Raw genomic sequence first — 72089 nt, 5'->3', positions numbered from 1 at the left:
TGACAACATTTGTGTCTTGTTAACCGCTCCCACTGGGATTGCTGCGTACAATTTGCATGCATCAACTATACACAGCACATTTAGCATTGGAAAGGATGTGCGCTTGCCATACACCCCTTTGGGTGAAGAGAAGCTCAATTCTTTGCGGGCTAAATATGTTGATTTGCAGATATTGATAATTGATGAGATATCAATGGTGGACCATAACCTCTTCGCTTATATTCACGGCAGACTGAGGCAAATTAAACAGACCGGTGACTATTCCCCATTTGGGAAAGTCAGCGTGATTGCTGTTGGAGATTTTTTCCAGCTTCCTCCAGTCCGAGGTAAACCTCTGTACATTGACAATGGACCCATCAACTTGTGGTCTAGTTTTAGTGTTGTTGAGCTGACTGAGATAGTCAGACAGAAGGATGGTGTTTTTGCACAGCTGTTGAACAGAGTTAGAACTCGTTCAAAGGGTACCCCCATGCTGCAGAGTGACGTAGACATTTTGAAAAATTGTGAAACCGGTGAAGTCAGCCCAGCTTTACACATTTTCCCAACAAATATGCAAGTAAATGGGCACAATACTCTGCAGTTAAGGGAGACCTGTCTCGACTATGTCGAGATTAATGCTAAAGATTACGTGAATAGCAAGAAAACAGGGAACCTTGAGCTGAAAGGTCGACATCATGCCAACACTTCTCACACATGTTTGGCTGAGAAGTTGTTGCTTGGCAAGGATGCACGGGTGATGTTAATCAAAAATATCGATTTAATGGATGGTCTAGTGAATGGTGTTTGTGGCACTGTAACAGACATAATTAGGTCAGAGACTAGTGATTTTCCTCTTAAAATCTATGTGAAGTTTGATGACGAGCATGTGGGTGCACAGAGGAGGAAGGAGTCACCAAATGTTCCCATAGATTTAATTGGTTCTACAGCCATTGAACCAGAAGAGGAAAGGGCTACAAAAAATGGTGGCATGAGACGACAGTTTCCCCTTAAACTGGCATGGGCTGTTACAGTACACAAAGTTCAGGGAATTACTGTTGATGAAGCTGTGGTTTGTCTTGAGAGGGTATTTTCAGCTGGGCAAGCCTATGTTGCATTAAGTCGTGTTAGAAATTTGTCAGGATTGATAATTCAAGATTTCAAAGAGAAAGCAATATATTGCAAGGACGACATTAAGGATGCAATTCAGAATATGCCCAAATTCCCGATAGAAAATGTATTCACAGAACACAGATTAAGTACACAAACATTCACTGTGTTCTTGATGAATGTACAAAATTTAACTCTTCACCTTGCAGATTTGGCAACATGTACACAGCATTTGCAGCTTAACTGTATTGCTGTTACAGAAACATGGCTACCAGCTTCTCCACCAGCCCAAACACTAAACATTGATGGCTATACTTTTCATAGTTGTCCTCGCAGTTCGTCCTATTCTAGCAACAATCTGGCCTTAATTGCTTTGCAAGGACAACAACATGGTGGAGTGGGCATGTACACTTCAAACAGTGTGGCATATGAAAGACTCCAAATGCCTGATGTAAATTTAGAATGTTTAATTTTTAAATTCATTAGTTATGAGATATTGGTAGCCGTGATTTACAGACCACCTTCATATCTCATGTCTTTGTTTAAAGAACATCTCGGCAAATTAATTGATTGGCTCGATCCACAGTGTGAAACTATCACAATCATGGGAGATTTCAATGATGACATTTTAAAATCATCATCAATCTGCAAATTTGTAACTGACAGAGGCTTTGTTCAGAACGTCTCAGAACCAACCACAGAGAGAGGTACTTTAATAGATCACGTGTATTTAAAGTCCTCACAGTATGTTGTTGGGTCTGTTGTTTGTCCCACTTACTTTAGTGATCATGAGGGGATTTTGTGTACTTTGACGGTTGTAGATGATGATGAGGAGGAAGATGAGGAACTGTAGTTATTTGTTTGTTACAGTTGTAAGATCATGTGTTATGTTCTTGATTTAATAAGAGGTACGGTAATTGTTAATGTGTATTTTAAAGTCCTCATGGTTTGTTAGTGGTAGATTTGTTGTCGTTGTTGCTGTTCATTTGTGCATTTGACTGGGTAACTGCATCAGTAGTGAAGTACCCTGACTTAGGTAGCCGCCGGGCAGGTTTGGAGAACTTGCCACTGTTTTATTTTGGAGGTAATCATGAGGAGGGGGCAGAAATTGGCTCGAATTAAGTCTTTGCACTTTGCAGAGCAATTTTGATCATGATAGTTTTGTTTGAGATTACTTGTTGTGCTGCTAGGATTCTTTGGATTCACATCACTGTATATTGTTAGTGTTTGGACTTTCAATGTAGTGGGTTTTGTAGGTGTTGGGGCTGTGTTTGTGTTCTGTTTCGCTGTTTGTCCCTGTTCCTGTCCTGTTTCTCATAGGTGTTGTACATCTGATGAGTCCTTGTTGTGGTGTTCCAGGTCCAGGAAAGGTGAGTCAAACAGTGTAAGTATTTGTAACTTGTTTTATGAATAGGTTTCTTTTCCTGCATTAAAACAGTATTAGAATATTTTCTATGACATGATAGCATTTTATGCAATGATGTCATAATATGCTGTTGTTAATGCAGGTTTTGCTTTTCCTTCTGTGTTGTGTCAAAAAGCAAAAGGCACTGGTGTTGGACTCCTGGTTTTACCAGGACGGGGTTCAATTCCCTGTGGTGCCCTGCTTACTGATTTGACATTTACATGAAGGGTAATTTTTAACCATTTGTCAGGTTTGGAAACTCTGGCACTATTGTTGAAGGTAGCAGTGAAAATATTTATAAGAGCTGCAAGTGAATCTCATGCTTTTAGCTTTATTACTTCACCCCACCTCTTTCTGTTGGCCTACTTCCTGTTGGCAGGTTGTGGCTTGCAGATGTGTCCAGGACGGGTGCCAGGCGAAATTAAAGTGTACTTCCTGTGTGCAGGAAGTACACACAGGAAGTGTCTATATCAAGTGTTTAGGGTAGGCCCTTGGTATCCCATTTCAAGTTTCGAGCCAATGGGTCAATGTATGGGCGATTTACAGGGCACTTCCTATTTAAGACGACCTTCTTCCTGTGTGCAGGTAATGTCTTGCAGACCTGTTCAGGGCGGGCCCTTGGTCTCACATATCAAGTTTCAGGTCGATTGGTTAATGTTTGGCAAATGACAGGGCACTTCCTGTTTCGGGCAACCTACTTCCTGCGTGCAGGTCATGGCTTGCAGACGTAATCAAGACGGGCCCTTGGTCTCACATATCAAGTTTTGGACCGATTGGTCAATGTTTTGTGAAGTTAAAGGGCACTTCCTGTTTGAGACAATCTACTTCCTGTGTGCAGGTGATGTCTTGCAGATGTGTTCAGGGCGGGCCCTTGGTCTCACATATCAAGTTTCAGGTCAATTGGTATATGTTTGGCAAATGACAGTGCACTTCCTGTTTCGGGCGACCTACTTCCTGTGTGCAGGTGATGTCTTGCAGATGTGTTCAGGGCGGGCCCTTGGTCTCACATATCAAGTTTCAGGTCGATTGGTCAATGTTTGGTGAAGTTAAAGGGCACTTCCTGTTTGAGGCGCCCTACTTCCTGTGTGCAGGTGATGTCTTGCAGATGTGTTCAAGGCGGGCCATTGGTCTCACATATCAAGTTTCAAGTCGATTGGTAAATGTTTGGCAAATGACAGGGCACTTCCTGTTTCGGGCGACCTACTTCCTGTGTGCAGGTGATGTCTTGCAGACGTGTTCAGGGTGGGCCCTTGGTCTCACATATCAAGTTTTGGGCCGATTGGTCAATGTTTGGTGAAGTTAAAGGGCACTTCCTGTTTCAGACAATCTACTTCCTGTGTGCAGGTGATGTCTTGCAGATGTGTTCAGGGCGGGCCCTTGGTCTCACATATCAAGTTTCAGGTCGATTGGTATATGTTTGGCAAATGACAGGGCACTTCCTGTTTCGGGCGACCTACTTCCTGTGTGCAGGTGATGTCTTGCAGATGTGTTCAGGGCGGGCCCTTGGTCTCACATATCAAGTTTCAGGTCGATTGGTCAATGTTCGGTGAAGTTAAAGGGCACTTCCTGTTTGAGACAATCTACTTCCTGTGTGCAGGTGATGTCTTGCAGACGTGTTCAGGGCGGGCCCTTGGTCTCACATATCAAGTTTCGGGCTGATTGGTCAATGTTTGGTGAAGTAAAAGGGCACTTCCTGTTTCAGGCACCCTACTTCCTGTGTGCAGGTGATGTCTTGCAGATGTGTTCAGGGCAGGCCCATGGTCTCACATATCAAGTTTGGAGCCAATCGGTCAATTTTTGGGCGAGTTACAGGGCACTTCCTGTTTAGCGGCGAAACGCGTTAATCAAAATGGCCGTCATGGCGTTGGGGTCAAGTTCGCATTCGTAGACGTGTTCAGGGGCGGGATCTCGTGTCACGTATGAAGTTTCGTGCGGATAGGACAAAGTATGGCGAAGTTATAGCACACGTGTTGTTTCGTGGCGAGACGCCGAAATTCGCCAAAATTCCGATGGCTGCCGTGGCCACGCCCCTTTGAATCTGCGAAAGTTTTCTATAACTTTTGATCTTGGATGGGTTTGGAACAATTTGACGCATTTTGCGCGTTGCTACGATGAACGCCCTCAGACAAGTTCGTTCAGTTACGAAACTAGTAAAACGCCAAGATGGACGCCAAATCCAAGATGGCCGACTTCCTGTTGAGTCGAGGTCATGGTGTCAAAAGGATTTTTTGTTCGGCTTGCGCCGAACAATCACCCCACCAAGTTTCGGGAAATTCGGTGAAACTAAATTTTGCCTGCTCCATAGGCACGTGACCTGTGGGGGCGCTACTGAGCCACTTTGCATTGTTTTTTCGCAATTCCACTATTTTATCGAATTTTTCGGCAGTTCTGATGTGCGTGCCAATTTTCGTCCGTTTCCACGCAGGTTCAGGGGGTCAAATTTGAGATCCCGTGGCATGAAAGAAAATAATAATAATAATAATAATAATAATTCCTAGAATAACAATATGTCCTCGCCCACTGCGTGGGCTCGGACCCCGCGCGCTGTGTGCGTGCCCGGTCCTCGGTCCTTGCACACTACTGTGTTTGTGCACGGTCCTAGGTCCTTGCACACTGCTTTGTTAGTGCTCGGTCCATGTTGCTCGAATTACAATAGGTCCTCGCACACTGTGTGAGTGCTCGGTCCCTAATAATAATAATTCCTAGAATAACAATATGTCCTCGCCCACTGCGTGGGCTCGGACCCTACGCGCACTGTGTGAGTGCTTGGTCCTCGGTCCTTGCACACTACTGTGTTTGTGCACGGTCCTAGGTCCTTGCACACTGCTTTGTTAGTGCTCGGTCCATGTTGCTAGAATTACAATAGGTCCTCGCACACTGTGTGAGTGCTCGGTCCCTAATAATAATAATAATAATAATAATAATCCTTCCAGTTTCAATAGGGTTCTTGCAACCTTGTTGCTCGAACCCTAATAATAATAATAATAATCCTTCCAGTTTCAATAGGGTTCTTGCAACCTTGTTGCTCGAACCCTAATAATCTTTTGCATTTCAATAGGGTTCTTGCAACCTTGTTGCTCGAACCCTAAAAACACATCCAAACAGTGAAATCATTGCAAAATCAAACACTGACGGCATATAACTATATCTTATAAGATGTTAACTTCATTTGTGAGGTTTATGTTATGGGACAGCAGAAAATTGAAAAAAATCAGAAAACAGTCGATACTTGCTGAATGTGCACAACAAAAGACACAAATAGAAAAACACATCCAAACAGTGAAATCATTGCAAAATCAAAGACTGAGGGTACAGAAGTATGTCTTATAAGATGTTAACCTTATTTGTGAGGTTTATGTTATGGGACAGTAGAAAATTGAAAAAAATCAGAAAACAGCCGTATACTTGCTGAATGTGCACAACAAAAGACACAAATAGAAAAACACATCCAAACAGTGAAATCATTGCAAAATCAAACACTGAAGGCATATAACTATATCTTATAAGATTTTAACTTTATTTGTGAGGTTTATGTTATGGGACAGTAGAAAATTGAAAAAAATCAGAAAACAGCCGTATACTTGCTGAATGCGCACAAAAATAGACACAAATAGAAAAACTCATCCAAACTGTGAAATCATTGCAAAATCAAACACTGAAGGCATATAACTATATCTTATAAGATGTTAACTTTATTTGTGAGGTTTATGTTATGGGACAGTAGAAAATTGAAAAAAATCAGAAAACAGCCGTATACTTGCTGAATGCGCACAAAAACAGACACAAATAGAAAAACACATCCAAACAGTGAAATCATTGCAAAATCAAACAGAAGTATATCTTATAAGATGTTAACTTTATTTGTGAGGTTTATGTTATGGGACAGTAGAAAATTGAAAAAAATCAGAAAACAGCCGTATACTTGCTGAATGTGCACAAAACAGACACAAATAGAAAAACACATCCAAACAGTGAAATCATTGCAAAATCAAACACTGACGGCATATAACTATATCTTACAAGATTTTAACTTTATTTGTGAGGTTTATGTTATGGGACAGTAGAAAATTGAAAAAAATCAGAAAACAGCCGTATACTTGCTGAATGTGCACAAAAACAGACACAAATAGAAAAACACATCCAAACAGTGAAATCATTGCAAAATCAAACACTGAGGTTACAGAAGTATATCTTATAAGATGTTAACTTTATTTGTGAGGTTTATGTTATGGGACAGTAGAAAATTGAAAAAAATCAGAAAACAGCTGTATACTTGCTGAATGCGCACAAAAACAGACACAAATAGAAAAACACATCCAAACAGTGAAATCATTGCAAAATCAAACACTGAAGGCATATAACTATATATCTTATAAGATGTTAACTTTATTTGTGAGGTTTATGTTATGGGACAGTAGAAAATTGAAAAAAATCAGAAAACAGCCGTATACTTGCTGAATGTGCACAAAAACAGACACAAATAGAAAAACACATCCAAACAGTGAAATCATTGCAAAATCAAACACTGAGGTTACAGAAGTATATCTTATAAGATGTTAACTTTATTTGTGAGGTTTATGTTATGGGACAGTAGAAAATTTAAAAAAATCAGAAAACAGCCGTATACTTGCTGAATGTGCACAAAACAGACACAAATAGAAAAACACATCCAAACAGTGAAATCATTGGAAAATCAAACACTGACGGCATATAACTATATCTTATAAGATGTTAACTTCATTTGTGAGGTTTATGTTATGGGACAGTAGAAAATTGAAAAAAATCAGAAAACAGTCGATACTTGCTGAATGTGCACAACAAAAGACACAAATAGAAAAACACATCCAAACAGTGAAATCATTGCAAAATCAAAGACTGAGGGTACAGAAGTATATCTTATAAGATGTTAACTTTATTTGTGAGGTTTATGTTATGGGACAGTAGAAAATTTAAAAAAATCAGAAAACAGCCGTATACTTGCTGAATGTGCACAAAACAGACACAAATAGAAAAACACATCCAAACAGTGAAATCATTGCAAAATCAAACACTGAAGGCATATAACTATATCTTATAAGATTTTAACTTTATTTGTGAGGTTTATGTTATGGGACAGTAGAAAATTGAAAAAAATCAGAAAACAGCCGTATACTTGCTGAATGTGCACAACAAAAGACACAAATAGAAAAACACATCCAAACAGTGAAATCATTGCAAAATCAAACACTGAAGGCATATAACTATATCTTATAAGATGTTAACTTTATTTGTGAGGTTTATGTTATGGGACAGTAGAAAATTGAAAAAAATCAGAAAACAGCCGTATACTTGCTGAATGTGCACAACAAAAGACACAAATAGAAAAACACATCCAAACAGTGAAATCATTGCAAAATCAAACACTGAGGGTACAGAAGTATATCTTATAAGATGTTAACTTTATTTGTGAGGTTTATGTTATGGGACAGTAGAAAATTGAAAAAAATCAGAAAACAGCCGTATACTTGCTGAATGTGCACAAAACAGAAACAAATAGAAAAACACATCCAAACAGTGAAATCATTGCAAAATCAAACACTGACGGCATATAACTATATCTTATAAGATGTTAACTTTATTTGTGAGGTTTATGTTATGGGACAGTAGAAAATTGAAAAAAATCAGAAAACAGCCGTATACTTGCTGAATGCGCACAAAAACAGACACAAATAGAAAAACACATCCAAACAGTGAAATCATTGCAAAATCAAACAGAAGTATATCTTATAAGATGTTAACTTTATTTGTGAGGTTTATGTTATGGGACAGTAGAAAATTGAAAAAAATCAGAAAACAGCCGTATACTTGCTGAATGTGCACAAAACAGACACAAATAGAAAAACACATCCAAACAGTGAAATCATTGGAAAATCAAACACTGACGGCATATAACTATATCTTATAAGATGTTGACTTCATTTGTGAGGTTTATGTTATGGGACAGTAGAAAATTGAAAAAAATCAGAAAACAGCCGGATACTTGCTGAATGTGCACAACAAAAGACACAAATAGAAAAACACATCCAAACAGTGAAATCATTGCAAAATCAAACACTGAGGGTACAGAAGTATATCTTATAAGATGTTAACTTTATTTGTGAGGTTTATGTTATGGGACAGTAGAAAATTGAAAAAAATCAGAAAACAGCTGTATACTTGCTGAATGCGCACAAAAACAGACACAAATAGAAAAACACATCCAAACAGTGAAATCATTGCAAAATCAAACACTGAAGGCATATAACTATATATCTTATAAGATGTTAACTTTATTTGTGAGGTTTATGTTATGGGACAGTAGAAAATTGAAAAAAATCAGAAAACAGCCGTATACTTGCTGAATGTGCACAAAAACAGACACAAATAGAAAAACACATCCAAACAGTGAAATCATTGCAAAATCAAACACTGAGGTTACAGAAGTATATCTTATAAGATGTTAACTTTATTTGTGAGGTTTATGTTATGGGACAGTAGAAAATTTAAAAAAATCAGAAAACAGCCGTATACTTGCTGAATGTGCACAAAACAGACACAAATAGAAAAACACATCCAAACAGTGAAATCATTGGAAAATCAAACACTGACGGCATATAACTATATCTTATAAGATGTTAACTTCATTTGTGAGGTTTATGTTATGGGACAGTAGAAAATTGAAAAAAATCAGAAAACAGTCGATACTTGCTGAATGTGCACAACAAAAGACACAAATAGAAAAACACATCCAAACAGTGAAATCATTGCAAAATCAAAGACTGAGGGTACAGAAGTATATCTTATAAGATGTTAACTTTATTTGTGAGGTTTATGTTATGGGACAGTAGAAAATTTAAAAAAATCAGAAAACAGCCGTATACTTGCTGAATGTGCACAAAACAGACACAAATAGAAAAACACATCCAAACAGTGAAATCATTGCAAAATCAAACACTGAAGGCATATAACTATATCTTATAAGATTTTAACTTTATTTGTGAGGTTTATGTTATGGGACAGTAGAAAATTGAAAAAAATCAGAAAACAGCCGTATACTTGCTGAATGTGCACAACAAAAGACACAAATAGAAAAACACATCCAAACAGTGAAATCATTGCAAAATCAAACACTGAAGGCATATAACTATATCTTATAAGATGTTAACTTTATTTGTGAGGTTTATGTTATGGGACAGTAGAAAATTGAAAAAAATCAGAAAACAGCCGTATACTTGCTGAATGTGCACAACAAAAGACACAAATAGAAAAACACATCCAAACAGTGAAATCATTGCAAAATCAAACACTGAGGGTACAGAAGTATATCTTATAAGATGTTAACTTTATTTGTGAGGTTTATGTTATGGGACAGTAGAAAATTGAAAAAAATCAGAAAACAGCCGTATACTTGCTGAATGTGCACAAAACAGAAACAAATAGAAAAACACATCCAAACAGTGAAATCATTGCAAAATCAAACACTGACGGCATATAACTATATCTTATAAGATGTTAACTTTATTTGTGAGGTTTATGTTATGGGACAGTAGAAAATTGAAAAAAATCAGAAAACAGCCGTATACTTGCTGAATGCGCACAAAAACAGACACAAATAGAAAAACACATCCAAACAGTGAAATCATTGCAAAATCAAACAGAAGTATATCTTATAAGATGTTAACTTTATTTGTGAGGTTTATGTTATGGGACAGTAGAAAATTGAAAAAAATCAGAAAACAGCCGTATACTTGCTGAATGTGCACAAAACAGACACAAATAGAAAAACACATCCAAACAGTGAAATCTTTGGAAAATCAAACACTGACGGCATATAACTATATCTTATAAGATGTTGACTTCATTTGTGAGGTTTATGTTATGGGACAGTAGAAAATTGAAAAAAATCAGAAAACAGCCGGATACTTGCTGAATGTGCACAACAAAAGACACAAATAGAAAAACACATCCAAACAGTGAAATCATTGCAAAATCAAACACTGAGGGTACAGAAGTATATCTTATAAGATGTTAACTTTATTTGTGAGGTTTATGTTATGGGACAGTAGAAAATTGAAAAAAATCAGAAAACAGCCGTATACTTGCTGAATGTGCACAAAACAGAAACAAATAGAAAAACACATCCAAACAGTGAAATCATTGCAAAATCAAACACTGACGGCATATAACTATACCTTATAAGATGTTAACTTTATTTGTGAGGTTTATGTTATGGGACAGTAGAAAATTAAAAAAAAATCAGAAAACAGCCGTATACTTGCTGAATGTGCACAAAAACAGACACACATAGAAAAACACATCCAAACAGTGAAATCATTGCAAAATCAAACACTGAGGTTACAGAAGTATATCTTATAAGATGTTAACCTCATTTGTGAGGTTTATGTTATGGGACAGTAGAAAATTGAAAAAAATCAGAAAACAGCCGTATACTTGCTGAATGTGCACAAAAACAGACACAAATAGAAAAACACATCCAAACAGTGAAATCATTGCAAAATCAAACACTGAGGTTACAGAAGTATATCTTATAAGATGTTTACTTTATTTGTGAGGTTTATGTTATGGGACAGTAGAAAATTGAAAAAAATCAGAAAACAGCCGTATACTTGCTGAATGTGCACAAAACAGACACAAATAGAAAAACACATCCAAACAGTGAAATCATTGCAAAATCAAACACTGAGGGTAAATAACTATATCTTATAAGATTTTAACTTTATTTGTGAGGTTTATGTTATGGGACAGTAGAAAATTGAAAAAAATCAGAAAACAGCTGTATACTTGCTGAATGCGCACAACAAAAGACACAAATAGAAAAACACATCCAAACAGTGAAATCATTGCAAAATCAAACACTGAGGTAACAGAAGTATATCTTATAAGATGTTAACTTTATTTATGAGGTTTATGTTACGGGACAATAGAAAATTGAAAAAAATCAGAAAACAGCCGTATACTTGCTGAATGCGCACAAAAACAGACACAAATAGAAAAACACATCCAAACAGTGAAATCATTGCAAAATCAAACACTGACGGCATATAACTATATCTTATAAGATTTTAACTTCATTTGTGAGGTTTATGTTATGGGACAGTAGAAAATTCAAAAAAATCAGAAAACAGCCGTATACTTGCTGTATGTGCACAAAAACAGACACAAATAGAAAAACACATCCAAACAGTGAAATCATTGCAAAATCAAAAACTGAAGGCATATAACTATATCTTATAAGATTTTAACTTTATTTGTGAGGTTTATGTTATGGGACAGTAGAAAATTCAAAAAAATCAGAAAACAGCCGTATACTTGCTGAATGTGCACAAAAACAGACACACATAGAAAAACACATCCAAACAGTGAAATCATTGCAAAATCAAACACTGAGGTTACAGAAGTATATCTTATAAGATGTTAACTTTATTTGTGAGGTTATATGTTATGGGACAGTAGAAAATTGAAAAAAATCAGAAAACAGCCGTATACTTGCTGAATGTGCACAAAACAGACACAAATAGAAAAACACATCCAAACAGTGAAATCATTGCAAAATCAAACACTGAGGGTAAATAACTATATCTTATAAGATTTTAACTTTATTTGTGAGGTTTATGTTATGGGACAGTAGAAAATTGAAAAAAATCAGAAAACAGCTGTATACTTGCTGAATGTGCACAACAAAAGACACAAATAGAAAAACACATCCAAACAGTGAAATCATTGCAAAATCAAACACTGAGGTTACAGAAGTATATCTTATAAGATGTTAACTTTATTTGTGAGGTTTATGTTATGGAACAATAGAAAATTGAAAAAAATCAGAAAACAGCCGTACACTTGCTGAATGTGCACAAAAACAGACACAAATAGAAAAACACATCCAAACAGTGAAATCATTGCAAAATCAAACACTGAAGGCATATAATTATATCTTATAAGATTTTAACTTTATTTGTGAGGTTTATGTTATGGGACAGTAGAAAATTGAAAAAAAAAACGAAAACAGCCGTATACTTGCTGAATGTGCACAAAAACAGACACAAATAGAAAAACACATCCAAACAGTGAAATCATTGCAAAATCAAACACTGAAGGCATATAACTATATCTTATAAGATGTTAACTTTATTTGTGAGGTTTATGTTATGCGACAGTAGAAAATTGAAAAAAATCAGAAAACAGCCGTATACTTGCTGAATGTGCACAACAAAAGACACAAATAGAAAAACACATCCAAACAGTGAAATCATTGCAAAATCAAACACTGAGGTTACAGAAGTATATCTTATAAGATTTTAACTTTATTTGTGAGGTTTATGTTATGGAACAGTAGAAAATTGAAAAAAATCAGAAAACAGCCGTATACTTGCTGAATGCGCACAAAAATAGACACAAATAGAAAAACTCATTCAAACTGTGAAATCATTGCAAAATCAAACACTGAAGGCATATAACTATATCTTATAAGATGTTAACTTTATTTGTGAGGTTTATGTTATGGGACAGTAGAAAATTGAAAGAAATCAGAAAACAGCCGTATACTTGCTGAACGCGCACAAAAACAGACACAAATAGAAAAACACAACCAAACAGTGAAATCATTGCAAAATCAAACACTGACGGCATATAACTATATCTTATAAGATGTTAACTTTATTTGTGAGGTTTATGTTATGGGACAGTAGAAAATTAAAAAAAAATCAGAAAACAGCCGTATACTTGCTGAATGTGCAAAACAAAAGACACAAATAGAAAAACACATCCAAACAGTGAAATCATTGCAAAATCAAACAGAAGTATATCTTATAAGATGTTAACTTTATTTGTGAGGTTTATGTTATGGGACAGTAGAAAATTGAAAAAAATCAGAAAACAGCCGTATACTTGCTGAATGTGCACAACAAAAGACACAAATAGAAAAACACATCCAAACAGTGAAATCATTGCAAAATCAAACACTGACGGCATATAACTATATCTTACAAGATTTTAACTTTATTTGTGAGGTTTATGTTATGGGACAGTAGAAAATTGAAAAAAATCAGAAAACAGCCGTATACTTGCTGAATGTGCACAAAAACAGACACAAATAGAAAAACACATCCAAACAGTGAAATCATTGCAAAATCAAACACTGAGGTTACAGAAGTATATCTTATAAGATGTTAACTTTATTTGTGAGGTTTATGTTATGGGACAGTAGAAAATTTAAAAAAATCAGAAAACAGCCGTATACTTGCTGAATGCGCACAAAAACAGACACAAATAGAAAAACACATCCAAACAGTGAAATCATTGCAAAATCAAACACTGAAGGCATATAACTATATATCTTATAAGATGTTAACTTTATTTGTGAGGTTTATGTTATGGGACAGTAGAAAATTGAAAAAAATCAGAAAACAGCCGTATACTTGCTGAATGTGCATAACAAAAGACACAAATAGAAAAACACATCCAAACAGTGAAATCATTGCAAAATCAAACACTGAAGGCATATAACTATATCTTATAAGATGTTAACTTTATTTGTGAGGTTTATGTTATGGGACAGTAGAAAATTTAAAAAAATCAGAAAACAGCCGTATACTTGCTGAATGTGCACAAAACAGACACAAATAGAAAAACACATCCAAACAGTGAAATCATTGCAAAATCAAACACTGAAGGCATATAACTATATCTTATAAGATGTTAACTTTATTTGTGAGGTTTATGTTATGGGACAGTAGAAAATTGAAAAAAATCAGAAAACAGCCGTATACTTGCTGAATGTGCACAAAACAGACACAAATAGAAAAACACATCCAAACAGTGAAATCATTGCAAAATCAAACACTGAAGGCATATAACTATATCTTATAAGATTTTAACTTTATTTGTGAGGTTTATGTTATGGGACAGTAGAAAATTGAAAAAAATCAGAAAACAGCCGTATACTTGCTGAATGTGCACAACAAAAGACACAAATAGAAAAACATATCCAAACAGTGAAATCAATGCAAAATCAAACACTGAAGGCATATAACTATATCTTATAAGATGTTAACTTTATTTGTGAAGTTTATGTTATGGGACAGTAGAAAATTGAAAAAAATCAGAAAACAGCCGTATACTTGCTGAATGTGCACAACAAAAGACACAAATAGAAAAACACATCCAAACAGTGAAATCATTGCAAAATCAAACACTGAAGGCATATAACTATATCTTATAAGATTTTAACTTTATTTGTGAGGTTTATGTTATGGAACAGTAGAAAATTGAAAAAAATCAGAAAACAGCCGTATACTTGCTGAATGCGCACAAAAATAGACACAAATAGAAAAACTCATTCAAACTGTGAAATCATTGCAAAATCAAACACTGAAGGCATATAACTATATCTTATAAGATGTTAACTTTATTTGTGAGGTTTATGTTATGGGACAGTAGAAAATTGAAAGAAATCAGAAAACAGCCGTATACTTGCTGAATGCGCACAAAAACAGACACAAATAGAAAAACACATCCAAACAGTGAAATCATTGCAAAATCAAACACTGACGGCATATAACTATATCTTATAAGATGTTAACTTTATTTGTGAGGTTTATGTTATGGGACAGTAGAAAATTAAAAAAAAATCAGAAAACAGCCGTATACTTGCTGAATGTGCAAAACAAAAGACACAAATAGAAAAACACATCCAAACAGTGAAATCATTGCAAAATCAAACAGAAGTATATCTTATAAGATGTTAACTTTATTTGTGAGGTTTATGTTATGGGACAGTAGAAAATTGAAAAAAATCAGAAAACAGCCGTATACTTGCTGAATGTGCACAACAAAAGACACAAATAGAAAAACACATCCAAACAGTGAAATCATTGCAAAATCAAACACTGACGGCATATAACTATATCTTACAAGATTTTAACTTTATTTGTGAGGTTTATGTTATGGGACAGTAGAAAATTGAAAAAAATCAGAAAACAGCCGTATACTTGCTGAATGTGCACAAAAACAGACACAAATAGAAAAACACATCCAAACAGTGAAATCATTGCAAAATCAAACACTGAGGTTACAGAAGTATATCTTATAAGATGTTAACTTTATTTGTGAGGTTTATGTTATGGGACAGTAGAAAATTTAAAAAAATCAGAAAACAGCCGTATACTTGCTGAATGTGCACAAAACAGACACAAATAGAAAAACACATCCAAACAGTGAAATCATTGGAAAATCAAACACTGACGGCATATAACTATATCTTATAAGATGTTAACTTTATTTGTGAGGTTTATGTTATGGGACAGTAGAAAATTGAAAAAAATCAGAAAACAGCCGTATACTTGCTGAATGCGCACAAAAACAGACACAAATAGAAAAACACATCCAAACAGTGAAATCATTGCAAAATCAAACAGAAGTATATCTTATAAGATGTTAACTTTATTTGTGAGGTTTATGTTATGGGACAGTAGAAAATTGAAAAAAATCAGAAAACAGCCGTATAACTTGCTGAATGTGCACAAAACAGACACAAATAGAAAAACACATCCAAACAGTGAAATCATTGGAAAATCAAACACTGACGGCATATAACTATATCTTATAAGATGTTAACTTTATTTGTGAGGTTTATGTTATGGGACAGTAGAAAATTGAAAAAAATCAGAAAACAGCCGTATACTTGCTGAATGTGCACAAAAACAGACACAAATAGAAAAACACATCCAAACAGTGAAATCATTGCAAAATCAAACACTGAGGTTACAGAAGTATATCTTATAAGATGTTAACTTTATTTGTGAGGTTTATTTTCAGTACTAGTTATTTTCAGTACTAGTTATTTTCAGTACTAGTTATTTTCAGCGGCGTCCCCGCGCATGTTGTTCCAAATTTCGTGGGGGATCGGGCAGCGTATGGCAAAGTTATAGGGCACTTCCTGTTTAAAATGGCAGACTTTCTGTTCGGTCAAGTGCGTGTCCGTAAACGTGTTCAGGGAACTTCCCTTGTCTTACATATCAAGTTTTGTGCAGATTGGATAATCTTGGAGTTTACTTCCTGTTTCGGGCATTCCACTTCCTGTTGGGAGGTCATCTCTTGCAGATATGCTCAGGACAGGTCCCTGGTGTCACATAAAATGTTTCGTGCAAATCGGACAACGTACGGCAAAGTTAGAGGGCACTTCCTGTTTAAAATGGCCAACTTCCTGTTCGTCTCCGTAAACGTGTTCAGGGAAGTTCCCTTGTCTTACATATCAAGTTTTGTTCAGATCGGACAATGTAAGACTTTACTTCCTGTTTCGGGCGTTCCACTTCCTGTAGGGAGATGACCTTTTACGGACATGCTCAGGACAGGTCCCTGGTGTCACATATAAGGTTTTGTGCAGATCGGACAACGTACGGCAAAGTTAGAGGGCACTTCCTGTTTAAAATGGCCGACTTCCTGTTCGGTCAACGGCGTCTCCGTAAACATGTTCAGGGAAGGTCCAGTAACTCACATATCTAGTTTCGTGTCAATCGGACAATGTAAGACTATACTTCCTGTTTCGGGCGTTCCACTTCCTGTAGGGAGGTGACCTTTTACGGACATGTTGAGGAAGGGTCTGGGGTCCCACATACTAAGTTTCAAGTGGATACAACAATCCCTGTTGGAGCAGCATCAAAAACTATAAATGTAATTCTGTCTGCTGTCACCAGGGGGCGCTGTATTTGAAAATGAATATTTTCATATAGACGTGTTCAGGGCCGGACTGTCATCAATCCATTCAAGTTTGGTTCAGATCAGACCAGGATTGGCAAAGTTGTAACAGTTTGTTTTTTTAGAATTTTCTACCACCACCAGGAGGCGCTGTTTTCAAAATGTACCGTTTCAGCAACATAGTCGTCTTCAGCAACTAACCATCATCAACTATAGCAAGTTTGGTTGGGATCAGACCTTCCATCGCGAAGTTATAAGAGTTTCATTGTCTGTTATGAAAAATTATTATTATCTCCAATTTTGGCGCCCCCTATCTCGTACGCCATACAATATTTTAAAAAGCTTTTGATAACTTTTGATGCTCAACTCGTCCACATTGATCTCACCAAGTTTGAAGGTGATCGCACAAAAGCTCTAGGAGGAGATAATTGAAATACAAGCTGTCATATTGTCTGCTGTCACCAGGGGGCACTGTTTTCGAAATTGAATATTTTCATATGGACGTCTTTAGGGCCGGACTATCATCAATCCTAGCAAGTTTGGTTCAGATCGGACCAGGATTCACGAAGTTGTAGCAGTTAGATTTTTTGTCCCAAAAATCCGACTTTGCGTCGTTGCCATGGCAACACCGTTAAACAATTTGTCGTCATATTGATCACGCATCATCTACCATGTGTTTTGACTGTTGTCACCAATTTTGAGTGCGGTACGATTATCTGTGTAAAAGTTATTCCCGAAATCGTAAAAAAAAAAATTTTTTGTGTATTTTCTTTCACCACAAGGAGGCGCTGTTTTCAAACTTCACCGTTTTTTCATAGACGTCTTCAGCCACGGCCCATCATCAATCATAGCAAGTTTGGTTCGGATCGGACCTTCCTTCGCAAAGTTATAAGAGTTTTGTTTTTCTGATGCGAAACATCAGAATCATCACGAACTTTGCCGCCCCCTATCTCGTGCGCCGTGCGACATTTGAAAAAACTTTTGATACCGTGAGCTCCTCAACTGGTCCACAGGGACCTCACCAAGTTTGAAGGTGATCGCACGAAAACTCTAGGAGGAGTTAGTTCAAATACCATTGCTGCGAATTCGCCAAAATCGCCAAAAAATCGCCAATCAACCCAAGATGGCGGATTTCCTGTAGGTTTCACGGGAAAGTCGTCATCGACTTTTTTGACCGTCCCCACCTAATGAACGTGTGTACCAAGTTTCGTTCACATACGTTAAACCCGACATGAGTTGACCTAATAGAAGTTTTTTGCGTGACTTTTTAGCCCCTCCCACTTCCAATTTTCCACGCATTTTCCCCGAACGACTTTCAGACGTAAATTTACACCAGGATTGATGCGGTCACAAAAATCTGTGAGTTTTGGGGTATGGGAAAGGCCTCAAAAATGCGATTTACTTTTAGGAATAATAATAATAAAAATAACTAGTACCGCGCGCGGTTCTGAACGGGTTCGAGCCGACCCACGCGGGTCGCCGTGTGCCACGGCTCCCCGCGTGCCTCGCGCTCTCACCCGTTCATTCACCGCGCGCGGTACTAGTTATTTTCAGTACTAGTTATTTTCAGTACTAGTTATTTTCAGCGGCGTCCCCGCGCATGTCGATCCAAATTTCGGGGGGGATCGGGCAACGTATGGCAAAGTTATAGGGCACTTCCTGTTTAAAATGGCCGACTTCCTGTTCGGTCAAATGCGCGTCCGTAAACTTGTTCAGGGAAGTTCCCTTGTCTTACATATCAAGTTTTGTTTAGATCAGACAATCTTAGAGGTTACTTCCTGTTTCTGGCATTCCACTTCCTGTTGGGAGGTCATCTTTTGCAGACATGCTCAGGACAGGTCCCTTGTGTCACATATAAGGTTTTGTGCAAATCGGACAACATACGGCAAAGTTAGAGGGCACTTCCTGTTTAAAATGGCCAACTTCCTGTTCGTCTGTGGAAACATGTTCAGGGAAGGTCCCGTAACTCACATATCTAGTTTCGTGTCAATCGGACAATGTAAGACTTTACTTCCTGTTTCGGGCGTTCCACTTCCTGTAGGGAGGTGACCTTTTACGGACATGTTGAGGAAGGGTCTGGGGTCCCACATACTAAGTTTCAAGTGGATACAACAATCCCTGTTGGAGCAGCATCAAAAACTATAAATGTAATTCTGTCTGCTGTCACCAGGGGGCGCTGTATTTGAAAATGAATATTTTCATATAGACGTGTTCAGGGCCGGACTGTCATCAATCCTTGCAAGTTTGGTTCAGATCGGACCAGGATTGGCAAAGTTGTAACAGTTTGTTTTTTTAGAATTTTCTACCACCACCAGGAGGCGCTGTTTTCAAAATGTACCGTTTCAGCAACATAGTCGTCTTCAGCAACTAACCATCATCAACTATAGCAAGTTTGGTTGGGATCAGACCTTCCATCGCAAAGTTATAAGAGTTTCATTGTCTGTTATGAAAAATTATTATTATCTCCAATTTTGGCGCCCCCTATCTCATACGCCATACAATATTTTAAAAAGCTTTTGATAACTTTTGATGCTCAACTCGTCCACATTGATCTCACCAAGTTTGAAGGTGATCGCACAAAAGCTCTAGGAGGAGATAATTGAAATACAAGCTGTCATATTGTCTGCTGTCACCAGGGGGCGCTGTTTTCTAAATTTAATATTTTCATATAGACGTCTTTAGGGCCGGACTATCATCAATCCTAGCAAGTTTGGTTCAGATCGGACCAGGATTCACGAAGTTGTAGCAGTTTGATTTTTTGTCCCAAAAATCCGACTTTGCGTCGTTGCCATGGCAACACCGTTAAACGATTTGTCGTCATATTGATCACGCATCATCTACCATGTGTTTTGACTGTTGTCACCAATTTTGAGTGCGGTACGATTATCTGTGTAAAAGTTATTCCCGAAATGGTAAAAAAACTTTTTTTTTGTGTATTTTCTTTCACCACAAGGAGGCGCTGTTTTCAAACTTCACCGTTTTTTCATAGACGTCTTCAGCCATGGCCCATCATCAATCATAGCAAGTTTGGTTCGGATCGGACCTTCCATCGCAAAGTTATAAGAGTTTTTTTTTTCTGATGCGAAACATCAGAATCATCACGAACTTTGCCGCCCCCTATCTCGTGCGCCGTGCGACATTTGAAAAAACTTTTGATACCGTGAGCTCCTCAACTGGTCCACAGGGACCTCACCAAGTTTGAAGGTGATCGCACGAAAACTCTAGGAGGAGTTAGTTCAAATACCATTGCTGCGAATTCGCCAAAATCGCCAAAAAATGGCCAATCAACCCAAGATGGCGGATTTCCTGTAGGTTTCACAGGAAAGTCGTCATCGACTTTTTTGACCGTCCCCACCTAATGAACGTGTGTACCAAGTTTCGTTCACGTACGTTAAACCCGACATGAGTTGACCTAATAGAAGTTTTTTGCGTGACTTTTTAGCCCCTCCCACTTCCAATTTTCCACGCATTTTCCCCGAACGACTTTCAGACGTAAATTTACACCAGGATTGATGCGGTCACAAAAATCTGTGAGTTTTGGGGTATGGGAAAGGCCTCAAAAATGCGATTTACTTTTAGGAATAATAATAATAATAATAATAATAATAATAATCTTTTGCATTTCAATAGGGTTCTTGCAACCTTGTTGCTCGAACCCTAATAATAAAAATAACTAGTACCGCGCGCGGTTCTGAACGGGTTCGAGCCGACCCACGCGGGTCGCCGTGTGCCACGGCTCCCCGCGTGCCTCGCGCTCTCACCCGTTCATTCACCGCGCGCGGTACTAGTTATTTTCAGTACTAGTTATTTTCAGTACTAGTTATTTTCAGCGGCGTCCCCACGCATGTCGATCCAAATTTCGGGGGGGATCGGGCAACGTATGGCAAAGTTATAGGGCACTTCCTGTTTAAAATGGCAGACTTCCTGTTCGGTCAAGTGCGTGTCCGTGAACGTGTTCAGGGAACTTCCCTTGTCTTACATATCAAGTTTTGTGCAGATCGGATAATCTTAGAGTTTACTTCCTGTTTCGGACATTCTACTTCCTGTTAGGAGGTCATCTCTTGCAGACATGCTCAGGACAGGTCCCTGGTGTCACATAAAAGGTTTCGTGCAAATCGGACAACGTACGGCAAAGTTAGAGGGCACTTCCTGTTTAAAATGGCCAACTTCCTGTTCGTCTCTGGAAACATGTTCAGGAAAGGTCCCGTAACTCACATATCTAGTTTTGTGTCAATCGGACAATGTAAGACTTTACTTCCTGTTTCGGGTGTTCCACTTCCTGTAGGGAGGTGACCTTTTACGGACATGCTCAGGACAGGTCCCTGGTGTCACATATAAGGTTTTGTGCAGATCGGACAATGTACGGCAAAGTTAGAAGGCACTTCCTGTTTAAAATGGCCGACTTCCTGTTCGGTCAACGGCGTCTCCGTAAACATGTTCAGGGAAGGTCCGGTAACTCACATATCTAGTTTCGTGTCAATCGGACAATGTAAGACTTTACTTCCTGTTTCGGGCGTTCCACTTCCTGTAGGGAGGTGACCTTTTACGGACATGTTGAGGAAGGGTCTGGGGTCCCACATACTAAGTTTCAAGTGGATACAACAATCCCTGTTGGAGCAGCATCAAAAACTATAAACGTAATTCTGTCTGCTGTCACCAGGGGGCGCTGTATTTGAAAATGAATATTTTCATATAGGCGTGTTCAGGGCCGGACTGTCATCAATCCTTGCAAGTTTGGTTCAGATCGGACCAGGATTGGCAAAGTTGTAACAGTTTGTTTTTTTAGAATTTTCTACCACCACCAGGAGGCGCTGTTTTCAAAATGTACCGTTTCAGCAACATAGTCGTCTTCAGCAACTAACCAGCATCAACTATAGCAAGTTTGGTTGGGATCAGACCTTCCATCACGAAGTTATAAGAGTTTCATTGTCTGTTATGAAAAATTATTATTATCTCCAATTTTGGCGCCCCCTATCTCGTACGCCATACAATATTTTAAAAAGCTTTTGATAACTTTTGATGCTCAACTCGTCCACATTGATCTCACCAAGTTTGAAGGTGATCGCACAAAAGCTCTAGGAGGAGATAATTGAAATACAAGCTGTCATATTGTCTGCTGTCACCAGGGGGCGCTGTTTTCGAAATTTAATATTTTCATATAGACGTCTTTAGGGCCGGACTATCATCAATCCTAGCAAGTTTGGTTCAGATCGGACCAGGATTCACGAAGTTGTAGCAGTTTGATTTTTTGTCCCAAAAATCCGACTTTGCGTCGTTGCCATGGCAACACCGTTAAACGATTTGTCGTCATATTGATCACGCATCATCTACCATGTGTTTTGACTGTTGTCACCAATTTTGAGTGCGGTACGATTATCTGTGTAAAAGTTATTCCCGAAATCGTAAAAAAACTTTTTTTGTGTGTATTTTCTTTCACCACAAGGAGGCGCTGTTTTCAAACTTCACCGTTTTTTCATAGACGTCTTCAGCCATGGCCCATCATCAATCATAGCAAGTTTGGTTCGGATCGGACCTTCCATCGCAAAGTTATAAGAGTTTTTTTTTTCTGATGCGAAACATCAGAATCATCACGAACTTTGCCGCCCCCTATCTCGTGCGCCGTGCGACATTTGAAAAAACTTTTGATACCGTGAGCTCCTCAACTGGTCCACAGGGACCTCACCAAGTTTGAAGGTGATCGCACGAAAACTCTAGGAGGAGTTAGTTCAAATACCATTGCTGCGAATTCGCCAAAATCGCCCAAAAATGGCCAATCAACCCAAGATGGCGGATTTCCTGTTGGGTTTGGATCATGGTCATAATGTAATTTTTTCTTCATCCTGACCCACTACACATGTGTACCGAATTTCGGGCATGTGCGATAATTGTGTTGGTCATGGTGAATTTGGACAGGTGGCGCCGCACTTATTGGCCCCTCCCACATTCAATTTTTGACGCACATTCCCCGAACCTTTTTCAGACGTAAATTTACACCACGATTGATGCGGTCACAAAAATCTGTGAGTTTTGGGGTATGGGAAAGGCTTCAAAAAGGCGATTTACTTTAAGGAATAATAAGAATAATAATAATAATTAAAGCTGCAAGCAGCGTTGTACGGGACCTCGCGGCCGCCACCCTCTACCGGCATGTCATGTATAACATGGGCTCTGGCTGGGTTCCTTATCTCGCATGTGAAGTTTAGTGCAGATTGGTCGACGTATGGCAATGTTACGGGTCACTTCCTGTCTGGGAGACCTACTTCCTGTGTGCAGGTCATGGTTTGCAAACATGTTCAGGGCGGGCCCTTGGTCTCACATGTCAAGTTTTGGGCCGATTGGTCAATGTTTGGCGGAGTTAAAGGGCACTTCCTGTTTCAGACAATCTACTTCCTGTGTGCAGGTGATGTCTTGCAGATGTGTTCAGGGTGGGCCCTTGGTACCACATATCAAGTTTCGGGCCGATTGGTCAATGTTTGGCTAATGACAGGGCACTTCCTGTTTCGGGCGACCTACTTCCTGTGTGCAGGTCATGTCTTGCAGACGTGTTCAGGGCGGGCCCTTGGTCTCACATATTAAGTTTCGGGCCGATTGGTCAATGTTTGGTGTAGTTAAAGGGCACTTCCTGTTTCAGAGGATCTACTTCCTGTGTGCAGGTGATGTCTTGCAGATGTGTTCAGGGTGGGCACATGGTCTCACATATCAAGTTTTGGGTCAATCGGGAAATTTTTGGGTGATTTACAGGGCACTTCCTGTTAAGTGGCGAAACGCGATAATCAAAATGGCCGACATGGTGTTGGGGTCAAGTTCGCATTCGTAGACGTGTTCAGGGGCGGGGTCTCGAGTCACGTATGAAGTTTCGTGTGGATAGGCCAAAGTATGGCGAAGTTATAGCACACGTGTTGTTTCGTGGCGAGCCGCCAAAATTCGCCAAAATTCCGATGGCTGCCGTGGCCACGCCCTTTTGAATCTGCGAAAGTTTCCTATAACTTTAGATCTTGGATGGGTCTGGAACAATTTGACGTGTTTTCCGCGTTGCTACGATGAACGCCCTCAGACAAGTTCGTTCAGTTACGAAACTTGTAAAACGCCAAGATGGACGCCAAATCCAAGATGGCCGACTTCCTGTTGAGTCGAGGTCATGGTGTCAAAAGGAATTTTTGTTCGGCTTGCGCCGAACAATCACCCTGCCGAGTTTCGGGAAATTCGGTGAAACTAAATTTTGCCTGCTCCATAGACATGACCTGTGGGGGCGCTACTGAGCCATTTTGCATTGGTTTTTCGCAATTCCACAATTTTATCGAATTTTTCGGCAGTTCTGATGTGCGTGCCAATTTTCGTCCGTTTTCACGCAGGTTCAGGGGGTCAAATTCAAGATCCCGTGGAGAGAAAGAAAATAATAATAATAATAATTAAAGCTGCAAGCAGCGTTGTACGGGACCTCGCGGCCGCCACCCTCTACCGGCATGTCATGTATAACGTGGGCTCTGGCCGGGTTACTTATCTCGCATGTGAAGTTTAGTGCAGATTGGTCGACGTATGGCAATGTTACGGGTCACTTCCTGTCTGGGAGACCTACTTCCTGTGTGCAGATCATGGTTTGCAAACATGTTCAGGGCAGGCCCATGGTCTCACATATCAAGTTTTGGGCCGATTGGTCAATGTTTGGTGAAATTAAAGGGCATTTCCTGTTTCAGACAACCTACTTCCTGTGTGCAGGTGATGTCTTGCAGATGTGTTCAGGGCAGGCCCATGGTCTCACATATCAAGTTTTGGGCCGATTGGTCAATGTTTGGCGGAGTTAAAGGGCACTTCCTGTTTCAGGCGCCCTACTTCCTGTGTGCAGGTGATGTCTTGCAGATGTGTTCAGGGCAGGCCCTTGGTACCACGTATCAATTTTGGAGCCGATTGGTCAATGTACGGGCAAATCACAGGGCACTTCCTGTTTCAGGCACCCTACTTCCTGTGTGCAGGTGATGTCTTGCAGATGTGTTCAGGGCGGGCCCATGATCTCACATATCAAGTTTCAGGTCGATTGGTCAATGTACGGGCAAATGACAGGGCACTTCCTGTTAGGGTGACCTACTTCCTGTGTGCAGGTCATGTCTTGCAGACGTGTTCAGGGTGGGCCCTTGGTCTCACATAACAAGTTTTGGGCCAATCGGTAAATTTTTGGTGAAGTTACAGGGCACTTCCTGTTTAGCGGCGAAACGCGCAAATATATATTAAATAACTCTGTGTGTGTTTTCATTTTCATATGACTTGTATTTTTTCTTAAAATCACCTCAAAGCGCAGAGAGTTCTGGTCACAGCTCCCATAGACTCCCATGTTAAAAGTCTGCTTGAGAGTTTGGCAAAAAATCAACCCGAGGGTGATTTTAAAACTGTGATTTCTCTTTCAAATCACGCCAATTTGTCAAACATTTAAATGTGGGAGTTGCTAAAAGCCTCCTGACGCTCACAAACCAAAATTTTTATCACTATCATCAACTGTTCTTGAAATATGACAACTTTAAAACATGCTGTTTTTTCTGCTTCTCAGAGGTTTGGGAGAACTGCAGGTGTGTGTGTGTAATTGTCTCCCTGTATGTGTGTGGCAGAGGGTGTGGTGTTCAAATCATCACAACACCACAGTGTCACACTGTGATTGGTCAAGGCTTGAAGCTTCTAGCAGTTTCTGTGAAAGTTAGGCAGAGGTATGTGCGTGTGTGAGTGGCAGAGGGTGTGGTGTTCAATCTTCACTCTGTGTGTGTGTGTGTGGCAGAGGGTGTGGTGTTCAAATCAAAACAACACCACAGTGTCCCACTGTGATTGGTCAAGGCTTGAAGCTTCTAGAAGTTTCTGTGAAAGTTAGGCAGAGGTATGTGTGTGTGTGTGTGTGTGTGTGTGTAATTGGCTCTGTGTGTGTGTGCTGCAGAGGGTGTGGCATTCAATCTTCACTCTCTCTGTATGTGTGTGGCAGAGGGTGTGGTGCTCAATCATCACACCACCACAGTGTCACACTGTGATTGGTCAATGCTTGAAGCTCCCGCCTCCCTACTATAAATAACCTGGACCCCCCTCGACTGCAGACCCTTGCTCTACCAGATTCTGTGAAAGGCATTGAATTTGTTGGATTACTTTGTTCGAGACTTTGGAATACCTTTTTGGACCATTTCATCATATCTACTTCGTTTGAGGACATTACAGGATCTATTGACGACTTTCTTCAGCTCAACAACTGGTGAGTTATCTTATTTAATAAGTAATTTGGTTTTGTGTGTGTGCGCGTGTGTGCGTGTGAGAGTAATGTGCTTTAATGTGGCTGTTTCATTTGAAAATAGTGTAATATTGTGTGTGAAGTAGCTGCTTTTCAGTTTAATGTGTGTGTTATGGAATTGTAATCCGACTTTATCTTAAATTCGTGATAGAGTCAGACTTTGGTGTGTGTGTGGTTTTTTTTTTCGCTTTGCGGGCTTCATTTTTGTATGCGTGTGTGTGCGTGTGTGTGTGAAATGCACTTTTAATGTGGCTGTTTCATTTGAAAATAGTGTAATATTGTGTGTGAAGTAGCTGCTTTTCAGTTTAATGTGTGTGTTATGGAATTGTAATCCGACTTTATCTTAAATTCGTGATAGAGTCAGACTTTGGTGTGTGTGTGGTTTTTTTTTTCGCTTTGCGGGCTTCATTTTTGTATGTGTGTGTGCGTGTGTGAAATGCACTTTTAATGTGGCTGTTTCATTTGAAAATAGTGTAATATTGTGTGTGAAGTAGCTGCTTTTCAGTTTAATGTGTGGGTTATGGAATTGTAATCCGACTTTATCTTAAATTCGTGATAGAGTCAGACTTTGGTGTGTGTGTGGTTTTTTTTTTCGCTTTGCGGGCTTCGTTTTTGTATGTGTGTGTGCGTGTGTGAAATGCACTTTTAATGTGGCTGTTTCATTTGAAAATAGTGTAATATTGTGTGTGAAGTAGCTGCTTTTCAGTTTAATGTGTGGGTTATGGAATTGTAATCCGACTTTATCTTAAATTCGTGATAGAGTCAGACTTTGGTGTGTGTGTGGTTTTTTTTTCGCTTTGCGGGCTTCGTTTTTGTATGCGTGTGTGTGCGTGCTTGTGTGAAATGCACTTTTAATGTGGCTGTTTCATTTGAAAATAGTGTAATATTGTGTGTGAAGTAGCTGCTTTTCAGTTTAATGTGTGTGTTATGGAATTGTAATCCGACTTTATCTTAAATTCGTGATAGAGTCAGACTTTGGTGTGTGTGTGGTTTTTTTTTTCGCTTTGCGGGCTTCGTTTTTGTATGTGTGTGTGCGTGTGTGAAATGCACTTTTAATGTGGCTGTTTCATTTGAAAATAGTGTAATATTGTGTGTGAAGTAGCTGCTTTTCAGTTTAATGTGTGTGTTATGGAATTGTAATCCGACTTTATCTTAAATTCGTGATAGAGTCAGACTTTGGTGTGTGTGTGTTTTTTTTTTCGCTTCGCTGGCTTCGTTTGTGTATGTGTGTGTGCGTGCTTGTGTGAAATGCACTTTTAATGTGGCCGTTTCATTTGAAATTGTTTTAATATTGTGTGTGAAGTAGCTGCTTTTCAGTTTAATGTGTGTGTTATGGAATTGTAATCCGACTTTATCTCAAATTCGTGATAGAGTCAGACTTTGGTGTGTGTGTGTTTTTTTTTTCGCTTCGCGGGCTTCGTTTTTGTGTGTGTGTGCGTGTGTGTGTGAAATGCACTTTTAATGTGGCCGTTTCATTTGAAATTGTTTTAATATTGTGTGTGAAGTAGCTGCTTTTCAGTTTAATGTGTGTGTTATGGAATTGTAATCCGACTTTATCTCAAATTCGTGATAGAGTCAGACTTTGGTGTGTGTGTGTGTTTTTTTTTTTTTGCTTCGCGGGCTTCGTTTTTGGATGCGTGTGTGTGAGTGCGTGTGTGAAATGCACTTTTAATGTGGCTGTTTCATTTGAAAATAGTGTAATATTGTGTGTGAAGTAGCTGCTTTTCAGTTTAATGTGTGTGTTATGGAATTGTAATCCGACTTTATCTTAAATTCGTGATAGAGTCAGACTTTGGTGTGTGTGTGTTTTTTTTTTCGCTTCGCAGGCTTTGTTTTTGTATGCGTGTGTGAAATGCACTTTTAATGTGGCTGTTTCATTTGAAAATAGTGTAATATTGTGTGTGAAGTAGCTGCTTTTCAGTTTAATGTGTGTGTTATGGAATTGTAATCCGACTTTATGTTAAATTCGTGATAGAGTCAGACTTTGGTGTGTGTGTGGTTTTTTTTTTCACTTCACGGGCTTCGTTTTTGTGTGTGTGTGCGTGTGTGTGAAATGCACTTTTAATGTGGCCGTTTCATTTGAAATTGTTTTAATATTGTGTGTGAAGTAGCTGCTTTTCAGTTTAATGTGTGTGTTATGGAATTTTAATCCGACTTTATCTTAAATTCGTGATAGAGTCAGACTTTGGTGTGTGTGTGTTTTTTTTCGCTTTGCGGGCTTCGTTTTTGTATGCGTGTGTGTGCGTGCGTATGTGAAATGCACTTTTAATGTGGCCGTTTCATTTGAAAATAGTGTAATATTGTGTGTGAAGTAGCTGCTTTTCAGTTTAATGTGTGTGTTATGGAATTGTAATCCGACTTTATCTTAAATTCGTGATAGAGTCAGACTTTGGTGTGTGTGTGTGTTTTTTTTTTTCGCTTCGCTGGCTTCGTTTGTGTATGCGTGTGTGTGCGTGCTTGTGTGAAATGCACTTTTAATGTGGCCGTTTCATTTGAAATTGTTTTAATATTGTGTGGGAAGTAGCTGCTTTTCAGTTTAATGTGTGTGTTATGGAATTGTAATCCGACTTTATCTTAAATTCGTGATAGAGTCAGACTTTGGTGTGTGTGTGGTTTTTTTTTCGCTTTGCGGGCTTCGTTTTTGTATGCGTGTGTGTGCGTGCTTGTGTGAAATGCACTTTTAATGTGGCTGTTTCATTTGAAAATAGTGTAATATTGTGTGTGAAGTAGCTGCTTTTCAGTTTAATGTGTGTGTTATGGAATTGTAATCCGACTTTATCTTAAATTCGTGATAGAGTCAGACTTTGGTGTGTGTGTGGTTTTTTTTTTCGCTTTGCGGGCTTCGTTTTTGTATGTGTGTGTGCGTGTGTGAAATGCACTTTTAATGTGGCTGTTTCATTTGAAAATAGTGTAATATTGTGTGTGAAGTAGCTGCTTTTCAGTTTAATGTGTGTGTTATGGAATTGTAATCCGACTTTATCTTAAATTCGTGATAGAGTCAGACTTTGGTGTGTGTGTGTTTTTTTTTTCGCTTCGCTGGCTTCGTTTGTGTATGTGTGTGTGCGTGCTTGTGTGAAATGCACTTTTAATGTGGCCGTTTCATTTGAAATTGTTTTAATATTGTGTGTGAAGTAGCTGCTTTTCAGTTTAATGTGTGTGTTATGGAATTGTAATCCGACTTTATCTCAAATTCGTGATAGAGTCAGACTTTGGTGTGTGTGTGTTTTTTTTTTCGCTTCGCGGGCTTCGTTTTTGTGTGTGTGTGCGTGTGTGTGTGAAATGCACTTTTAATGTGGCCGTTTCATTTGAAATTGTTTTAATATTGTGTGTGAAGTAGCTGCTTTTCAGTTTAATGTGTGTGTTATGGAATTGTAATCCGACTTTATCTCAAATTCGTGATAGAGTCAGACTTTGGTGTGTGTGTGTGTTTTTTTTTTTTTGCTTCGCGGGCTTCGTTTTTGGATGCGTGTGTGTGAGTGCGTGTGTGAAATGCACTTTTAATGTGGCTGTTTCATTTGAAAATAGTGTAATATTGTGTGTGAAGTAGCTGCTTTTCAGTTTAATGTGTGTGTTATGGAATTGTAATCCGACTTTATCTTAAATTCGTGATAGAGTCAGACTTTGGTGTGTGTGTGTTTTTTTTTTCGCTTCGCAGGCTTCGTTTTTGTATGCGTGTGTGAAATGCACTTTTAATGTGGCTGTTTCATTTGAAAATAGTGTAATATTGTGTGTGAAGTAGCTGCTTTTCAGTTTAATGTGTGTGTTATGGAATTGTAATCCGACTTTATGTTAAATTCGTGATAGAGTCAGACTTTGGTGTGTGTGTGGTTTTTTTTTTCACTTCACGGGCTTCGTTTTTGTGTGTGTGTGCGTGTGTGTGAAATGCACTTTTAATGTGGCCGTTTCATTTGAAATTGTTTTAATATTGTGTGTGAAGTAGCTGCTTTTCAGTTTAATGTGTGTGTTATGGAATTTTAATCCGACTTTATCTTAAATTCGTGAAAGAGTCAGACTTTGGTGTGTGTGTGTTTTTTTTCGCTTTGCGGGCTTCGTTTTTGTATGCGTGTGTGTGCGTGCGTATGTGAAATGCACTTTTAATGTGGCCGTTTCATTTGAAAATAGTGTAATATTGTGTGTGAAGTAGCTGCTTTTCAGTTTAATGTGTGTGTTATGGAATTGTAATCCGACTTTATCTTAAATTCGTGATAGAGTCAGACTTTGGTGTGTGTGTGTGTTTTTTTTTTTCGCTTCGCTGGCTTCGTTTGTGTATGCGTGTGTGTGCGTGCTTGTGTGAAATGCACTTTTAATGTGGCCGTTTCATTTGAAATTGTTTTAATATTGTGTGGGAAGTAGCTGCTTTTCAGTTTAATGTGTGTGTTATGGAATTGTAATCCGACTTTATCTTAAATTCGTGATAGAGTCAGACTTTGGTGTGTGTGTGTTTTTTTTTTCGCTTCGCGGGCTTCGTTTTTGTATGCGTGTGTGAAATGCACTTTTAATGTGGCTGTTTCATTTGAAAATAGTGTAATATTGTGTGTGAAGTAGCTGCTTTTCAGTTTAATGTGTGTGTTATGGAATTGTAATCCGACTTTATGTTAAATTCGTGATAGAGTCAGACTTTGGTGTGTGTGTGGTTTTTTTTTTCACTTCACGGGCTTCGTTTTTGTGTGTGTGTGCGTGTGTGTGTGAAATGCACTTTTAATGTGGCCGTTTCATTTGAAATTGTTTTAATATTGTGTGTGAAGTAGCTGCTTTTCAGTTTAATGTGTGTGTTATGGAATTTTAATCCGACTTTATCTTAAATTCGTGATAGAGTCAGACTTTGGTGTGTGTGTGTTTTTTTTTTTCACTTCACGGGCTTCGTTTTTGTGTGTGTGTGCGTGTGTGTGTGAAATGCACTTTTAATGTGGCCGTTTCATTTGAAATTGTTTAAATATTGTTGGGGGAAGTAGCTGCTTTTCAGTTTAATGTGTGTTTGTTGAATTTTAATCCGAGTTTATCTTAAAGTCGTGGTTGGGATTTTTTCTTTTCTTTTCAATTTTAATCACAGTGTTAGAAAGGCTTCTTAAGTTTTAGTTAATTAGTATTGTTATTTTTGTCTTTAATACTCTCCATCCCAGTAGAGTGCGTCTGTGTTACTTTAAGCGCGCATAGCATTCCGGTTCAGTAGTCTCAGCAGCGCAGCTTTACTTTAATCACTCGCTGATGCTCATCATGCAGCGCTGCCGTGTCAGTGTGCGTCACTGCTGAATGTAAGTTTATTATTTCAGTTCAACAACGGGTGTGATCTCATTTTTATGTATATTTCATTTTTTACTGTTACTGTCAAGGGCTTATTGGGATGTGAACCTGTTGAGAGATTTACTTCTGTTAGTTTCTGTTGTGACTCTATTACCTTTCATCATAATCTCTCTGTGATTTAACTCGCTGGCTTCAATTGACTGCTATAGATGTCAATTCACTGCGTTGAAAATGGCTGACAGCCAATGATTAATGTATCCGCGGGAGTTATTGTGGCCGAGGTGCACTTTATGCATGTAAACTCCTATGTCGCGTCAGTCCGATGGTCCGTCCAGACATGTGCGTTCACGGGCGCCACCATTGCGGCTGGTTAACAGCGCGTTGTGGCGAGCATAGACATATATAGTAGACACCGCATTTAGAGCTGAATCGTATGTTTCAGTATGAGTTGAGTACTTTTACTTTGTAGTGTATTTTAATTATGATGTGTTTAAGGGTTTTTTGTAATTGGGGTGCATTTAAGTACTTTTACATTGCAGTGTATTTAAACTGTGGTGCGTTTAAGTACTTTTACATGATAGTGTATTTTAATTATGATGTGTTTAAGGGTTTTTTTGTAATTGGGGTGCATTTAAGTACTTTTACATTGCAGTGTATTTAAACTGTGGTGTGTTTAAGTACTTTTACATGATAGTGTATTTGAACTGTGGTGCATTTAGGTACTTTTATTTTATAGTTTTAAAACGAAACCGATCCTTAAAACTGCAGACAGTGTACAATGACCAGAGGAATCCTTATAGTTTTCCAAAATCGAAAACTAATGTTTTTGTAGTGCCAGGAGTCAAAGGCCAGTGATTTTTATTTTTTTTTTTAATTGAAGTTATATTAATTAAATTCTTATGTGCTTGTTCTTGTCAGGGTAGCGATCATCACAGCACAGACTGATACTTCGGAGCTCAGAGAAACAGGTACAAGTACATTTAATACAACTTTTTGCTATTAGATTCTTGTTACACCTTTTTGTTTGAGCTTCTGTCTCGTAGGTTAGGTGGAGATGCCTCGTCTGAAGGGCCACAACCGCTCCAAGGCGGCCAGGGCGAGGATGGAGGTCCGCCTTTCTGGACCAGTGGTTGACACCTGTCCACGTATGTAGCCATCTAATTTTTTATTATTCATTTATTTATTTATTTATTCATTAATTCATTTATTTTTATAATGTGTGAGGAAAATTGATTTATTTATTTGCATCCATACATGAATGAGCTCTTGTTTTAATATTTTTAAGTCGTAACGTGTGTTTATATGTCTATTTAACAAGGCCGTGGTACAGGTCGTCGCCATGCCGCGAGGAGATGGCCAGTTTCGTCCCTCACCGGCAGGAGCCACAAGCTGGTCATCCCGGCCGAATCACCCGACAAGAAGGTATTGTTGCGGTAACATTTACCAACATGATACTTGATCTGAGAAATTATTTCAATTTCATTCTTTTATAAAATATTTTTGTGTTTTCAGTTTGTTTTTCTTGTCGGGGACTCCCACCTGAGGGCCATCGTCGATGGCTTTGTGAAGATGCCGGAGAGGGGCATTTCGTTTGGTGCCATGTCGACGCCTGGAGCCTGTGCCAGGGACCTGAGGACTGAGTTGGTGAGTGCGGTCCTCCCTAGGACACCTGACCTTGTTTGTCTTCTCGCCCCCAGCAACAACCTGACTGCGAGCAGGACCGTGGACGAGGCCGGGGTCGACTTCGAGAGGCTCCTTGCCAGCGCTTGCGCTCGGTGGCCGAAGGTAAAATTATTTTAATATTGTTATTTCCTATTCACTATACGGAATGAATTAATGTGGTTTTATGGGATGTTGCAGAAGAATATTTATATAAATAAACAAACTTTTATTATGTAGGTGTTTGTCCTGGACTTCCCTCCACGCCTGACCGTTGACGCAGGTCTCCAGGAACTCTTTCGTCAGGAGTTTCATCGCGTGGCAGCACGCAAGGGTATGTCTTGAATTAAATATGTAATTCAGTTCAAGTGAAGTTGCATGTATAATGAATTGTCTCTTATTGCATGCTTGAAATTATGATTTTCATCACATTATAATAACAGCTTTGATTTATGAAGCGCCTTTCGTGGAACCCAAGGTCACTGTACAAGTAGAAAAGAGACAAATCAGAACAAAACACAAGTGTCGCTTCAACACTGAATGAAATGACTCCACAGTTGGAGCATGGCAAGTAGCCCTGTTGCCAAAGTTTTGCCTGCAGGTGTGGAGAGGAGAGTGACGGTTGACATTGAGGTTGGAGAGATTATGTGCTGCAAGGGAATGGAGAGACTTGTAGCTGAGCAGGAGAAGCTTCAAGACGATCCTAAATTAAAAAATAAATGGATATGTTCAATTCATGTTGTTGTGTTTTTTTTTTTGTTTTTTTTTTTTTTTAGGTGTGAGGTACTACTCCCTTGTGGAGTATTTTCCTCTTCATCGCCTTGATCTGTGGAGTTGGGATGGCGTAAGTTAATATCACAAAGCTTATTGTCCAGGCAAATTATATTTGACAATAAAGTCTAATTTGTAAATTTGTGTTTATGCTCTATATTTTTGCAGGTGCACCTGAGCGAAAGACCAGGAATGGAGCTCCTGGCGGACGTGGTGTGGGAAATCTCAGATCGGCTGCTGGAGACAGCTGCTGAGGTGGAGGTTCGTCCCAGCACTCCGCCACCCACTCCATCTCCTCCTCCACGCCCAGGTCCCAGAGTTGTTGTGAGGGGAAAGATCCGCTCCCCTCGTCCAGCACGCAACCCATTGGATTGGACGCTGGTTGGACCACGCAAGAAGGTAAATGAGTTGAATACTTTTTGGTTTTGTTTTGAGAAACATTTCTCATTTTATTGCAGTAATGGTCAAAATGTACATATTTATCTAATACAATCTAAACTGTTTGTCATTACAGAGGAGCTCCCCAGTGCCACTGTCTCCTGATGCTCCCAAGAGGGGGATGATTCAGCTTAAGGTTTGCTTGTTTTATTTTGCTTGCCTATATTCAGCTATCAAGTAATATTTGTAATTAATAATCAATAGGATTATTTATTGAGTATATCACTGTTTACGTTTTGCCTTTGTCTCACAAGGAGTGTTGCATCCCGCTTACACCTGTGTGGTTCAGCCCAGCCATTCTGGAGTCCATGAACCAGGTCCGTCCGGCTGACCTTGGTGACCCTGTGGATCATCCAGCTGTCCAAAAGCAACGAATGGTAATTTGATGCCAGTTGTGTCTATTGACTGATGATTTCCTTTTAAAGGGTAACTGTCACGACAGCAAAAGCTATACCTTTATAACGTTTCACTTTTCCTACATAAGAAGGTGGATCGTCGCCGCAGGGCTCTTGCTCCCAAGAAGACCCGGGAGAGGCAGCAGGTCTGACAAGCATCTTTTATTTTGTAGAGAAATAAAGTCTGGAAAAACATACAACTCATTCAGCTACCTTATTCGTTTTTGGTTTTTTTCCCAAGGTGGAGCTAGAGGAGGAGTGGCCCTTACCTACAAGGGCTGTGGTGGTAAGGAAATTATGTTTTTAAACACCATTTCATTGTGTTTTTCTATTATTATTATTCTGAACTTGATATTTTTTGCTGATAAATACAGTATATTAATTATATTAGGTCACTTCTGTCCATGATTGTCCAATGCATGTCTTTGTCTTTTTAATGGCCATAACTAAAAAGTAAGACTGCTGTAAAAATTGAAATTTGTTTTTCTGTCATTAGAAAGTGGTGGAGCGACGCAGGAGAACTACTGCTTCCCGCAGGCCTCTGGCACAGAAGCAGGTTTGTCATTTTCTTTTTATTGTCCAACATTTAAGGTATTTGAAATTACTTGTCTTGAGTAGAAGAGCTTTTTTAGTAGTAATAATGAAAGTACATGTGACTTTTTTCACACTGTTGTATTGTTTTTTTTCCTAGGTGGAGGCAGCACCGCGTGTGGGGGAGGAGTCTGTGGAGCCATTTCATGCCATGGATGTGGTAGTGGAGGAGGAGGGTCAGCACACACAAAGATCCAGCAAAGGTCAGAGTGATGCTTTTCTTCCTTACCCGTCCACAGATGTGAATGAGCCCAGTACTTCTGTTGGGGCTCCAGTTCAGACTCAGGTTCAGGTTGAGGTTGAGGTTCAGGTTCAGGTTCAGGCTCAGGTTGACTGTGATGGTGCAACTGAGCCAGAGGATCACAGTCCTCCCAGGGTGGATGGTCATGCAGTACAAGGATCATTTCATCAGGGGGAGGGTCTGTTTGAATTTGCAGGAGTACAGTGTATGGCTGTGGCTTTAGTAAGCCTTGCCAAACACACAGACAGCACTGTGTTTTCCTGGCAAACTCGAGATGTGGACACTGTTCTCCTTTTGGGGGACGAGTTGTACACATCATTGCGAGAAGGCAACGTGATCAGTGCGGGGTATGAAATTTTGTGTGTTTCAGAGCTGCCCAAACAGTGGGTGATTGATGGGCAGACCTGTTACTTTGAATATCCCGAAGTGGCCAGTGGAGCTTTAGGTGGGGTTGATGTGTCCCTGATCGAGGGTGGTCATTGTCACACTCTTGAAAAGGGACTGGAAAAGATGTTTGCTACGTATGACACATGTCTTCTGACAGTGTGTGGCAGTACGTATGCAATCATTAGTCAGAATGGCCACTATGCGTTTGTTGATTCCCATTCGCGTGATGCTGCTGGAATGCCAGACATTTCTGGGTGTGGACAAAGCATTGTGTCCTATTTCAGCAGTCTTGAAGGTGTTCAAGATCACATCTGTGCTTTGGCTGAAGCCCTTGGTTTAAGCAACAGTGCATTTGAGATTGCCAGTGTTACGGTGAGTTACACAGCCCCAGTCAGAAGCAGTGATAGGTGTGTCACTGTGGATGATTCCGATGTTGAATGTGTTGGTGATGTGAATCCTAAACAGCTCCAGTTTAATCCCATTGGCAAATATGTTGCCCAGGCTGTATGTAGACAGCTGAATGTGGATTATGAGAAACTCCTTGCACCAGTGTCTACATCAGTTGGTCCGTTGGGGAGTCCATGTAGGACTGAGAGCATTGTGGCTGATGGGAACTGTTTCTTCAGAGCAGTGTCCCAAGCTGTGAGTGGTTCACAGAAAAGCCACAAGAAGATCCGAAATGCTGCTGTGAAGCAGCTACAATCGGACTCGGTTGAATACGAGAATATCTTAAGAGATGAGTATTCTTCGATTGCACAGTACCTTCAGGACAGTAGGATGCAGTATGCTGGAAGCTGGGCTACTGAGGTTGAGATTCAAGCCACGGCAGATTATTTAGGTGTGAATATCTTCACATGTCACAATGGCCGGTGGCTTGAATATACTTGCAGTAGTTGCATTTCTTCAGAGTGCATCTACTTGGAAAATAAAAGTGGCAACCACTATGACGTTGTTGTTTGTGTTCATGTGCCTGAACAACAGAGTTGCTATGGTCATTGCAAAAACGCTGTGTCTTTTTCCAAAGTGTACAATCTTAGACAGAGTACCAAAACATTTTCATGTCCGGTAGAAACAGAAAGTGTAGAAAATATTGGCATTTGTGTTTCAAAGTACATAAACAGGAAAAAAACAACCCAAAAGAAAGTCCAATATCATGAAAATGTTTTACATAGGGTGAAAGTAAATGATAAAATTAAAAGGAAGTATCGGGAAAATGTTTCACATAGAGAGAGAGATATTCAAAGACTCAAGAAGAAATATCATGAAAATGAAGCACACAGGGCGACTTTAAAATCCATGAGCAAAGAAAAATATAGTAAAGATGAAAAGCACAGGGACACTTTAAAGGCCCTGAGCAAACAGAAATACAGCAAAGATGAAGAGCACAGGAAGACTGTAAAAGCCCTGAGCAAACAGAAATACAGCAAAGATGAAGAGCACAGGAAGACTGTAAAAGCCCTGAGCAAACAGAAATACAGCAAAGATGAAGAGCACAGGAAGACTGTAAAAGCCCTGAGCAAACAGAAATACAGTAAATATGAAGAGCACAGGAAGACTGTAAAAGCCCTGAGCAAACAGAAATACAGTAAAGATGAAGCGCACAGGAAGACTGTAAAAGCCCTGAGCAAACAGAAATACAGCAAAGATGAAGAGCACAGACACAATGTAAAGGCCATGAGCAAACAAAAATACTGTAGAGATGAAAAGCACAGGCAGAACGTAAAAGCCATGAGTACACGGAAGTACCATGGAAATCATGAGCATAGGAGGCGTGTTGCAGCATGTAACAGGAAGAGGATGCAAGAAATTAAAGAAAAGTCAAAGCATTTTGATTTTCTGATGGAGAAATTTTTGGACAAAGTCAGAGACGGTCCAGATTTCGTGTGTTGCGTCTGCCATAGATTGTCGTTTAGACATCAGGTTCTAAATTGTAGGATAGATGATTACAGTAAGAGTAAAAACTCAGCTGCAATTGCCAAGAAATGCATAACAGAAGATTATTTACATCATTGTAATGATGAGTGTGTGATGCCATGTCACTGGGTGGATACAGCTAAAGGTCAGCTATGGATTTGTTACGCATGTCATGGTAAGGTTAACAGAGGTGAAATGCCACCGGAAAGTGTAACAAATAGGTTAGAGGTTCATCCTGTTCCATCTGAGTTGTCATGTTTAAATAGTTTAGAGCAGCACTTGATTGCATTACATATTCCCTTCATGAAAATGTTGGCATTGCCTAAAGGCGGGCAAAATGGAGTACATGGTCCTGTGACATGTGTTCCAGCTAACATTGTTCAGACTAGCAATGTGCTGCCCCGTTCCACTATGGAAGGGTCTTTGCTACCTGTAAAACTGAAACGTAAGCTAACTTACAAAGGGCATTACAGGTATCAGTATGTTGACACTATGCACATTAGGGAAGCCTTGCGGTATTTAAAACAGGCTAATGTGCATTATAAAGACATTGAGTTTAATGAGGAGTGGCTCAATGAATTAGGCAGACAACCAGATGTAGAGGATGTAGAAGTAGGTAGTGATGCTAGAGGAGGATGTAGTGAGGAAATGGCAGATGTTGAAGACCAGATTTTGCATGATGGACAGCAGGACTGTATGTTACAGGACACTTGCTCCATGGCTGTTGATGTTGAGGAGGAATCCCTAGATCAGTATTTTGATGATATGCTGAGCCAGGAGAAAAGACAGGAAAGATTGTGTGACACAGTAGAAAGTGGTGATGCAACTTTAGAGGGTGAAGATGAACTTTTGCATGATCGACAGCAGCACTGTATGTTCCAGGACACCTGTCTCTTGCCTGTTGATGTTGGTCAGGAAGCTCTGGATCAGTATTTTGACGATATACTGAATCTGGCTCCAGGAGAAGGGAACAGTCCTGTGAAAATGCTGTCTGATCTTGCAAATGAAGCCAAATGCTTCCCAGTGTTGTTCCCCCTGGGACACAACACCTATCATGAGAGTAGGCCATATCGTTTGACAATGTCACGATATCTTAACAATAGGATTCTACATGCTGATAGCAGGTTTGCTCAGAATGTAGAGTACATCTTTTTTGGTCAGTACATGTCTGAAATTCAACAGGTTGTGTCCAGTGTGTCGATTGCCTTACGAAAAGGAAAGGGAGACGGTACGACACAAAAGGTGAGCAACCGCTTGTTGAAAGATGACGAGTCTTTGAAGAAGCTGTTGCAGTATGATGAAGGGTATCGTTTTCTCAAACCGATCAGAGGTACCCCGTCTTTTTGGCAAGGAGTACAGCGTGACTTGATTGCTTGTGTTCGTCAGCTGGGTATTCCTACGTGGTTCTGTTCATTTTCTTCTGCTGATCTGCGGTGGACTAATCTTCTGCACAGTATTCTGAAGCAGGAAGGGAGAACTCAGACAGTAGAAAGTTTGGAGTGGGCAGACAGATGTGACCTGCTCCGACGTAATCCTGTCACTGCTGCCAGGATGTTTGATTTCCGCTGGCATGTTTTTCTGAATGAGGTTCTCAAGTCTCCATTGCATCCAATCGGTAAAATTATTGACTACTTTTACCGAGTGGAATTTCAGCAGCGAGGTTCGCCTCATGTTCATTGTCTGTTTTGGATTGAGAATGCCCCCAAGATAGACGAAAACACAGATGAAGAGGTAGTTCAGTTCATCGACAAGTATGTAACATGTGAACTACCTTCACAAGACGAAGGTTTACTTGACATTGTGACATCTGTGCAGCAACATTCAAAGAGGCATTCAAAGACGTGTAGGAAGAATAAAACTGTTTGTCGGTTCAACTTTCCCAGACCTGCTTCCTCACAGACATTTGTGTGCCGCACCACAGAAGATGAGGCATCCAAAAACATGTGCCAATGTAAGAATGTTGATGTCAACACAAATCAGGTAATATGCACATGTGGGAAACAGGGTCAGGACAAGCCTGAGAAGATGGATAAAGAGCTTGCCTCTAACATTTTGAAAGCTATCAAGAGTGCTCTGTCAAATGAGGACCTTACCTTTGATACCACAGAAAATTTGTTTCAATCTTTGGGTATCAATCAAGCCCTTTTTGAGGCTGCATACAAACGTTGTGCCAGAAAAACACACGTTGTTTTAAAAAGGCAGCCTAATGAAGTTTGGATTAATCAGTATAGTAAACCACTGCTAAAATGCTGGAATGCAAATTTGGACATCCAGTATGTGGTTGATGCATATGCCTGCATTGTCTACATCATTTCTTACATTTCCAAGGCAGAGCGGGAGATGGGATTGTTGTTGGCAAATGCCCAGAAAGAGGCTAGTAAAGGTAATGTCAGTGCAAAACAAGCATTGAAAAACTTGGGCAGTGTTTATCTTCACAACAGAGATGTGTGTGCTCAAGAGGCAGTTTATAGATTAACAAACATGCATCTCAGGGAAAATTCTAGGAACGTTGTGTTTGTCCCAACAGGGGAAAATGTTGTGAAAATGAGCCTGCCTATAAATGTGTTGAGGGAAAAAGCAACTGCAAATGAACTTACCACTTCAGACATGTGGATGACTAGTTTGGTTGAGCGTTACAAGAATCGACCAAACGACAGCACATTTAATAACATGTGCATAGCAACATTTGCTTCAGAATATCGTATTCTGACCAAAAATCAAAAATCCAAGAACCCAATTAAATTGAACAATAATTGCGGTTTTGTCACAAAAAGAACACGAACGCAACCGGCAGTTGTTCGTTATATGCGTGTTTCTGAGACCAAAAATTCAGAATTATTTCACATGTCTATTTTGCAGTTGTTTTTGCCCTATCGTGTAGACGAGCAGTTAAAGCCTCCAAATTTTGAATCGTTTGAACTGTTTTATGGTGATGGTCATGTTAGGTTGAGTGATGGGTCATTGCAGTCTGTCAAATCAGTGGTTGACCAAAACAGAGGCAGGTTTGAAAAAATAGACTCAGCAATATTGACTAATATCCAGGAATCAGTAGATCTCAGCGATGAATTTGAAGATGCCTGGGCTCAACTGTGCCCAGAGCAAGAGATCGAGCGAGCTGATAGCAATCAGGAACGGACAGAGAGCAGACAGGTTGTGGAGGAAAACGAAACCGAAAACATTCCAGATTTGGCAGTCACTAGTGAACAGGTTGCACATTTGGAAAAGAAAAGCAACATCATGTGCAGAAGTGACGGATTGGCTTTGATTAGGTCTTTGAATGAAACACAGCTGTCTATTTTCTATGAAATTCGTCAGTGGTGTTTGGCCAAGATCAACGGTCAAAACCCTGATCCCTTTCATGTGTTCATCACAGGTGGTGCAGGGACAGGGAAGAGTCATTTGATCAAGGCCATTCAATATGAGGCAACGAGGTTATTGTCACCAGTGTGTCGTCAACCTGACAACATTTGTGTCTTGTTAACCGCTCCCACTGGGATTGCTGCATACAATTTGCATGCATCAACTATACACAGCACGTTTAGCATTGGAAAGGATGTGCGCTTGCCATACATCCCTTTGGGTGAAGAGAAGCTCAATTCTTTGCGGGCTAAATATGTTGATTTGCAGATATTGATTATTGATGAGATATCAATGGTGGACCATAACCTCTTAGCTTATATTCACGGCAGATTGAGGCAAATTAAACAGACCGGTGACTATTCCCCATTTGGGAAAGTCAGCGTGATTGCTGTTGGAGATTTTTTCCAGCTTCCTCCAGTCCGAGGTAAACCTCTGTACATTGACAATGGACCCATCAACTTGTGGTCTAGTTTTAGTGTTGTTGAGCTGACTGAGATAGTCAGACAGAAGGATGGTGTTTTTGCACAGCTGTTGAACAGAGTTAGAACTCGTTCAAAGGGTACCCCCATGCTGCAGAGTGACGTAGACATTTTGAAAAATTGTGAAACCGGTGAAGTCAGCCCAGCTTTACACATTTTCCCAACAAATATGCAAGTAAATGGGCACAATACTCTGCAGTTAAGGGAGACCTGTCTCGACTATGTCGAGATAAATGCTAAAGATTACGTGAATAGCAAGAAAACAGGGAACCTTGAGCTGAAAGGTCGACATCATGCCAACACTTCTCACACGTGTTTGGCTGAGAAGTTGTTGCTTGGCAGGGATGCACGGGTGATGTTAATCAAAAATATCGATGTAATGGATGGTCTAGTGAATGGTGTTTGTGGCACTGTAACAGATATAATTAGGTCAGAGACTAGTGACTTTCCTCTTAAAATCTATGTGAAGTTTGATGACGAGCATGTGGGTGCACAGAGGAGGAAGGAGTCACCAAATGTTCCCATAGATTTAATTGGTTCTACAGCCATTGAACCAGAAGAGGAAAGGGCTACAAAAAATGGTGGCATGAGACGACAGTTTCCCCTTAAACTGGCATGGGCTGTTACAGTACACAAAGTTCAGGGTATTACTGTTGATGAAGCTGTGGTTTGTCTTGAGAGGGTATTTTCAGCTGGGCAAGCCTATGTTGCATTAAGTCGTGTTAGAAATTTGTCAGGATTGATAATTCAAGATTTCAAAGAGAAAGCAATATATTGCAAGGACGACATTAAGGATGCAATTCAGAATATGCCCAAATTCCCGATAGAAAATGTATTCACAGAACACAGATTGAGTACACAAACATTCACTGTGTTCTTGATGAATGTACAAAATTTAACTCTTCACCTTGCAGATTTGGCAACATGTACACAGCATTTGCAGCTTAACTGTATTGCTGTTACAGAAACATGGCTACCAGCTTCTCCACCAGCCCAAACACTAAACATTGATGGCTATACTTTTCATAGTTGTCCTCGCAGTTCGTCCTATTCTAGCAACAATCTGGCCTTAATTGCTTTGCAAGGACAACAACATGGTGGAGTGGGCATGTACACTTCAAACAGTGTGGCATATGAAAGACTCCAAATGCCTGATGTAAATTTAGAATGTTTAATTTTTAAATTCATTAGTTATGAGATATTGGTAGCCGTGATTTACAGACCACCTTCATATCCCATGTCTTTGTTTAAAGAACATCTCGGCAAATTAATTGATTGGCTCGATCCACAGTGTGAAACTATCACAATCATGGGAGATTTCAATGATGACATTTTAAAATCATCATCAATCTGCAAATTTGTAACTGACAGAGGCTTTGTTCAGGACGTCTCAGAACCAACCACAGAGAGAGGTACTTTAATAGATCATGTGTATTTAAAGTCCTCACAGTATGTTGTTGGGTCTGTTGTTTGTCCCACTTACTTTAGTGATCATGAGGGGATTTTGTGTACTTTGACGGTTGTAGATGATGATGATGAGGAAGATGAGGAACTGTAGTTATTTGTTTGTTACAGTTGTAAGATCATGTGTTATGTGCTTGATTTGATAAGAGGCTGAGAGAGGTACGGTAATTGTTAATGTGTATTTTAAAGTCCTCATGGTTTGTTAGTGGTAGATTTGTTGTCGTTGTTGCTGTTCATTTGTGCATTTGACTGGGTAACTGCATCAGTAGTGAAGTACCCTGACTTAGGTAGCCGCCGGGCAGAGTTGGAGAACTTGCCACTGTTTTATTTAGGAGGTAATCATGAGGAGGGGGCAGAAATTGGCTCGAATTAAGTCTTTGCACTTTGCAGAGCAAATTTGATCATGATAGTTTTGTTTGAGATTACTTGTTGTGTTGCTAGGATTCTTTGGATTCACATCACTGTGTATTGTTAGTGTTTGGACTATCAATGTAGTGGGTTTTTTAGGTGTTGGGGCTGTGTTTGTTTCTGTTGTGTTTTGCTGTTTGTGCCTGTTCCTATCCTGTTTCTCATAGGTGTTGCACATCTGATGAGTCCTTGTTGTGGTGTTCCAGGTCCAGGAAAGGTGAGTCAAACAGTGTAAGTATTTGTAACTTGTTTTATGGATAGGTTTCTTTTCCTGCATTACAACAGTATTCGAACATTTTCTATGACATAATAGCATTTTATGCAATGATGTCATAATATGCTGTTGTTAATGCAGGTTTTGCTTTTCCTTCTGTGTTGTGTCAAAAAGCAAAAGGCACTGGTGTTGGACTCCTGGTTTTACCAGGACGGGGTTCAATTCCCTGTGGTGCCCTGCTTACTGATTTGACATTTACATGAAGGGTAATTTTTAACCATTTGTCAGGTTTGGAAACTCTGGCACTTTTTATCGTTGAAGGTAGCAGTGAAAATATTTGTAAGAGCTGCAAGTGAATCTCATGCTTTTAGCTTTATTACTTCACCCCACCTCTTTCTGGTGGCCTACTTCCTGTTGGTAGGTTGTGGCTTGCAGGTGTGTTCAGGACGGGTGCCAGGCGAAATTAAAGTGCACTTCCTGTGTCAGATTACCTACTTCCTGTGTGCAGGTCATGGCTTGCAGACGTGTTCAGGGTGGGCCTTGGGCTCACATAATAAGTTTCGGGCCGATTGGTCAATGTTTGGAGAAGTTAAAGGGCACTTCCTGTTTCAGACGACCTTCTTCCTGTGTGCAGGTAATGTCTTGCAGACCTTTTCAGGGCTGGCCCTTGGTCTCACATATCAAGTTTCGGGCCGATTGGTCAATGTTTGGTGAAATTAAAGGGCACTTCCTGTTTCAGACGATCTACTTCCTGTATGCAGGTGATGTCTTGCAGATGTGTTCAGGGCGGGCCCATGATCTCAGAAATCAAGTTTCAGGTCGATTGGTAAATGTTTGGCAAATGACAGGGCACTTACTGTTTAGGGCGGCCTACTTCCTGTGTGCAGGTCATGGCTTGCAGACGTGTTCAGGGCAGGCCCTTGGTCTCACATATCAAGTTTCGGACCGATTGGTCAATGTTTGGTGACGTTAAAGGGCACTTCCTGTTTCCGACAATCTACTTCCTGTGTGCAGGTGATGTCTTGCAGATGTGTTTGGGGCGGGCCCATGATCTCACAAATCAAGTTTCAGGCCGATTGGTAAATGTTTGGCAAATGACAGGGCACTTCCTGTTTTGGGCAACCTACTTCCTGTGTGCAGGTCATGGCTTGCAGACGTGTTCAGGGCGGGCCCTTGGTCTCACATATCAAGTTTCGGGCCGATTGGTAAATGTTTGGTGAAGTTAAAGGGCACTTCCTGTTTCAGGCGCCCTACTTCCTGTGTGCAGGTGATGTCTTGCAGAAGTGTTCAGGGCTGGCCCTTGGTCTCACATATCAAGTTTCGGGCCGATTGGTCAATGTTTGGTGAAGTTAAAGGGTACTTCCTGTTTCAGACGATCTACTTCCTGTATGCAGGTGATGTCTTGCAGATGTGTTCAGGGCGGGCCCATGATCTCACAAATCAAGTTTCAGGTCGATTGGTAAATGTTTGGCAAATGACAGGGCACGTCCTGTTTCGGGCGACCTACTTCCTGTGTGCAGGTCATAGTTTGCAGACGTGTTCAGAGCAGGCCCTTGATCTCACATATCAAGTGTGGAGCCAATTGGTAAATGTATATGCGTTTTGAAGTGCACTTCCTGTTTCTGGCGACCTACTTCCTGTGTGCAGGTCATGGCTTGCAGACGTGTTCAGGGCGTGCCCTTGGTCTCACATATCAAGTTTTGGGCCGATTGGTCAATGTTTGAGGAAGTTAAAGGGCACTTCCTGTTTCAGACGATCTACTTCCTGTGTGCAGGTGATGTCTTGCAGATGTGTTCAGGGCGGGCCCATGATCTCACAAATCAAGTTTCAGGTCGATTGGTCAATGTTTGTCAAATGACAGGGCACTTCCTGTTTCGGGCGACCTACTTCCTGTGTGCAGGTCATACTTTCCAGACGTGTTCAGGGCGGGCCCTTGGTCTCACATAATAAGTTTCGGGCCGATTGGTCAATGTTTGGGGAAGTTAGAGGGCACTTCCTGTTTCAGAGGAACTACTTCCTGTGTGCAGGTGATGTCTTGCAGATTTGTTCAGGGTGGGCCCTTGGTCTCACATATCGAGTTTCGGGCCGATTGGTCAATGTTTGGCAAATGACAGGGCACTTCCTGTTTCGGGCGACCTACTTCCTGTGTGCAGGTCATACTTTGCAGAAGTGTTCAGGGCGGGCCCTTGGTGTCACATATTAAGTTTCGGGCCGATTGGTCAATGTTTGGTGAAGTTAAAGGGCACTCCTGTTTCAGAGGATCTACTTCCTGTGTGCAGGTGATGTCTTGCATATGTGTTCAGGGCGGGCACATGGTCTCACATATCAAGTTTTGGGTCAATCGGGAAATTTTTGGGCAATTTACAGGGCACTTCCTGTTTAGCGGCGAAACACGATAATCAAAATGGCCGACATCGCGTTGGGGTCAAGTTCTCATTCGTAGACGTATTCAGGGGCGGGGTCTGGTGTCACGTATGAAGTTTCGTGTGGATAGGCCAAAGTATGGCAAAGTTATAGCACACGTGTTGTTTCGTGGCGAGCCGCCGAAATTCGCCAAAATTCCGATGGCTGCCGTGGCCACGCCCCTTTGAATCTGCGAAAGTTTTCTATAACTTTTGATCTTGGATGGGTCTGGAACAATATGACGCGTTTTCCGCGTTGCTACGATGATCGCCCTCAGACAAGTTCGTTCAGTTACGAAACTTGTAAAACGCCAAGATGGACGCCAAATCCAAGATGGCCGACTTCCTGTTGAGTCGAGGTCATGGTGTCAAAAGGATTTTTTGTTCGGCTTGCGCCGAACAATCACACCTCCGAGTTTCAGGAAATTCGGTGAAACTAAATTTTGCCTGCTCCATAGGCCTGGACCTGTGGGGGCGCTACTGAGCCATTTTGCATTGGTTTTTCGCAATTCCACAATTTTATCGAATTTTTCGGCAGTTCTGGTGTGCGTGCCAATTTTCGTCCGTTTTCACGCTGGTTCAGGGGGTCAAATTCAAGATCCCGTGGAGAGAAAGAAAATAATAATAATAATTAAAGCTGCAAGCAGCGTTGTACGGGACCTCGCGGCCGCCACCCTCTACCGGCATGTCATGTATAACGTGGGCTCTGGCCGGGTTACTTATCTCGCATGTGAAGTTTAGTGCAGATTGGTCGACGTATGGCAATGTTACGGGTCACTTCCTGTCTGGGAAGACCTACTTCCTGTATGCAGGTCATGGTTTGCAAACATGTTAAGGGCGGGCCCTTGGTCTCACATATCAAGTTTTGGGCCGATTGGTCAATGTTTGGCGGAGTTAAAGGGCACTTCCTGTTTCGGGCGACCTACTTCCTGTGTGCAGGTGGTGTCTTGCAGATGTGTTCAGGGCAGGTCCTTGGTACCACGTATCAATTTTGGAGCCGATTGGTCAATGTATGGGCAAATGGCAGGGCACTTCCTGTTTCGGGCGACCTACTTCCTGTGTGCAGGTCATACTTTGCAGACGTGTTCAGGGCGGGCCCTTGGTGTCACATATGAAGTTTCGGGCCGATTGGTCAATGTTTGGTGAAGTTAAAGGGCACTTCCTGTTTCAGAGGATCAACTTCCTGTGTGCAGGTGATGTCTTGCATATGTGTTCAGGGCGGGCCCTTGGTGTCACATATGAAGTTTCGGGCCGATTGGTCAATGTTTGGTGAAGTTAAAGGGCACTTCCTGTTTCAGAGGATCTACTTCCTGTGTGCAGGTGATGTCTTGCATATGTGTTCAGGGCGGGCCCATGGTCTCACATATCAAGTTTTGGGCCAATCGGTAAATTTTTGGGCGAGTTACAGGGCACTTCCTGTTTAGCGGCGAATGCGATAATCAAAATGGCCGACATCGTGTTGGGGTCAAGTTCGCATTCGTAGACGTGTTCAGGGGCGGGGTCTCGAGTCACGTATGAAGTTTCGTGTGGATAGGCCAAAGTATGGCGAAGTTATAGCACACGTGTTGTTTCGTGGCGAGCCGCCGAAATTCGCCAAAATTCCGATGGCTGCCGTGGCCACGCCCCTTTGAATCTGCGAAAGTTTTCTATAACTTTAGATCTTGGATGGGTCTGGAACAATTTGACGCGTTTTCCGCGTCGCTACGATGAACGCCCTTTGACAAGTTCGTTCAGTTACGAAACTTGTAAAACGCCAAGATGGACGCCAAATCCAAGATGGCCGACTTCCTGTTGAGTCGAGGTCTTGGTGTCAAAAGGATTTTTTGTTCGTCTTGCGCCGAACAATCGCCCCTCCAAATTTGGGGAAATTCGGTGAAACTAAATTTTGCCTGCTCCATAGGCAGTGACCTGTGGGGGCGCTACTGAGCCACTTTGCATTGTTTTTTCGCAATTACACTATTTTATCGAATTTTTCGGCAGTTCTGGTGTGCGTGCCAATTTTCGTCCGTTTTCACGCAGGTTCAGGGGGTCAAATTCAAGATCCCGTGGAGAGAAAGAAAATAATAATAATAATAATAATAATAATTCCTAGAATAACAATATGTCCTCGCCCACTGCGTGGGCTCGGACCCTCCGCGCACTGTGTGAGTGCTTGGTCCTCGGTCCTTGCACACTACTGTGTTTGTGCACGGTCCTAGGTCCTTGCACACTGCTGTGTGAGTGCGCGGTTTATGTTGCTCGAATTACAATAGGTCCTCGCACACTGTGTGAGTGCTCGGTCCCTAATAATAATAATTAAAGCTGCAAGCAGCGTTGTACGGGACCTCGCGGCCGCCACCCTCTACCGGCATGTCATGTATAACGTGGGCTCTGGCCGGGTTACTTATCTCGCATGTGAAGTTTAGTGCAGATTGGTCGACGTATGGCAATGTTACGGGTCACTTCCTGTCTGGGAGACCTACTTCCTGTGTGCAGATCATGGTTTGCAAACATGTTCAGGGCAGGCCCATGGTCTCACATATCAAGTTTTGGGCCGATTGGTCAATGTTTGGTGAAATTAAAGGGCATTTCCTGTTTCAGACAACCTACTTCCTGTGTGCAGGTGATGTCTTGCAGATGTGTTCAGGGCAGGCCCATGGTCTCACATATCAAGTTTTGGGCCGATTGGTCAATGTTTGGCGGAGTTAAAGGGCACTTCCTGTTTCAGGCGCCCTACTTCCTGTGTGCAGGTGATGTCTTGCAGATGTGTTCAGGGCAGGCCCTTGGTACCACGTATCAATTTTGGAGCCGATTGGTCAATGTACGGGCAAATCACAGGGCACTTCCTGTTTCAGGCACCCTACTTCCTGTGTGCAGGTGATGTCTTGCAGATGTGTTCAGGGCGGGCCCATGATCTCACATATCAAGTTTCAGGTCGATTGGTCAATGTACGGGCAAATGACAGGGCACTTCCTGTTAGGGTGACCTACTTCCTGTGTGCAGGTCATGTCTTGCAGACGTGTTCAGGGTGGGCCCTTGGTCTCACATAACAAGTTTTGGGCCAATCGGTAAATTTTTGGTGAAGTTACAGGGCACTTCCTGTTTAGCGGCGAAACGCGCAAATATATATTAAATAACTCTGTGTGTGTTTTCATTTTCATATGACTTGTATTTTTTCTTAAAATCACCTCAAAGCGCAGAGAGTTCTGGTCACAGCTCCCATAGACTCCCATGTTAAAAGTCTGCTTGAGAGTTTGGCAAAAAATCAACCCGAGGGTGATTTTAAAACTGTGATTTCTCTTTCAAATCACGCCAATTTGTCAAACATTTAAATGTGGGAGTTGCTAAAAGCCTCCTGACGCTCACAAACCAAAATTTTTATCACTATCATCAACTGTTCTTGAAATATGACAACTTTAAAACATGCTGTTTTTTCTGCTTCTCAGAGGTTTGGGAGAACTGCAGGTGTGTGTGTGTAATTGTCTCCCTGTATGTGTGTGGCAGAGGGTGTGGTGTTCAAATCATCACAACACCACAGTGTCACACTGTGATTGGTCAAGGCTTGAAGCTTCTAGCAGTTTCTGTGAAAGTTAGGCAGAGGTATGTGCGTGTGTGAGTGGCAGAGGGTGTGGTGTTCAATCTTCACTCTGTGTGTGTGTGTGTGGCAGAGGGTGTGGTGTTCAAATCAAAACAACACCACAGTGTCCCACTGTGATTGGTCAAGGCTTGAAGCTTCTAGAAGTTTCTGTGAAAGTTAGGCAGAGGTATGTGTGTGTGTGTGTGTGTGTGTGTGTAATTGGCTCTGTGTGTGTGTGCTGCAGAGGGTGTGGCATTCAATCTTCACTCTCTCTGTATGTGTGTGGCAGAGGGTGTGGTGCTCAATCATCACACCACCACAGTGTCACACTGTGATTGGTCAATGCTTGAAGCTCCCGCCTCCCTACTATAAATAACCTGGACCCCCCTCGACTGCAGACCCTTGCTCTACCAGATTCTGTGAAAGGCATTGAATTTGTTGGATTACTTTGTTCGAGACTTTGGAATACCTTTTTGGACCATTTCATCATATCTACTTCGTTTGAGGACATTACAGGATCTATTGACGACTTTCTTCAGCTCAACAACTGGTGAGTTATCTTATTTAATAAGTAATTTGGTTTTGTGTGTGTGCGCGTGTGTGCGTGTGAGAGTAATGTGCTTTAATGTGGCTGTTTCATTTGAAAATAGTGTAATATTGTGTGTGAAGTAGCTGCTTTTCAGTTTAATGTGTGTGTTATGGAATTGTAATCCGACTTTATCTTAAATTCGTGATAGAGTCAGACTTTGGTGTGTGTGTGGTTTTTTTTTTCGCTTTGCGGGCTTCATTTTTGTATGCGTGTGTGTGCGTGTGTGTGTGAAATGCACTTTTAATGTGGCTGTTTCATTTGAAAATAGTGTAATATTGTGTGTGAAGTAGCTGCTTTTCAGTTTAATGTGTGTGTTATGGAATTGTAATCCGACTTTATCTTAAATTCGTGATAGAGTCAGACTTTGGTGTGTGTGTGGTTTTTTTTTTCGCTTTGCGGGCTTCATTTTTGTATGTGTGTGTGCGTGTGTGAAATGCACTTTTAATGTGGCTGTTTCATTTGAAAATAGTGTAATATTGTGTGTGAAGTAGCTGCTTTTCAGTTTAATGTGTGGGTTATGGAATTGTAATCCGACTTTATCTTAAATTCGTGATAGAGTCAGACTTTGGTGTGTGTGTGGTTTTTTTTTTCGCTTTGCGGGCTTCGTTTTTGTATGTGTGTGTGCGTGTGTGAAATGCACTTTTAATGTGGCTGTTTCATTTGAAAATAGTGTAATATTGTGTGTGAAGTAGCTGCTTTTCAGTTTAATGTGTGGGTTATGGAATTGTAATCCGACTTTATCTTAAATTCGTGATAGAGTCAGACTTTGGTGTGTGTGTGGTTTTTTTTTCGCTTTGCGGGCTTCGTTTTTGTATGCGTGTGTGTGCGTGCTTGTGTGAAATGCACTTTTAATGTGGCTGTTTCATTTGAAAATAGTGTAATATTGTGTGTGAAGTAGCTGCTTTTCAGTTTAATGTGTGTGTTATGGAATTGTAATCCGACTTTATCTTAAATTCGTGATAGAGTCAGACTTTGGTGTGTGTGTGGTTTTTTTTTTCGCTTTGCGGGCTTCGTTTTTGTATGTGTGTGTGCGTGTGTGAAATGCACTTTTAATGTGGCTGTTTCATTTGAAAATAGTGTAATATTGTGTGTGAAGTAGCTGCTTTTCAGTTTAATGTGTGTGTTATGGAATTGTAATCCGACTTTATCTTAAATTCGTGATAGAGTCAGACTTTGGTGTGTGTGTGTTTTTTTTTTCGCTTCGCTGGCTTCGTTTGTGTATGTGTGTGTGCGTGCTTGTGTGAAATGCACTTTTAATGTGGCCGTTTCATTTGAAATTGTTTTAATATTGTGTGTGAAGTAGCTGCTTTTCAGTTTAATGTGTGTGTTATGGAATTGTAATCCGACTTTATCTCAAATTCGTGATAGAGTCAGACTTTGGTGTGTGTGTGTTTTTTTTTTCGCTTCGCGGGCTTCGTTTTTGTGTGTGTGTGCGTGTGTGTGTGAAATGCACTTTTAATGTGGCCGTTTCATTTGAAATTGTTTTAATATTGTGTGTGAAGTAGCTGCTTTTCAGTTTAATGTGTGTGTTATGGAATTGTAATCCGACTTTATCTCAAATTCGTGATAGAGTCAGACTTTGGTGTGTGTGTGTGTTTTTTTTTTTTTGCTTCGCGGGCTTCGTTTTTGGATGCGTGTGTGTGAGTGCGTGTGTGAAATGCACTTTTAATGTGGCTGTTTCATTTGAAAATAGTGTAATATTGTGTGTGAAGTAGCTGCTTTTCAGTTTAATGTGTGTGTTATGGAATTGTAATCCGACTTTATCTTAAATTCGTGATAGAGTCAGACTTTGGTGTGTGTGTGTTTTTTTTTTCGCTTCGCAGGCTTTGTTTTTGTATGCGTGTGTGAAATGCACTTTTAATGTGGCTGTTTCATTTGAAAATAGTGTAATATTGTGTGTGAAGTAGCTGCTTTTCAGTTTAATGTGTGTGTTATGGAATTGTAATCCGACTTTATGTTAAATTCGTGATAGAGTCAGACTTTGGTGTGTGTGTGGTTTTTTTTTTCACTTCACGGGCTTCGTTTTTGTGTGTGTGTGCGTGTGTGTGAAATGCACTTTTAATGTGGCCGTTTCATTTGAAATTGTTTTAATATTGTGTGTGAAGTAGCTGCTTTTCAGTTTAATGTGTGTGTTATGGAATTTTAATCCGACTTTATCTTAAATTCGTGATAGAGTCAGACTTTGGTGTGTGTGTGTTTTTTTTCGCTTTGCGGGCTTCGTTTTTGTATGCGTGTGTGTGCGTGCGTATGTGAAATGCACTTTTAATGTGGCCGTTTCATTTGAAAATAGTGTAATATTGTGTGTGAAGTAGCTGCTTTTCAGTTTAATGTGTGTGTTATGGAATTGTAATCCGACTTTATCTTAAATTCGTGATAGAGTCAGACTTTGGTGTGTGTGTGTGTTTTTTTTTTTCGCTTCGCTGGCTTCGTTTGTGTATGCGTGTGTGTGCGTGCTTGTGTGAAATGCACTTTTAATGTGGCCGTTTCATTTGAAATTGTTTTAATATTGTGTGGGAAGTAGCTGCTTTTCAGTTTAATGTGTGTGTTATGGAATTGTAATCCGACTTTATCTTAAATTCGTGATAGAGTCAGACTTTGGTGTGTGTGTGGTTTTTTTTTCGCTTTGCGGGCTTCGTTTTTGTATGCGTGTGTGTGCGTGCTTGTGTGAAATGCACTTTTAATGTGGCTGTTTCATTTGAAAATAGTGTAATATTGTGTGTGAAGTAGCTGCTTTTCAGTTTAATGTGTGTGTTATGGAATTGTAATCCGACTTTATCTTAAATTCGTGATAGAGTCAGACTTTGGTGTGTGTGTGGTTTTTTTTTTCGCTTTGCGGGCTTCGTTTTTGTATGTGTGTGTGCGTGTGTGAAATGCACTTTTAATGTGGCTGTTTCATTTGAAAATAGTGTAATATTGTGTGTGAAGTAGCTGCTTTTCAGTTTAATGTGTGTGTTATGGAATTGTAATCCGACTTTATCTTAAATTCGTGATAGAGTCAGACTTTGGTGTGTGTGTGTTTTTTTTTTCGCTTCGCTGGCTTCGTTTGTGTATGTGTGTGTGCGTGCTTGTGTGAAATGCACTTTTAATGTGGCCGTTTCATTTGAAATTGTTTTAATATTGTGTGTGAAGTAGCTGCTTTTCAGTTTAATGTGTGTGTTATGGAATTGTAATCCGACTTTATCTCAAATTCGTGATAGAGTCAGACTTTGGTGTGTGTGTGTGTTTTTTTTTTTTTGCTTCGCGGGCTTCGTTTTTGGATGCGTGTGTGTGAGTGCGTGTGTGAAATGCACTTTTAATGTGGCTGTTTCATTTGAAAATAGTGTAATATTGTGTGTGAAGTAGCTGCTTTTCAGTTTAATGTGTGTGTTATGGAATTGTAATCCGACTTTATCTTAAATTCGTGATAGAGTCAGACTTTGGTGTGTGTGTGTTTTTTTTTTCGCTTCGCAGGCTTCGTTTTTGTATGCGTGTGTGAAATGCACTTTTAATGTGGCTGTTTCATTTGAAAATAGTGTAATATTGTGTGTGAAGTAGCTGCTTTTCAGTTTAATGTGTGTGTTATGGAATTGTAATCCGACTTTATGTTAAATTCGTGATAGAGTCAGACTTTGGTGTGTGTGTGGTTTTTTTTTTCACTTCACGGGCTTCGTTTTTGTGTGTGTGTGCGTGTGTGTGAAATGCACTTTTAATGTGGCCGTTTCATTTGAAATTGTTTTAATATTGTGTGTGAAGTAGCTGCTTTTCAGTTTAATGTGTGTGTTATGGAATTTTAATCCGACTTTATCTTAAATTCGTGATAGAGTCAGACTTTGGTGTGTGTGTGTTTTTTTTCGCTTTGCGGGCTTCGTTTTTGTATGCGTGTGTGTGCGTGCGTATGTGAAATGCACTTTTAATGTGGCCGTTTCATTTGAAAATAGTGTAATATTGTGTGTGAAGTAGCTGCTTTTCAGTTTAATGTGTGTGTTATGGAATTGTAATCCGACTTTATCTTAAATTCGTGATAGAGTCAGACTTTGGTGTGTGTGTGTGTTTTTTTTTTTCGCTTCGCTGGCTTCGTTTGTGTATGCGTGTGTGTGCGTGCTTGTGTGAAATGCACTTTTAATGTGGCCGTTTCATTTGAAATTGTTTTAATATTGTGTGGGAAGTAGCTGCTTTTCAGTTTAATGTGTGTGTTATGGAATTGTAATCCGACTTTATCTTAAATTCGTGATAGAGTCAGACTTTGGTGTGTGTGTGTTTTTTTTTTCGCTTCGCGGGCTTCGTTTTTGTATGCGTGTGTGAAATGCACTTTTAATGTGGCTGTTTCATTTGAAAATAGTGTAATATTGTGTGTGAAGTAGCTGCTTTTCAGTTTAATGTGTGTGTTATGGAATTGTAATCCGACTTTATGTTAAATTCGTGATAGAGTCAGACTTTGGTGTGTGTGTGGTTTTTTTTTTCACTTCACGGGCTTCGTTTTTGTGTGTGTGTGCGTGTGTGTGTGAAATGCACTTTTAATGTGGCCGTTTCATTTGAAATTGTTTTAATATTGTGTGTGAAGTAGCTGCTTTTCAGTTTAATGTGTGTGTTATGGAATTTTAATCCGACTTTATCTTAAATTCGTGATAGAGTCAGACTTTGGTGTGTGTGTGTTTTTTTTTTTCACTTCACGGGCTTCGTTTTTGTGTGTGTGTGCGTGTGTGTGTGAAATGCACTTTTAATGTGGCCGTTTCATTTGAAATTGTTTAAATATTGTTGGGGGAAGTAGCTGCTTTTCAGTTTAATGTGTGTTTGTTGAATTTTAATCCGAGTTTATCTTAAAGTCGTGGTTGGGATTTTTTCTTTTCTTTTCAATTTTAATCACAGTGTTAGAAAGGCTTCTTAAGTTTTAGTTAATTAGTATTGTTATTTTTGTCTTTAATACTCTCCATCCCAGTAGAGTGCGTCTGTGTTACTTTAAGCGCGCATAGCATTCCGGTTCAGTAGTCTCAGCAGCGCAGCTTTACTTTAATCACTCGCTGATGCTCATCATGCAGCGCTGCCGTGTCAGTGTGCGTCACTGCTGAATGTAAGTTTATTATTTCAGTTCAACAACGGGTGTGATCTCATTTTTATGTATATTTCATTTTTTACTGTTACTGTCAAGGGCTTATTGGGATGTGAACCTGTTGAGAGATTTACTTCTGTTAGTTTCTGTTGTGACTCTATTACCTTTCATCATAATCTCTCTGTGATTTAACTCGCTGGCTTCAATTGACTGCTATAGATGTCAATTCACTGCGTTGAAAATGGCTGACAGCCAATGATTAATGTATCCGCGGGAGTTATTGTGGCCGAGGTGCACTTTATGCATGTAAACTCCTATGTCGCGTCAGTCCGATGGTCCGTCCAGACATGTGCGTTCACGGGCGCCACCATTGCGGCTGGTTAACAGCGCGTTGTGGCGAGCATAGACATATATAGTAGACACCGCATTTAGAGCTGAATCGTATGTTTCAGTATGAGTTGAGTACTTTTACTTTGTAGTGTATTTTAATTATGATGTGTTTAAGGGTTTTTTGTAATTGGGGTGCATTTAAGTACTTTTACATTGCAGTGTATTTAAACTGTGGTGCGTTTAAGTACTTTTACATGATAGTGTATTTTAATTATGATGTGTTTAAGGGTTTTTTTGTAATTGGGGTGCATTTAAGTACTTTTACATTGCAGTGTATTTAAACTGTGGTGTGTTTAAGTACTTTTACATGATAGTGTATTTGAACTGTGGTGCATTTAGGTACTTTTATTTTATAGTTTTAAAACGAAACCGATCCTTAAAACTGCAGACAGTGTACAATGACCAGAGGAATCCTTATAGTTTTCCAAAATCGAAAACTAATGTTTTTGTAGTGCCAGGAGTCAAAGGCCAGTGATTTTTATTTTTTTTTTTAATTGAAGTTATATTAATTAAATTCTTATGTGCTTGTTCTTGTCAGGGTAGCGATCATCACAGCACAGACTGATACTTCGGAGCTCAGAGAAACAGGTACAAGTACATTTAATACAACTTTTTGCTATTAGATTCTTGTTACACCTTTTTGTTTGAGCTTCTGTCTCGTAGGTTAGGTGGAGATGCCTCGTCTGAAGGGCCACAACCGCTCCAAGGCGGCCAGGGCGAGGATGGAGGTCCGCCTTTCTGGACCAGTGGTTGACACCTGTCCACGTATGTAGCCATCTAATTTTTTATTATTCATTTATTTATTTATTTATTCATTAATTCATTTATTTTTATAATGTGTGAGGAAAATTGATTTATTTATTTGCATCCATACATGAATGAGCTCTTGTTTTAATATTTTTAAGTCGTAACGTGTGTTTATATGTCTATTTAACAAGGCCGTGGTACAGGTCGTCGCCATGCCGCGAGGAGATGGCCAGTTTCGTCCCTCACCGGCAGGAGCCACAAGCTGGTCATCCCGGCCGAATCACCCGACAAGAAGGTATTGTTGCGGTAACATTTACCAACATGATACTTGATCTGAGAAATTATTTCAATTTCATTCTTTTATAAAATATTTTTGTGTTTTCAGTTTGTTTTTCTTGTCGGGGACTCCCACCTGAGGGCCATCGTCGATGGCTTTGTGAAGATGCCGGAGAGGGGCATTTCGTTTGGTGCCATGTCGACGCCTGGAGCCTGTGCCAGGGACCTGAGGACTGAGTTGGTGAGTGCGGTCCTCCCTAGGACACCTGACCTTGTTTGTCTTCTCGCCCCCAGCAACAACCTGACTGCGAGCAGGACCGTGGACGAGGCCGGGGTCGACTTCGAGAGGCTCCTTGCCAGCGCTTGCGCTCGGTGGCCGAAGGTAAAATTATTTTAATATTGTTATTTCCTATTCACTATACGGAATGAATTAATGTGGTTTTATGGGATGTTGCAGAAGAATATTTATATAAATAAACAAACTTTTATTATGTAGGTGTTTGTCCTGGACTTCCCTCCACGCCTGACCGTTGACGCAGGTCTCCAGGAACTCTTTCGTCAGGAGTTTCATCGCGTGGCAGCACGCAAGGGTATGTCTTGAATTAAATATGTAATTCAGTTCAAGTGAAGTTGCATGTATAATGAATTGTCTCTTATTGCATGCTTGAAATTATGATTTTCATCACATTATAATAACAGCTTTGATTTATGAAGCGCCTTTCGTGGAACCCAAGGTCACTGTACAAGTAGAAAAGAGACAAATCAGAACAAAACACAAGTGTCGCTTCAACACTGAATGAAATGACTCCACAGTTGGAGCATGGCAAGTAGCCCTGTTGCCAAAGTTTTGCCTGCAGGTGTGGAGAGGAGAGTGACGGTTGACATTGAGGTTGGAGAGATTATGTGCTGCAAGGGAATGGAGAGACTTGTAGCTGAGCAGGAGAAGCTTCAAGACGATCCTAAATTAAAAAATAAATGGATATGTTCAATTCATGTTGTTGTGTTTTTTTTTTTGTTTTTTTTTTTTTTTAGGTGTGAGGTACTACTCCCTTGTGGAGTATTTTCCTCTTCATCGCCTTGATCTGTGGAGTTGGGATGGCGTAAGTTAATATCACAAAGCTTATTGTCCAGGCAAATTATATTTGACAATAAAGTCTAATTTGTAAATTTGTGTTTATGCTCTATATTTTTGCAGGTGCACCTGAGCGAAAGACCAGGAATGGAGCTCCTGGCGGACGTGGTGTGGGAAATCTCAGATCGGCTGCTGGAGACAGCTGCTGAGGTGGAGGTTCGTCCCAGCACTCCGCCACCCACTCCATCTCCTCCTCCACGCCCAGGTCCCAGAGTTGTTGTGAGGGGAAAGATCCGCTCCCCTCGTCCAGCACGCAACCCATTGGATTGGACGCTGGTTGGACCACGCAAGAAGGTAAATGAGTTGAATACTTTTTGGTTTTGTTTTGAGAAACATTTCTCATTTTATTGCAGTAATGGTCAAAATGTACATATTTATCTAATACAATCTAAACTGTTTGTCATTACAGAGGAGCTCCCCAGTGCCACTGTCTCCTGATGCTCCCAAGAGGGGGATGATTCAGCTTAAGGTTTGCTTGTTTTATTTTGCTTGCCTATATTCAGCTATCAAGTAATATTTGTAATTAATAATCAATAGGATTATTTATTGAGTATATCACTGTTTACGTTTTGCCTTTGTCTCACAAGGAGTGTTGCATCCCGCTTACACCTGTGTGGTTCAGCCCAGCCATTCTGGAGTCCATGAACCAGGTCCGTCCGGCTGACCTTGGTGACCCTGTGGATCATCCAGCTGTCCAAAAGCAACGAATGGTAATTTGATGCCAGTTGTGTCTATTGACTGATGATTTCCTTTTAAAGGGTAACTGTCACGACAGCAAAAGCTATACCTTTATAACGTTTCACTTTTCCTACATAAGAAGGTGGATCGTCGCCGCAGGGCTCTTGCTCCCAAGAAGACCCGGGAGAGGCAGCAGGTCTGACAAGCATCTTTTATTTTGTAGAGAAATAAAGTCTGGAAAAACATACAACTCATTCAGCTACCTTATTCGTTTTTGGTTTTTTTCCCAAGGTGGAGCTAGAGGAGGAGTGGCCCTTACCTACAAGGGCTGTGGTGGTAAGGAAATTATGTTTTTAAACACCATTTCATTGTGTTTTTCTATTATTATTATTCTGAACTTGATATTTTTTGCTGATAAATACAGTATATTAATTATATTAGGTCACTTCTGTCCATGATTGTCCAATGCATGTCTTTGTCTTTTTAATGGCCATAACTAAAAAGTAAGACTGCTGTAAAAATTGAAATTTGTTTTTCTGTCATTAGAAAGTGGTGGAGCGACGCAGGAGAACTACTGCTTCCCGCAGGCCTCTGGCACAGAAGCAGGTTTGTCATTTTCTTTTTATTGTCCAACATTTAAGGTATTTGAAATTACTTGTCTTGAGTAGAAGAGCTTTTTTAGTAGTAATAATGAAAGTACATGTGACTTTTTTCACACTGTTGTATTGTTTTTTTTCCTAGGTGGAGGCAGCACCGCGTGTGGGGGAGGAGTCTGTGGAGCCATTTCATGCCATGGATGTGGTAGTGGAGGAGGAGGGTCAGCACACACAAAGATCCAGCAAAGGTCAGAGTGATGCTTTTCTTCCTTACCCGTCCACAGATGTGAATGAGCCCAGTACTTCTGTTGGGGCTCCAGTTCAGACTCAGGTTCAGGTTGAGGTTGAGGTTCAGGTTCAGGTTCAGGCTCAGGTTGACTGTGATGGTGCAACTGAGCCAGAGGATCACAGTCCTCCCAGGGTGGATGGTCATGCAGTACAAGGATCATTTCATCAGGGGGAGGGTCTGTTTGAATTTGCAGGAGTACAGTGTATGGCTGTGGCTTTAGTAAGCCTTGCCAAACACACAGACAGCACTGTGTTTTCCTGGCAAACTCGAGATGTGGACACTGTTCTCCTTTTGGGGGACGAGTTGTACACATCATTGCGAGAAGGCAACGTGATCAGTGCGGGGTATGAAATTTTGTGTGTTTCAGAGCTGCCCAAACAGTGGGTGATTGATGGGCAGACCTGTTACTTTGAATATCCCGAAGTGGCCAGTGGAGCTTTAGGTGGGGTTGATGTGTCCCTGATCGAGGGTGGTCATTGTCACACTCTTGAAAAGGGACTGGAAAAGATGTTTGCTACGTATGACACATGTCTTCTGACAGTGTGTGGCAGTACGTATGCAATCATTAGTCAGAATGGCCACTATGCGTTTGTTGATTCCCATTCGCGTGATGCTGCTGGAATGCCAGACATTTCTGGGTGTGGACAAAGCATTGTGTCCTATTTCAGCAGTCTTGAAGGTGTTCAAGATCACATCTGTGCTTTGGCTGAAGCCCTTGGTTTAAGCAACAGTGCATTTGAGATTGCCAGTGTTACGGTGAGTTACACAGCCCCAGTCAGAAGCAGTGATAGGTGTGTCACTGTGGATGATTCCGATGTTGAATGTGTTGGTGATGTGAATCCTAAACAGCTCCAGTTTAATCCCATTGGCAAATATGTTGCCCAGGCTGTATGTAGACAGCTGAATGTGGATTATGAGAAACTCCTTGCACCAGTGTCTACATCAGTTGGTCCGTTGGGGAGTCCATGTAGGACTGAGAGCATTGTGGCTGATGGGAACTGTTTCTTCAGAGCAGTGTCCCAAGCTGTGAGTGGTTCACAGAAAAGCCACAAGAAGATCCGAAATGCTGCTGTGAAGCAGCTACAATCGGACTCGGTTGAATACGAGAATATCTTAAGAGATGAGTATTCTTCGATTGCACAGTACCTTCAGGACAGTAGGATGCAGTATGCTGGAAGCTGGGCTACTGAGGTTGAGATTCAAGCCACGGCAGATTATTTAGGTGTGAATATCTTCACATGTCACAATGGCCGGTGGCTTGAATATACTTGCAGTAGTTGCATTTCTTCAGAGTGCATCTACTTGGAAAATAAAAGTGGCAACCACTATGACGTTGTTGTTTGTGTTCATGTGCCTGAACAACAGAGTTGCTATGGTCATTGCAAAAACGCTGTGTCTTTTTCCAAAGTGTACAATCTTAGACAGAGTACCAAAACATTTTCATGTCCGGTAGAAACAGAAAGTGTAGAAAATATTGGCATTTGTGTTTCAAAGTACATAAACAGGAAAAAAACAACCCAAAAGAAAGTCCAATATCATGAAAATGTTTTACATAGGGTGAAAGTAAATGATAAAATTAAAAGGAAGTATCGGGAAAATGTTTCACATAGAGAGAGAGATATTCAAAGACTCAAGAAGAAATATCATGAAAATGAAGCACACAGGGCGACTTTAAAATCCATGAGCAAAGAAAAATATAGTAAAGATGAAAAGCACAGGGACACTTTAAAGGCCCTGAGCAAACAGAAATACAGCAAAGATGAAGAGCACAGGAAGACTGTAAAAGCCCTGAGCAAACAGAAATACAGCAAAGATGAAGAGCACAGGAAGACTGTAAAAGCCCTGAGCAAACAGAAATACAGCAAAGATGAAGAGCACAGGAAGACTGTAAAAGCCCTGAGCAAACAGAAATACAGTAAATATGAAGAGCACAGGAAGACTGTAAAAGCCCTGAGCAAACAGAAATACAGTAAAGATGAAGCGCACAGGAAGACTGTAAAAGCCCTGAGCAAACAGAAATACAGCAAAGATGAAGAGCACAGACACAATGTAAAGGCCATGAGCAAACAAAAATACTGTAGAGATGAAAAGCACAGGCAGAACGTAAAAGCCATGAGTACACGGAAGTACCATGGAAATCATGAGCATAGGAGGCGTGTTGCAGCATGTAACAGGAAGAGGATGCAAGAAATTAAAGAAAAGTCAAAGCATTTTGATTTTCTGATGGAGAAATTTTTGGACAAAGTCAGAGACGGTCCAGATTTCGTGTGTTGCGTCTGCCATAGATTGTCGTTTAGACATCAGGTTCTAAATTGTAGGATAGATGATTACAGTAAGAGTAAAAACTCAGCTGCAATTGCCAAGAAATGCATAACAGAAGATTATTTACATCATTGTAATGATGAGTGTGTGATGCCATGTCACTGGGTGGATACAGCTAAAGGTCAGCTATGGATTTGTTACGCATGTCATGGTAAGGTTAACAGAGGTGAAATGCCACCGGAAAGTGTAACAAATAGGTTAGAGGTTCATCCTGTTCCATCTGAGTTGTCATGTTTAAATAGTTTAGAGCAGCACTTGATTGCATTACATATTCCCTTCATGAAAATGTTGGCATTGCCTAAAGGCGGGCAAAATGGAGTACATGGTCCTGTGACATGTGTTCCAGCTAACATTGTTCAGACTAGCAATGTGCTGCCCCGTTCCACTATGGAAGGGTCTTTGCTACCTGTAAAACTGAAACGTAAGCTAACTTACAAAGGGCATTACAGGTATCAGTATGTTGACACTATGCACATTAGGGAAGCCTTGCGGTATTTAAAACAGGCTAATGTGCATTATAAAGACATTGAGTTTAATGAGGAGTGGCTCAATGAATTAGGCAGACAACCAGATGTAGAGGATGTAGAAGTAGGTAGTGATGCTAGAGGAGGATGTAGTGAGGAAATGGCAGATGTTGAAGACCAGATTTTGCATGATGGACAGCAGGACTGTATGTTACAGGACACTTGCTCCATGGCTGTTGATGTTGAGGAGGAATCCCTAGATCAGTATTTTGATGATATGCTGAGCCAGGAGAAAAGACAGGAAAGATTGTGTGACACAGTAGAAAGTGGTGATGCAACTTTAGAGGGTGAAGATGAACTTTTGCATGATCGACAGCAGCACTGTATGTTCCAGGACACCTGTCTCTTGCCTGTTGATGTTGGTCAGGAAGCTCTGGATCAGTATTTTGACGATATACTGAATCTGGCTCCAGGAGAAGGGAACAGTCCTGTGAAAATGCTGTCTGATCTTGCAAATGAAGCCAAATGCTTCCCAGTGTTGTTCCCCCTGGGACACAACACCTATCATGAGAGTAGGCCATATCGTTTGACAATGTCACGATATCTTAACAATAGGATTCTACATGCTGATAGCAGGTTTGCTCAGAATGTAGAGTACATCTTTTTTGGTCAGTACATGTCTGAAATTCAACAGGTTGTGTCCAGTGTGTCGATTGCCTTACGAAAAGGAAAGGGAGACGGTACGACACAAAAGGTGAGCAACCGCTTGTTGAAAGATGACGAGTCTTTGAAGAAGCTGTTGCAGTATGATGAAGGGTATCGTTTTCTCAAACCGATCAGAGGTACCCCGTCTTTTTGGCAAGGAGTACAGCGTGACTTGATTGCTTGTGTTCGTCAGCTGGGTATTCCTACGTGGTTCTGTTCATTTTCTTCTGCTGATCTGCGGTGGACTAATCTTCTGCACAGTATTCTGAAGCAGGAAGGGAGAACTCAGACAGTAGAAAGTTTGGAGTGGGCAGACAGATGTGACCTGCTCCGACGTAATCCTGTCACTGCTGCCAGGATGTTTGATTTCCGCTGGCATGTTTTTCTGAATGAGGTTCTCAAGTCTCCATTGCATCCAATCGGTAAAATTATTGACTACTTTTACCGAGTGGAATTTCAGCAGCGAGGTTCGCCTCATGTTCATTGTCTGTTTTGGATTGAGAATGCCCCCAAGATAGACGAAAACACAGATGAAGAGGTAGTTCAGTTCATCGACAAGTATGTAACATGTGAACTACCTTCACAAGACGAAGGTTTACTTGACATTGTGACATCTGTGCAGCAACATTCAAAGAGGCATTCAAAGACGTGTAGGAAGAATAAAACTGTTTGTCGGTTCAACTTTCCCAGACCTGCTTCCTCACAGACATTTGTGTGCCGCACCACAGAAGATGAGGCATCCAAAAACATGTGCCAATGTAAGAATGTTGATGTCAACACAAATCAGGTAATATGCACATGTGGGAAACAGGGTCAGGACAAGCCTGAGAAGATGGATAAAGAGCTTGCCTCTAACATTTTGAAAGCTATCAAGAGTGCTCTGTCAAATGAGGACCTTACCTTTGATACCACAGAAAATTTGTTTCAATCTTTGGGTATCAATCAAGCCCTTTTTGAGGCTGCATACAAACGTTGTGCCAGAAAAACACACGTTGTTTTAAAAAGGCAGCCTAATGAAGTTTGGATTAATCAGTATAGTAAACCACTGCTAAAATGCTGGAATGCAAATTTGGACATCCAGTATGTGGTTGATGCATATGCCTGCATTGTCTACATCATTTCTTACATTTCCAAGGCAGAGCGGGAGATGGGATTGTTGTTGGCAAATGCCCAGAAAGAGGCTAGTAAAGGTAATGTCAGTGCAAAACAAGCATTGAAAAACTTGGGCAGTGTTTATCTTCACAACAGAGATGTGTGTGCTCAAGAGGCAGTTTATAGATTAACAAACATGCATCTCAGGGAAAATTCTAGGAACGTTGTGTTTGTCCCAACAGGGGAAAATGTTGTGAAAATGAGCCTGCCTATAAATGTGTTGAGGGAAAAAGCAACTGCAAATGAACTTACCACTTCAGACATGTGGATGACTAGTTTGGTTGAGCGTTACAAGAATCGACCAAACGACAGCACATTTAATAACATGTGCATAGCAACATTTGCTTCAGAATATCGTATTCTGACCAAAAATCAAAAATCCAAGAACCCAATTAAATTGAACAATAATTGCGGTTTTGTCACAAAAAGAACACGAACGCAACCGGCAGTTGTTCGTTATATGCGTGTTTCTGAGACCAAAAATTCAGAATTATTTCACATGTCTATTTTGCAGTTGTTTTTGCCCTATCGTGTAGACGAGCAGTTAAAGCCTCCAAATTTTGAATCGTTTGAACTGTTTTATGGTGATGGTCATGTTAGGTTGAGTGATGGGTCATTGCAGTCTGTCAAATCAGTGGTTGACCAAAACAGAGGCAGGTTTGAAAAAATAGACTCAGCAATATTGACTAATATCCAGGAATCAGTAGATCTCAGCGATGAATTTGAAGATGCCTGGGCTCAACTGTGCCCAGAGCAAGAGATCGAGCGAGCTGATAGCAATCAGGAACGGACAGAGAGCAGACAGGTTGTGGAGGAAAACGAAACCGAAAACATTCCAGATTTGGCAGTCACTAGTGAACAGGTTGCACATTTGGAAAAGAAAAGCAACATCATGTGCAGAAGTGACGGATTGGCTTTGATTAGGTCTTTGAATGAAACACAGCTGTCTATTTTCTATGAAATTCGTCAGTGGTGTTTGGCCAAGATCAACGGTCAAAACCCTGATCCCTTTCATGTGTTCATCACAGGTGGTGCAGGGACAGGGAAGAGTCATTTGATCAAGGCCATTCAATATGAGGCAACGAGGTTATTGTCACCAGTGTGTCGTCTACCTGACAACATTTGTGTCTTGTTAACCGCTCCCACTGGGATTGCTGCATACAATTTGCATGCATCAACTATACACAGCACGTTTAGCATTGGAAAGGATGTGCGCTTGCCATACATCCCTTTGGGTGAAGAGAAGCTCAATTCTTTGCGGGCTAAATATGTTGATTTGCAGATATTGATTATTGATGAGATATCAATGGTGGACCATAACCTCTTAGCTTATATTCACGGCAGATTGAGGCAAATTAAACAGACCGGTGACTATTCCCCATTTGGGAAAGTCAGCGTGATTGCTGTTGGAGATTTTTTCCAGCTTCCTCCAGTCCGAGGTAAACCTCTGTACATTGACAATGGACCCATCAACTTGTGGTCTAGTTTTAGTGTTGTTGAGCTGACTGAGATAGTCAGACAGAAGGATGGTGTTTTTGCACAGCTGTTGAACAGAGTTAGAACTCGTTCAAAGGGTACCCCCATGCTGCAGAGTGACGTAGACATTTTGAAAAATTGTGAAACCGGTGAAGTCAGCCCAGCTTTACACATTTTCCCAACAAATATGCAAGTAAATGGGCACAATACTCTGCAGTTAAGGGAGACCTGTCTCGACTATGTCGAGATAAATGCTAAAGATTACGTGAATAGCAAGAAAACAGGGAACCTTGAGCTGAAAGGTCGACATCATGCCAACACTTCTCACACGTGTTTGGCTGAGAAGTTGTTGCTTGGCAGGGATGCACGGGTGATGTTAATCAAAAATATCGATGTAATGGATGGTCTAGTGAATGGTGTTTGTGGCACTGTAACAGATATAATTAGGTCAGAGACTAGTGACTTTCCTCTTAAAATCTATGTGAAGTTTGATGACGAGCATGTGGGTGCACAGAGGAGGAAGGAGTCACCAAATGTTCCCATAGATTTAATTGGTTCTACAGCCATTGAACCAGAAGAGGAAAGGGCTACAAAAAATGGTGGCATGAGACGACAGTTTCCCCTTAAACTGGCATGGGCTGTTACAGTACACAAAGTTCAGGGTATTACTGTTGATGAAGCTGTGGTTTGTCTTGAGAGGGTATTTTCAGCTGGGCAAGCCTATGTTGCATTAAGTCGTGTTAGAAATTTGTCAGGATTGATAATTCAAGATTTCAAAGAGAAAGCAATATATTGCAAGGACGACATTAAGGATGCAATTCAGAATATGCCCAAATTCCCGATAGAAAATGTATTCACAGAACACAGATTGAGTACACAAACATTCACTGTGTTCTTGATGAATGTACAAAATTTAACTCTTCACCTTGCAGATTTGGCAACATGTACACAGCATTTGCAGCTTAACTGTATTGCTGTTACAGAAACATGGCTACCAGCTTCTCCACCAGCCCAAACACTAAACATTGATGGCTATACTTTTCATAGTTGTCCTCGCAGTTCGTCCTATTCTAGCAACAATCTGGCCTTAATTGCTTTGCAAGGACAACAACATGGTGGAGTGGGCATGTACACTTCAAACAGTGTGGCATATGAAAGACTCCAAATGCCTGATGTAAATTTAGAATGTTTAATTTTTAAATTCATTAGTTATGAGATATTGGTAGCCGTGATTTACAGACCACCTTCATATCCCATGTCTTTGTTTAAAGAACATCTCGGCAAATTAATTGATTGGCTCGATCCACAGTGTGAAACTATCACAATCATGGGAGATTTCAATGATGACATTTTAAAATCATCATCAATCTGCAAATTTGTAACTGACAGAGGCTTTGTTCAGGACGTCTCAGAACCAACCACAGAGAGAGGTACTTTAATAGATCATGTGTATTTAAAGTCCTCACAGTATGTTGTTGGGTCTGTTGTTTGTCCCACTTACTTTAGTGATCATGAGGGGATTTTGTGTACTTTGACGGTTGTAGATGATGATGATGAGGAAGATGAGGAACTGTAGTTATTTGTTTGTTACAGTTGTAAGATCATGTGTTATGTGCTTGATTTGATAAGAGGCTGAGAGAGGTACGGTAATTGTTAATGTGTATTTTAAAGTCCTCATGGTTTGTTAGTGGTAGATTTGTTGTCGTTGTTGCTGTTCATTTGTGCATTTGACTGGGTAACTGCATCAGTAGTGAAGTACCCTGACTTAGGTAGCCGCCGGGCAGAGTTGGAGAACTTGCCACTGTTTTATTTAGGAGGTAATCATGAGGAGGGGGCAGAAATTGGCTCGAATTAAGTCTTTGCACTTTGCAGAGCAAATTTGATCATGATAGTTTTGTTTGAGATTACTTGTTGTGTTGCTAGGATTCTTTGGATTCACATCACTGTGTATTGTTAGTGTTTGGACTATCAATGTAGTGGGTTTTTTAGGTGTTGGGGCTGTGTTTGTTTCTGTTGTGTTTTGCTGTTTGTGCCTGTTCCTATCCTGTTTCTCATAGGTGTTGCACATCTGATGAGTCCTTGTTGTGGTGTTCCAGGTCCAGGAAAGGTGAGTCAAACAGTGTAAGTATTTGTAACTTGTTTTATGGATAGGTTTCTTTTCCTGCATTACAACAGTATTCGAACATTTTCTATGACATAATAGCATTTTATGCAATGATGTCATAATATGCTGTTGTTAATGCAGGTTTTGCTTTTCCTTCTGTGTTGTGTCAAAAAGCAAAAGGCACTGGTGTTGGACTCCTGGTTTTACCAGGACGGGGTTCAATTCCCTGTGGTGCCCTGCTTACTGATTTGACATTTACATGAAGGGTAATTTTTAACCATTTGTCAGGTTTGGAAACTCTGGCACTTTTTATCGTTGAAGGTAGCAGTGAAAATATTTGTAAGAGCTGCAAGTGAATCTCATGCTTTTAGCTTTATTACTTCACCCCACCTCTTTCTGGTGGCCTACTTCCTGTTGGTAGGTTGTGGCTTGCAGGTGTGTTCAGGACGGGTGCCAGGCGAAATTAAAGTGCACTTCCTGTGTCAGATTACCTACTTCCTGTGTGCAGGTCATGGCTTGCAGACGTGTTCAGGGTGGGCCTTGGGCTCACATAATAAGTTTCGGGCCGATTGGTCAATGTTTGGAGAAGTTAAAGGGCACTTCCTGTTTCAGACGACCTTCTTCCTGTGTGCAGGTAATGTCTTGCAGACCTTTTCAGGGCTGGCCCTTGGTCTCACATATCAAGTTTCGGGCCGATTGGTCAATGTTTGGTGAAATTAAAGGGCACTTCCTGTTTCAGACGATCTACTTCCTGTATGCAGGTGATGTCTTGCAGATGTGTTCAGGGCGGGCCCATGATCTCAGAAATCAAGTTTCAGGTCGATTGGTAAATGTTTGGCAAATGACAGGGCACTTACTGTTTAGGGCGGCCTACTTCCTGTGTGCAGGTCATGGCTTGCAGACGTGTTCAGGGCAGGCCCTTGGTCTCACATATCAAGTTTCGGACCGATTGGTCAATGTTTGGTGACGTTAAAGGGCACTTCCTGTTTCCGACAATCTACTTCCTGTGTGCAGGTGATGTCTTGCAGATGTGTTTGGGGCGGGCCCATGATCTCACAAATCAAGTTTCAGGCCGATTGGTAAATGTTTGGCAAATGACAGGGCACTTCCTGTTTTGGGCAACCTACTTCCTGTGTGCAGGTCATGGCTTGCAGACGTGTTCAGGGCGGGCCCTTGGTCTCACATATCAAGTTTCGGGCCGATTGGTAAATGTTTGGTGAAGTTAAAGGGCACTTCCTGTTTCAGGCGCCCTACTTCCTGTGTGCAGGTGATGTCTTGCAGAAGTGTTCAGGGCTGGCCCTTGGTCTCACATATCAAGTTTCGGGCCGATTGGTCAATGTTTGGTGAAGTTAAAGGGTACTTCCTGTTTCAGACGATCTACTTCCTGTATGCAGGTGATGTCTTGCAGATGTGTTCAGGGCGGGCCCATGATCTCACAAATCAAGTTTCAGGTCGATTGGTAAATGTTTGGCAAATGACAGGGCACGTCCTGTTTCGGGCGACCTACTTCCTGTGTGCAGGTCATAGTTTGCAGACGTGTTCAGAGCAGGCCCTTGATCTCACATATCAAGTGTGGAGCCAATTGGTAAATGTATATGCGTTTTGAAGTGCACTTCCTGTTTCTGGCGACCTACTTCCTGTGTGCAGGTCATGGCTTGCAGACGTGTTCAGGGCGTGCCCTTGGTCTCACATATCAAGTTTTGGGCCGATTGGTCAATGTTTGAGGAAGTTAAAGGGCACTTCCTGTTTCAGACGATCTACTTCCTGTGTGCAGGTGATGTCTTGCAGATGTGTTCAGGGCGGGCCCATGATCTCACAAATCAAGTTTCAGGTCGATTGGTCAATGTTTGTCAAATGACAGGGCACTTCCTGTTTCGGGCGACCTACTTCCTGTGTGCAGGTCATACTTTCCAGACGTGTTCAGGGCGGGCCCTTGGTCTCACATAATAAGTTTCGGGCCGATTGGTCAATGTTTGGGGAAGTTAGAGGGCACTTCCTGTTTCAGAGGAACTACTTCCTGTGTGCAGGTGATGTCTTGCAGATTTGTTCAGGGTGGGCCCTTGGTCTCACATATCGAGTTTCGGGCCGATTGGTCAATGTTTGGCAAATGACAGGGCACTTCCTGTTTCGGGCGACCTACTTCCTGTGTGCAGGTCATACTTTGCAGAAGTGTTCAGGGCGGGCCCTTGGTGTCACATATTAAGTTTCGGGCCGATTGGTCAATGTTTGGTGAAGTTAAAGGGCACTCCTGTTTCAGAGGATCTACTTCCTGTGTGCAGGTGATGTCTTGCATATGTGTTCAGGGCGGGCACATGGTCTCACATATCAAGTTTTGGGTCAATCGGGAAATTTTTGGGCAATTTACAGGGCACTTCCTGTTTAGCGGCGAAACACGATAATCAAAATGGCCGACATCGCGTTGGGGTCAAGTTCTCATTCGTAGACGTATTCAGGGGCGGGGTCTGGTGTCACGTATGAAGTTTCGTGTGGATAGGCCAAAGTATGGCAAAGTTATAGCACACGTGTTGTTTCGTGGCGAGCCGCCGAAATTCGCCAAAATTCCGATGGCTGCCGTGGCCACGCCCCTTTGAATCTGCGAAAGTTTTCTATAACTTTTGATCTTGGATGGGTCTGGAACAATATGACGCGTTTTCCGCGTTGCTACGATGATCGCCCTCAGACAAGTTCGTTCAGTTACGAAACTTGTAAAACGCCAAGATGGACGCCAAATCCAAGATGGCCGACTTCCTGTTGAGTCGAGGTCATGGTGTCAAAAGGATTTTTTGTTCGGCTTGCGCCGAACAATCACACCTCCGAGTTTCAGGAAATTCGGTGAAACTAAATTTTGCCTGCTCCATAGGCCTGGACCTGTGGGGGCGCTACTGAGCCATTTTGCATTGGTTTTTCGCAATTCCACAATTTTATCGAATTTTTCGGCAGTTCTGGTGTGCGTGCCAATTTTCGTCCGTTTTCACGCTGGTTCAGGGGGTCAAATTCAAGATCCCGTGGAGAGAAAGAAAATAATAATAATAATTAAAGCTGCAAGCAGCGTTGTACGGGACCTCGCGGCCGCCACCCTCTACCGGCATGTCATGTATAACGTGGGCTCTGGCCGGGTTACTTATCTCGCATGTGAAGTTTAGTGCAGATTGGTCGACGTATGGCAATGTTACGGGTCACTTCCTGTCTGGGAAGACCTACTTCCTGTATGCAGGTCATGGTTTGCAAACATGTTAAGGGCGGGCCCTTGGTCTCACATATCAAGTTTTGGGCCGATTGGTCAATGTTTGGCGGAGTTAAAGGGCACTTCCTGTTTCGGGCGACCTACTTCCTGTGTGCAGGTGGTGTCTTGCAGATGTGTTCAGGGCAGGTCCTTGGTACCACGTATCAATTTTGGAGCCGATTGGTCAATGTATGGGCAAATGGCAGGGCACTTCCTGTTTCGGGCGACCTACTTCCTGTGTGCAGGTCATACTTTGCAGACGTGTTCAGGGCGGGCCCTTGGTGTCACATATGAAGTTTCGGGCCGATTGGTCAATGTTTGGTGAAGTTAAAGGGCACTTCCTGTTTCAGAGGATCAACTTCCTGTGTGCAGGTGATGTCTTGCATATGTGTTCAGGGCGGGCCCTTGGTGTCACATATGAAGTTTCGGGCCGATTGGTCAATGTTTGGTGAAGTTAAAGGGCACTTCCAGTTTCAGAGGATCTACTTCCTGTGTGCAGGTGATGTCTTGCATATGTGTTCAGGGCGGGCCCATGGTCTCACATATCAAGTTTTGGGCCGATTGGTCAATGTTTGGCAAATGACAGGGCACTTCCTGTTTCGGGCGACCTACTTCCTGTGTGCAGGTCATACTTTGCAGAAGTGTTCAGGGCGGGCCCTTGGTGTCACATATTAAGTTTCGGGCCGATTGGTCAATGTTTGGTGAAGTTAAAGGGCACTCCTGTTTCAGAGGATCTACTTCCTGTGTGCAGGTGATGTCTTGCATATGTGTTCAGGGCGGGCACATGGTCTCACATATCAAGTTTTGGGTCAATCGGGAAATTTTTGGGCAATTTACAGGGCACTTCCTGTTTAGCGGCGAAACACGATAATCAAAATGGCCGACATCGCGTTGGGGTCAAGTTCTCATTCGTAGACGTATTC

The 72089-nt window shown here is 40.9% G+C and overlaps 3 protein-coding genes across 3 annotated transcripts in view; all 3 read left to right on the top strand.

Moving 5' to 3' along the window:
* Positions 1 to 2705, top strand: part of LOC131465773 (uncharacterized) — an 11601-nt gene extending 8896 nt beyond the window's left edge. Inside the window, exons 13-15 of the mRNA XM_058638662.1 lie at positions 1 to 1889; positions 2446 to 2456; positions 2628 to 2705. The exon at positions 1 to 1889 is cut by the window's left edge and continues 4146 nt beyond it. Coding sequence (XP_058494645.1) covers positions 1 to 1889; positions 2446 to 2456; positions 2628 to 2705 — 1978 coding nt within the window. The remainder of the gene's footprint in view (positions 1890 to 2445; positions 2457 to 2627) is intronic.
* A 34791-nt stretch (positions 2706 to 37496) lies between these two features.
* Positions 37497 to 43571, top strand: LOC131465770 (uncharacterized). The gene is made up of 2 exons (XM_058638658.1): positions 37497 to 37865; positions 38499 to 43571. The coding sequence occupies exons 1-2, from the start codon at positions 37497 to 37499 to the stop codon at positions 43509 to 43511; spliced, it is 5382 nt and encodes a 1793-aa protein (XP_058494641.1). The 3' UTR covers positions 43512 to 43571.
* A 17829-nt stretch (positions 43572 to 61400) lies between these two features.
* On the top strand, positions 61401 to 67475 carry LOC131465769 (uncharacterized). Its single transcript, XM_058638657.1, has 2 exons — positions 61401 to 61769; positions 62403 to 67475. Exons 1-2 carry the CDS (start codon positions 61401 to 61403, stop codon positions 67413 to 67415), a joined length of 5382 nt encoding a protein of 1793 aa, XP_058494640.1. The 3' UTR covers positions 67416 to 67475.
* The last annotated feature ends 4614 nt before the right edge of the window (positions 67476 to 72089 follow it).

This window comes from Solea solea, chromosome 9, assembly GCF_958295425.1.
Source record: "Solea solea chromosome 9, fSolSol10.1, whole genome shotgun sequence".
Classification (NCBI taxonomy): domain Eukaryota; kingdom Metazoa; phylum Chordata; class Actinopteri; order Pleuronectiformes; family Soleidae; genus Solea; species Solea solea.
This window is presented reverse-complemented; position numbering and strand designations above follow the sequence as displayed.

Excerpts from the sequence above, each read along its gene's own strand:
- LOC131465770 (XM_058638658.1), top strand. The coding sequence starts at position 37,497 with ATGAGCAAAGAAAAATATAGTAAAGATGAAAAGCACAGGGACACTTTA. Across the intron at positions 37,866-38,498 it reads ATGAAGAGCACAGACACAAT|ACTAGCAATGTGCTGCCCCG; the intron begins GTAAAGGCCATG and ends AACATTGTTCAG.
- LOC131465769 (XM_058638657.1), top strand. The coding sequence starts at position 61,401 with ATGAGCAAAGAAAAATATAGTAAAGATGAAAAGCACAGGGACACTTTA. Across the intron at positions 61,770-62,402 it reads ATGAAGAGCACAGACACAAT|ACTAGCAATGTGCTGCCCCG; the intron begins GTAAAGGCCATG and ends AACATTGTTCAG.